The sequence below is a fragment of the Bidens hawaiensis genome, unplaced genomic scaffold (assembly GCF_021521415.1).
Source record: "Bidens hawaiensis isolate Kalapana, Puna unplaced genomic scaffold, B.hawaiensis_p1.1 tig00031141_1, whole genome shotgun sequence".
Classification (NCBI taxonomy): domain Eukaryota; kingdom Viridiplantae; phylum Streptophyta; class Magnoliopsida; order Asterales; family Asteraceae; genus Bidens; species Bidens hawaiensis.
In genome coordinates this window covers 56,181-128,269 of record NW_027495230.1, presented here as the reverse complement: position 1 = coordinate 128,269, position 72,089 = coordinate 56,181, and the positions used below count along the sequence as shown (strand labels likewise).

Sequence of the window (72,089 nt, the reverse complement as noted above, 5' to 3'; positions counted from 1 at the left end):
TATATTTTTTATTGATATTTAATGCAACCATGTGTAAGATAGTTTTTTTGTATTATTCATCACAATGTAACTACGTGTTGATGGATATTAATATGTTGAGTTTGAAGAAATTGGTTTTGAAAAGAAATTAACGTATGAATAAATTGTATTTGTGTAAGATAAAATTTTCGTGTGTAGGTTATATGTTTTTTGTGTGTAGGTTAAATGTTTTTCGTGTTTAGGTTATATGCTGTCATATATATATATATATATATATATATATATATATATATGTTTGTGTGTGTGTGTATATGTATATATATATATATATATATATTAGATTATTTTATTAAAATTGTTTAATGTTTTAATATTTAAAAAGGATTTTAAATTAAAATACAGATTTAATAATTATTGTTAATAAACGTAGTAAAATATAGTTTAAGTATTTTAAAAATTGATAAAGGTTTTCATAAACTAAAAAGCTTTTGTTTCAAAATGCATATTTACAATATAAAAATATATTATATTCTTTTAAAATAATTATTTGATAAAGTATTTATTCACAAATGTATTTATATTATATGTTACAACTTTAATAGTTAAGTACAAATATTTTATAAACAATTATGTTTTGATACAATATGTAAGGCCTAGTCCCAGTGCCCTACTTTGGTGTTGGAATTACTCATAAACACAGTTCTAAATATCATAGTTAATTAAAACTTTTCGTGGAATATACTAAGTCAACCATATGTTACATAACCTTTTAAATCTTGTCTTAACATTATTCAAATTCGTCTTTCAAAATAAAAACATTGTTAGATATGACAACATAACATTCTTCTCAATATGTCAGTATCTTCAGTCCAATGCCATGTGTCTTCACTCAAGATAGTTGCATTAGCCTATTTACCTGCGTGCATACTAAAAGTCAGCTACGCTGAGTGGGTTTTAATTAATCAGGCAACATACAATACGTTCATTTATTACATGCTTAACCTACGTTACTTTCTTTCTTACATTAAAAAGTATATACCTTAATTCTTACTTTCATACTTTATTTCTTTCTTTCATACTTTCATATTTATCTTACTTTACATACATACTTATACGTTTTAAAGAATCTTTCGCCTTATAACCTCACAGATATTATTAGGTTCTACCACCCTTAAAGAGCCTTTCGCCCTATAACCTCGCATATATTATTATGGTCGATCTGCCACCCTCCTTCACAGATATTATTAGGGTCTGCACCCTCCTTCACATATATTATTAGGGTCTGCCACCCTCCTTCACAAATATTATTAGGATGAAAGTATATAAATATATATATATATATATATATATATGTAGGTTCCTGGACGGATCGTACACGGTATATCGCTAACAACGCAGGTGCGGAATCCCTGCGCAGGTAGTTACGAGTGTAGAGATAGAATCACACGAGCAATAAATCAACCACGTTATATTGATAACCGAACACGTGACTCACGGTCACTATTACAGAAAATAACACGTAACACCAATATGAAACACACTGAAACAAACCCTAAACGACCAACCCTCAAATTGTTTCAGCGAAACAGTTTTATACACGACAACTTCGCCATTGGCGAAGTTGTCCATAACTTCGCTGATTCAACAAGTTCGCCATAGCGAACTTGTTGACAACTTCGCGTATTACAAAACAATCATAAACAAAACATAATTACATTACAGACTCGATTACAAATGCTAGACTATGAACTACTGACACACATGTACCAACAGACTCCCCCTTGGCAGTAGCTTCATATCTTGATCTTCAAATCTTGAGTCTTGTAATCTTCACCTCTACGCGTGCGCCCCTTCTCTCACACATACCGACACTACCCCTTGATATTTCCTAGCTTGATCCTTCCAAGCAGGAATGTAGAAGATCTTCTTCTCGTTGAGCACTTTCAAATCAGCCTGCGACAGATTAACAAGATGCATCGGGTCGTACACCCGAAGTACTTCTTGTTCATCCTCATCTTCCATTACCGCCTCAGCTGTCTCACAATCCACGTACCACCATTTTAAATCTTTTAGGACGTTCTTGGGCATAACTTTCATCGGTACTTCTTTCAAATGACGGACTGGTTTATACTTCATAACCATCCATGGTTTGCCATCAGCCCTCATTCCACGATCTTTGTCTTCTATCAACTTTCCTTTTTGAGGCTTTAGCAGTTCAAACTTTTTGTCTTTAATGGCTTCTTTCCATACGATCTTCTCAATGATTCTTGCCATATCATCATTGCTTCTATTGATCAGCCCCAATCTCGCTAAATCTTTCACCTCACATTCTGGTAAGGAATTCAGAGATCTCAACAATCTCTTAAAGTACTGAATGCCGTCGTACCGTTTGATCACAAATAGTTTCAGCTCTTTGTCGTACAACCAGCATATGATTCCCTTCTTTGACTCTGCATATCCCTTTATATTATAAGTCTTTCTGAACATCGTTGGCACTGCAGGCTTCTTGGTTTTAACAAACCACTGAGCACAGCCTTCTTTCCAGTTCGGCTGCTCCTCCCATACTGTATCTTCTATCACGCTCTCATCCCCCAATTCTGATCTCTCAACAGCTGGAATCTCATGTTCCACTGAATCATCCACAATCTCACCTTCTTCTAATACATCTTCCACATTAATCTGTTCTCCAATCCTCTCAATCTCATCCATAGGCAACACGTCGTCATCATCCATCAACTCATCGTCCTCCTCCTCATCCAACTCCTTCAAAGCATCGATAACGTCTTCAACATCAGCGTCGTCATCCACAACTACAACCTCATCACCAGCTGCATTTGTAGACTCCCCCTCAGTTGTGGAAGCCCCAAGAGCCTGAGAGGTTCTTGGCAGCTCATCACCTGCACCGGAAGGTGCATTGGGATCATCGTCATGATCTTCTCGTCTTTTCGTTCTCAACTCATCGCCCCTACAAGTATTTTCCCCCTGAGATGCCAAGTAATCCTTGAAGGCATCTATTATTCTTCCATGTTCAACCAGGAGGGCAGCTTGTAGTCGATTGGATTCCACTAGGCGGTCAATAGTCTTTGACTGTTCAGTAACAATCCGCTCTAGCGAAAGAATCCTCTCGGTATCTGAAGTAGGCGTTGGAGTTGGCGGGACATCAGCAGAAGTGACCGCAGGTGGTACACTTGGTAACACTGCAGTAGAAGTGATTGTCGACTCCACAAATCGTGCAACTACCACCGGTGGATTAAGCGGTTGGGGTGGTAGGGACACAATTGCTGGGGCCGACGTCTCGACCGCTGTAACCTGTGCTGTAGTAGTAATAAGAGACATACCAGACAAGGCAGGTGGAGCAAAACGTACTAGTCTTGAAGATTCTCCAGCTCCCGAACCTATACCTCTCTGTTCTCTTCTTGAATGTCTAAGCACAATCTGCACTGCCTCCTCTTCATCAACTTCTTCCTCATCCTCGTTTTCCGTTCTCGGTCTCTTTCCCGTAGTCCGTTCCCGAGACACCATAAGTCTTCTTGCCTCAGCAAACGTCTCGTCTAGATCAGAGTCAGCTACCGAAGTAGCTGCTCTGGTAACATCCATAAATTGAGGACCCGAGACATCCATATCAAACACACCATGTACGCCAAAGGCAGCATTAAGATCAACGTCTTCAGCAGTAGACACAGCATGAGATACAGTAGCTGGCACAGCAGCAGAGGCAACAGTAGAAACCACAGGCGTAGCTGATACAGCATGAGGTGCCGCCGCCTGATGTGGTTGGGGGTCTCTGAACTCGTCCCCTCCTGCAGGAACATACTCCGGGTTGATGAGATACCCGAAAAGTGGAGTATGCCTGGGACGACGCTCAGGATTGCTACTAGTGCTCGACGTCCTGCACTGAGCAAAGATACGTTTTGTTACGCACTCAACGTATCTGATAGGGCGTCTTTGCGGTATAGACGGAGCGACATGATTAATAATCATTTGTAGAAACCGAGGATACATAATAAAACGCTCGCGCGCCGTCGCCCGTCTCTGACGATCAATCTCGTAAAAGATTAGCTGACTAAAAGAATATCTGCGGTTGTAAGTCAGCGCAATCATGGCCGATTGCATCGTCGCACCCATCCCGTCTGTTCCTGCCTTTCTGCCGGACATGCATACTATTAACACATGCATCAGAAAGCGCCATTGATCCAGCAGAAAGCCTTTCCTCCTCTGCGAGTCCCCCAGCGGACCCGAATAACCCATCCTCAAGTAAGCTCCGTCACGGAAAGGAGCTACGAACTCCGTTGGGTCGTCTCTCGTTTCATCACCGAACTGCAGAGCCAACCGTATGTCTTCCGAGGAAAACTGTATGTCTTGACCATTGACAGTTGCTCGCATCACTGGAGGCTCAGGTCTGCAATCATAATACACCGTCTGCCAGAAATCGTCAATGTTAGGCAGAGATATGGGTAGTGTATTAGTGATCGCGTGAAAAACTCGTGATCGTTGGAGAAATGTGATAATCTCCCTATAGTCTTCAACGCCTCGTGCGTCTGGATCCAAAGTGATGTATTGGTTATGGGCTGGAAAGAATTGTCGTTGCTCATCACCATCATCACCACCAGCACCTCCAACAGCAGCCATATCTGCACCAAACAAAACAAGTTAGACAGTGTGTAAGCAGCTCACAAGTTCGCTAAGTACCACGAGCGAAGTTGTGATGTACACAGAACAGGCGAATTTAAAGGTGAGGCGAAGTTGGGAACAACTTCGCTTCATCTGTAAGTTCGTCTGAAATCTTATAAAAAATTTGAAATAGGCGAAGTTGTGTTCAAGGCGAAGTTATGGATAACTTCGCCATAGGCGAAATTAAGCTTCAAGCGAAGTTGTGGATAACTTCGCTGAAAGCGAACTTAAGCCACTGGCGAAGTTGAGAATAACTTCGCGTAAACCTTAACTTCGCCTGAATCTGAAACGGCGACTGTTCAGATTCAAACAAGTTTTATCCGACGTTTCGGACCGATTTAAGGATATAACAATGAAGTCCAACATATTTCAATGGTGTTAGGACGAAAAGGTCGTCCATGAACACGTAACGTGAGGTCGAAAAACTTGGTTTCGAAGGTTCGACGACCCGAGGTCTCGAACCGGGTAAAACTATACCGAACGAGTAAGTTTGTGAATGATATTGACAACATATACCGATAATGAGCACAAGAAACTGAAATCAAGGATCGAAAACGGAATGAAAACACGATATCGGATAATATGGATTTGATATTATGTTCGCCGGAAAAATTTGCAATATATGTTACTGCTTCCGTTTGAAAGTCCTTATATAGGGCTGAGTTGGTTCAGGCGAAGTTACGCTTAACTTCGCCTAGGCGAAGTTAAGCACAACTTCGCCAAATTCAACAACTTCGCCCGTATTTTCAAAATCAGCCCTTTAAGTTTGAATAATCTTGCACTTAACATTAGAAGTTTCCAAAAAGAGTTAAACAAAAATGATCATGTCCAAGTAACCAGTTTTACAATAACACAACTTATAAAAAATTTTAACGAAATAAGGGATCAAATTTCAGTCTAGTCAGGGACCACTACGTTTTAGAAAAGATCCCAACAGGAATCATACTAACTATGTGACTGTCACTTGGATCCGTGTTTAGCTGTATTATGACATAGAGACACAGGTTGCAAGCATGTAAATAACTTAAATGGTTTTCATCGTTTCTGTGATACGGATTAAGGTTCAGTTAAGCTCAAAATTTTAAGTTGGCAACAACTCAGAGATAATGATGTCTTCTATCTATTCTCAAAGCGTATTTGGCTATACCCAAGTCACCCCGAGTTGACTTCGACCCATAATGTCTGATTATCTTGTAGATACACGATGTCTGCCTCCCGTTTTCTTCTAACTCCAGACTTGAGAAGTCTTGATTGTTACTATGTCTCATAAGTATTTAAAAATATACACGTATATATATATATATATATATATATATATATATATATATATATATATATATATATATATATATATATATTTTTTTAAATCAACATTTTTATCGACTTCGGAGTACTAAACCACTGCAAGTCCCGAATCTGGATCACTGCAGTATCTTGAAATGCTTTCTTCACGGGAATCAGAACACTCACGGGCTCGTGTATGACTGGGTAGTCGCTTTTCTGCCTATCCTTCGAAAAGATATGTATGAAGACATACAAAACTCTTAAGGAGTTTCCACGTAAATTCGAGTAAATTTAAGTTACTATCACATACACTTTTACGCACCATAAAAATTTACCATGACATACAATGACTGTTCTAAAGCCTTTTAAGCCTAATAACTTCACTAGTTAAGCACACACAATCAGTATATATATCATTTTCCAAGGTTGGATCAATTTTCTGTTAAACACAGCAAAGAACTTCTTACGAAGTAGTAGACTTGAAAAGTAATTTCATTTCCCATATATAAAAAAATTTGATTTCAATCGCCCCGATCACGTCAAAGTCGTCAGGTAAACGGCTATCCTGAAGATCCAATGGATCAACTGGACCGACCACATACAAGTATGTGTCCTTCTTACTAAGAATGACCGACTAATTTTCAGCAACTGAAAGAACACACGTCATAGCTGCCCCGGTTACTTTCAGTCTTCCGGTTAATGGCTATCCTTATTTTCTAAGTCGAAAAACGAGGACCAAAACATATCCGAGGATATGTCCATCAAACTGAGGTAACCGACTAATTTTAAGCAAAAATGACCCTTGTTTTTTTTTTTTTTTTTTTTTTTTTTTTTTTTTTTTTTCAAAACAAAGACATGGTTACTCGGGATTGATCATCCCGTTTAGCTCAATTAGGTTTTGAAATCTGGATTTATCAAACGCTTTTGTAAACAAGTCAGCAAAATTTTCAAGTGTATCAACTTTTTCGATCTTTATCAGTTTCTTCTCAGCACAATCCCGTATGAAGTGATGACGAATGTCAATATGCTTAGTTTTACTGTGCTTCACGGGATTGTTAATTACTGAGATGGCGGCAGTGTTATCAATTAAAATAGGAGTAAGTAAGAAATTCAGACCATAGTCGCGCAATTGTTGCTGAATCCACAAAACCTGAGAGCAGCAGTTGGATGCTGCCATGTATTCAGCTTCGCATGTTGAAATTGCAACTGATGTCTGTTTCTTGCACTGCCAGGAAACTAATCTTCCTCCAAGAAACTGACAGCCTCCTGTTGTTGACTTCCGACTCTGATTACATCCACCATAATCAGAATCTGTATATGCCACCAGTTCAACGTCTCCTCCCTTTGGGTACCACAACCCTAGTTTCGGCTTGCCCTTAAGATACCGCAAAATCCTCTTCACACCTTTCATGTGAGATTCCTTTGGGTTTGCCTGAAAACGAGCACAAAGACAAACAGAAAACATTATATCGGGCCTAGAAGCAGTTAAATACATTAATGAACCTATTATCGCCCGATACAGAGTAGGGTCCACATCTGCGTCACCATCTGATTCAGCGCCCAATTTGTGATTGACGCAGATTGGGGTGTCATATGGAGAACTGTCCTCCATCTTGAATCTCTTCAGCACATCATGAACATACTTTGTTTGATGAATGAACATCCCATCCTTCTTCTGATCAACCTGCAATCCTAGAAAGAAGGTTAGTTCACCCATAGCACTCATCTCGAATCGTTTCTTCATGACAGCTTCAAAATCCTGACACATGGATACTCTTGATGCAGCAAAAATGATATCATCCACGTAGACTTGAACCAGTAGGAAGTCACATCCTTCTCTCTTCACAAACAACGTACTGTCAATCAATCCTCTTTCAAAACCATTTTCCAGCAAGTAGTCTGATAACGTTGAATACCAGGCACGAGGTGCCTGATGTAACCCATATAACGCCTTGCTCAACCTGTATACGTGATCCGGAAAGTCTGGGTCAGGAAAACCCGGAGGTTGCTCAACAAACACAACCTCATCAACTTTCCCGTTAAGAAACGCGCTCTTCACATCCAACTGAAACACCTGGCAACAGGAGCGAACACCTCATTGTAGTCAATACCCTCTTGCTGATTAAAACCTTTTACAACCAGCCTCGCCTTATTTCTCACGATAATCCCCTTTTCATCTCTCTTGCACTTGAACACCCATTTCGTGCCTATAGCATGCACATTCTTTGGTTTTTCAACCAAAGTCCAAACTTCCATTTTTTCGAACTGAGCCAACTCTTCTTGCATGGCTTCGACCCACGAGCTGTCCTTTAAAGCCATTTGATAATTCTTCGGTTCAACTTGGCTTATGAAGCAAGAGTACAAACATTTGTTCATGATACCTGTATCTTTAATGCTTGTATAAACACAGGTGTGCTCATTCAAGCTACTTCTGGTTTGTACACTAGAGGACACATCACCTATAACATTCTCCAATGGGTGATCTTTGTGAATTCTCGTGGTCGGAACAGCACCGACATGCAAATTGTCTTCCAAGTTTGAAGAGATCTCATCTATGGTAGTTTCAGGCTGAGAGTGAAAAGGATTAATAAACTCATCTTCAGTTGAGGCCGCAGGGGTATCGATAGGGTTTGATGTGGAAGGCTGAGATTTTTCTGTCATCTGATGTTGCACTACCTCCTCTTCCTCATCAAATATCATCTTCGTCACTGCTCTTTCGTCTTCTTCAGAAATTTCCAAAGTAGGTACGTTAAACGACTTAAAAAGTTTAACATAGTCAAACAGCTCAGCAGGTCCATTGCTTGGTTTTGGCGGTTGGTAACTAGTAATGTCGGTGTTACAAACCACCTCCACCTTGCAAGTTGTCGTATTGAAGACCCGTCTGTTGGGAGTCCCAACAACATAACCGACTAGGATTCCCTCATCAGCTACTTCACCAAATTTCGAATTAGTCTTCAAAATCGAACAAGGAGACCCAAAAGGTTCAAGACCGCAAAAGTTGGGCTTCCTTCCGTGCATAAGCTCGTAACAAGTTTTTCCATGTCTCTTAACGGTTAACACCCGATTCAGAACATAGCAGGCTGTAGCAACTGCTTCAGCCCAGAACATCACAGGAAGCTTTGAGTCTGCCAGCATAGTTCTGGCTCCTTCAATCAACGTTCGGTTCTTCCTTTCAGCTACTCCGTTCTGTTGTGGAGTATACGGAGCGCTATATTGATGCTCAATACCCTTCTGAAGACAAAAGATTTCCATCTCAAAGTTCTTGAACTCTGTCCCATTGTCGCTTCTGATAAATTTAACTGATTTACTCATGACGTTCTCGACTTTTGTAATTAGATTCTTCACCATCTGAGTCGTCTCGTCTTTCGTTTTCAGAAAATATACCCACGAGTATCGCGAGTAATCATCAGTTATCACCAAGCAGTAAGAAGTACCGCCTAGACTTTGTACATTCACCGGACCGAAGAGATCCATATGAAGTAGTTCTAGAGTACCAGCAATTGAGTTGATCGTCTTGATGAGATGGCTTTTCTTGTGTTGTTTTCCCTTCTTGCACGCTATGCATTTATCTTCAAAGTTGAAACTCTTTAAGGGAACGCCCATCACAAGCCCATTTTTGACAATGAAGTTCATCTTACGAAGATGAATATGTCCCATTCTCCTGTGCCATAATTCTGATTCTGATTCGCTTGCCTTTGTCATTAAACAGGATTCTCCGGTGGCCATTTCAGTAGACCTCATATCCATCACGTATGTATTCGTTTCACGTGGAGCTTTCATTACTATCCATTCTTCAGGTATATGAAAACCAGGCTTCAATACGATCGCTTCATTCTTCGTGAAATGGACAGTGTAATCTTTATCACAAATCTGCGACACACTCAACAGATTGTGCTTTAATTCCTCCACAAAGTTTACATTTTCAAGTGTCATTCTCCCATTCGACACAGTTCCTCTACCGGTAATCCTTCCACCGCTTTCACCAGCAAAACTAACTCTAGCTCCCTGAACAGGTTTTAAGTCTTGCAACAAGTGTTTGTTGCCTGTCATGTGCCTGGAACAGCCGCTATCTACAATCCAAAGATTGTTGGCAGCCCTGTTCAACTGTTCCTGCACAATAAAACAAAGAGTTAGAATCTTGGGACCCAAGACCAATTGGTCTTGGATCGATACGTCCCGTACCCTGGCTTTCTCAAGTTAGCGTCAGGATAATTTCTGTAAGTCCTGTTATGGAATCTCCCTGCAGATTGCGTGTAATGTCTTCCAAACCTTTGAGAAATGAAAGTGTTATATCTTGTGGTTTGGTTGTAAAACTGAGGTTTGTTTTTATGAAAACTTGAATTCGTTACATTTTGGCATTTTTTAAAGTTTTCATTTTTATCAGTAGCAAAATGACGCTTATACTCAGTTTTATTTGGCTTCACATCTCTAAATCTCGGTTTCAAAGGGCAATCTGCAACTAGATGTCCTAACTTGTTACATCTAAAGCAACATCGTCTCTCAATTTTCTTGTCAAATGTTGGCTTGGATGTAGAGGCAGTGTTACCATCCGTTTGTCTCACATAAGGTGGGACGTACGGATTGAGTGGAGAACTCTTTTTAGAAACTTTATTTTTATCTCCATCGGTGGGTAACCCTACCTTCTCTTTTGTCTGATCAGATTCGGACAACTTATCCGAATCCGATGAGACTGGACTTGAAACAGAAATATTTACACTAGAAACAGACGAACTCGTTTCGCCACAGCTAACACTTGATTCTACCCTTGAAATCTTAATTGGAGTTGTCTGATTAACCTCGAAATCAACAGATTTCTGAACACTCGGATTATATGTATAATTGTGGTTAAAGGGTGGTGGAACTTCGTGATATCCGATTCCTCCCCTCTTTGCAGAGGTACCTGGATCACTCACGAGGTGATCAAGGATGGCCGAGGAATTCCTGAACTGCTCAAGTTTGCGGTTCAGTTCCACCACCTTTACCTGGTGGTCAGCAATCTGTTTATCCCGATCAGCAATCACTTTAGTTTTTTCCTCCAAAACTTCATAACTAAGATCAATTATTTCAATTTTCTCAGCAAGTTTAATTTTTAAGCTTTGAACGTCTTTTTCACATGCTTTTATTTTAATTTTATAACTCGTTTCTCTTGCTTTCGTAAAATGGTGATCTTCTTTAATAGTTTTAAAGTCAGCATCTAAATGGACATACTGATCAGTTATCGTTTTAAGTTGCTCAGACAAATTCTCACAACTAGTACAAATAGTTTTAGGACTTACTTCGGAGCGATTATCTTTGTCATTTGCCATGAAAGCGGTTTCTTCTTCATTTGCTTTCTCAATTTCTTCAACCTTCTCACATTCTTCAGCTTCAGACTCAGCCATGTTTGCTTGCTCACCAGAACCACTTGAGCGTTGATTCCAGTTGTACTCTCCTGCCTCTCTGGTCAACATGGCATTTATCTCTCTGTTAACTCCTGAGTGTTGTGTAGGTCGACCTTGTCCTCGTTCAACCCTCTCATTTCTGCATTCCTTGGCAAAGTGCCCGTACTGTTGACAATTATAGCACCTTACCTTGGACTTGTCGAACCCGGGCCTACCACCAACAAACTTTCTTCCAGTTTTGTGCATAAACCGTTTAACACGTCTCACATTCATTGCCATTTGCCATTGCAAATCCATCTCCTCCAGATCATCAGCATCGATCTGGTCGTAGTCCTCATCCAGAACAGCAGGGTCCACAATCTTCCCCTGGATGTAGTTTTCATAGGAAGCAATAAATGATGCATAGACTGCAAACTGCTCTTCAGCAGATTTTACACTCATAGGCATCTTGGAATAATTATTGCTTGAGGCATGTGCAGAAAAACCACTTGAGGACGCTTGAGGCTTTGAAGTACTAGATCCTCCAGCAACGAAACATACATCACCATTCATGTTAACAGAAACATTTCCTTCATGAGGTGAGTCAGGACCTGACTCCCCTTTCGAGTAAAAAGCAGCAGATTCAGGCCTTGAACTTGAGCCTGAGTTAACCTTAGCACCATACATACCAGGGTCTTGTATCTGATCTGTTGGTGTTTCCTTTCGAACCATATTAAGCTCATAAGTTCTGAGCTTGTTTACTGCTGTTTCTAGATCATAGGTTGGAAAGTCTCTGTCTTCCCTCATAAGGACGGTGTACATTTCCCACTTCGGTGGGAGAGCATCGAGAAGCTTTTCAACGATCTCTTCTTCTCGGTAAGCAATTGAATAATTGCTGAGCTCTGTCATTAGATGATAGTATCTGGTGATAATATCATCCAGTGATTCGTTCTTCAAAAATTTGAAGACGGAGAACTGGGTCTTCAAAAGTTTTACCTTCGATGCACGGATACCCACATTCCCCTCGAATCTATTTTCAAGAGCATCCCAAAGCTCTCTTGTAGAAGTGTACTTTCGGAACGTATGGAGAACCTCTTGAGGAAGTGCCATTGTTATCGCAGCATGGGCCTTGCTTTCGGCCTCGTACATTTTCTTTTCTTCGTCCTCCATTTTGCTTTACTTCTTAACCACATCGCGACCTTCGTATTGCGCAGTTGGAGGGATATATCCATCCTGGATGCACACCCACATTTTGGCATCCTGGTATTTGATGTATTGGATGAATCTGTCCTTCCATGCCACGAAGTCAGTTCCTTTCATCAGCCTCGGGGCCTTAGTGGCAGACCCCGCTTCTACTTCCATCTTGACCAAATCGGAGATGTTGATTGACGACATCCTTGCAAAAACCTGAAAAACCTGGAAAAAACAAAAAAATATTAAAACAGCTCAGTAGGCGAAGTTAAGAATAACTTCGCTTGAAGGTTAACTTCGCTGAAAAGAGAACTTCGCTGAGATCTTAAATTCGCTTGAATTTGGCGAAGTTAAAAATAACTTCGCTTAGCTCTGGTGAACTTATGAGTTGAGCGAACTTGGGTATGAAGCGAAGTTGCGGATAACTTCGCTAAGGCGAACTTATGAAGTGAGCGAAGTTGTGGTTAACTTCGCTAATCCTTATATCTTCGCCAAAAACCCTAATTCCAGCGACGGCAACTTCGCCTGAAGAAAGGTAACTTCGCCCGATGAACGGTAACTTCGCCCGATGAACAGGGAAGTTTGTTCAGATCTGTTTTCGTCAATCCAGCAGCTCCCGATCAATGCAAAGGCTTGAAAATGACTGTCAAGCACTAGCAAAACTCAATCCCAACAAAAACACGTCCCGCGAATAGGTCAAACGAGACGTTTTCTACACCCGCGTGAAATCCCGAACCTCACAATCGAGCCGATTGGCTCTGATACCAATTGTAGGTTCCTGGACGGATCGTACACGGGATATCGCTAACAACGCAGGTGCGGAATCCCTGCGCAGGTAGTTACGAGTGTAGAGATAGAATCACACGAGCAATAAATCAACCACGTTATATTGATAACCGAACACGTGACTCACGGTCACTATTACAGAAAATAACACGTAACACCAATATGAAACACACTGAAACAAACCCTAAACGACCAACCCTCAAACTGTTTCAGCGAAACAGTTTTATACACGACAACTTCGCCATTGGCGAAGTTGTCCATAACTTCGCTGATTCAACAAGTTCGCCATAGCGAACTTGTTGACAACTTCGCGTATTACAAAACAATCATAAACAAAACATAATTACATTACAGACTCGATTACAAATGCTAGACTATGAACTACTGACACACATGTACCAACAATATACTTTCATACATACTCTTAATCTTTTCTATAGCATTCATATATCACTCATACATCATTTATAAAACAATCACATATCATACACTTACCACATAAGGTAAGTGTATTAACTAAACACATCGAATATGCACACAGCCCCGAAAAAATAACAAGGAAATGGGACTAGAAACTCACCTATATCCGGTTACGTTCGGAGCAAAAAATAATTCTTTTCCTTAATTGTGCACGGCTAACTGCTAAACATATATATGTTAAGTAACCATGTAATTAATTAAGTTGGTATTTTAGTTAACCAACGTACTTGCTAAGTTAGGCTCTTTCGTTTAGTTTATATTGATGTGCTAGCTTTGTTTAATTAGGATATAGGCTTAGTAAGCACATGGGCTTAGCTAGAACAGGCCCAACAGTAAATAATGGCATCTGGGCCCAACTGGAACCAAACCCAAAACCAAAGCAGAAAATTGGGTAGTCGAGAACTAGGATACCCGAGAACTAGGATAGCCGAGAACTATGATAGTCAAGAACTCAAGAACCGAAAACTTAGTAGCCGAGAACCCAAAAACAGAGAACACCAAATCAATCCGAAAACGATCTATGGCCGAGAACTGTGATGGCAGAAATCTAATTTGATGATTTTATCTTCTTTCTTTCTTTTTCTATGAGAGGCTGCTGCTGGAGCTCTGTAACATTATTACTAATGTTGCTATTATTTTTACATTCATTTTATCATTATTACCACCTATATTATTATCCGTTATTATATATTACTATTATATGGTCTTTTAACCATTTCCGTTTATACACTCGTCCAAGATTTAGTTCTTTTTGAAATAAAGTTTAAACCTTTATTGACTATGAAACCCAATTTAGCTAGATCTAGGATTACCAGGTGAGGCGAATCTAAACGAGCAAGCTTTTCGTTATGAGATGTACCTTAGATGAATCGGTTTCATGAAAACGATCTAGTCTTGATGTATATCTTGCTCGTAGAGACGCTCGAACCCCAACAAACTAGGGTCTTTCTCTTCGGATCTTGGCCCGAGATAAGGAGAGGGTGTTTGTGTGTGTTTTTTAGTGTGTATGGAGGCTAGAAGATAAGAATGGGGGTTTTAGGGGGGTTTACTGGGTATATATACCCTTAAGCCCATGGATCTAAGGCCCATCACCATCCCTTATTCTATATTTTATTATCAAAAGCCACACTTTATTATATTATTTAACTTAACTAAATAGTAGCACACCCTTAAGTGAACGAAATTTCTTTTATCTTATTATATATATTTTTTATTTAAAGGTAGGATGTTACACAATATTAATTTTTAAGTAATCTTTAATAATAATAAACTTTAAAGCATACGCGGGTCCTCTCAGATCTTGGACGTGGTCCGCCAGGACAATGAATCGATTGAAGAATTCATTACATGGTTTAACAATGAAAGTCTAAATATTGGAGGGATCAGTGAGGACATGTTACGAAGGGCATTCTGGCAAAACATCTGTAGTAAAGACCTGATTAGGTGTTTGATAGGTAAAGATGGTACGCCCAAAAAATGGAATGGGATCATGGCAGGCGTAAAATTGTTTGCGGCGACTTAAAAAATCTTAGGGCGCGATTGTCCAAATCTAACGTCTAAAACTAAGCCCAAGTATAGTCGGTTCAGTAATCAAGGACACGGGTCCATTTGGTCATGCATCCAGCCGTCCACAGAACCATCCCAGGTGTCAGATACATGGTCCTGATTGGTCAAAAATCAAAAAATGCCCCTAAAGGAAGGGATGATCGAAACTAGACCCCTCTCACCAAAATTCTGTCTGAGACTTTGACAATGGAGAATGTGAAATTCAATGCATTTAAACCCGAACAAACACAGCATGTTACATGACAACTTTGGTAACATCACCGATGGTTGCATTAGCCTAAGAAGTGAAATCGAAGAGGCTATCAAGTTTGGGAAACTTGAACACTTCTTGAAAAATTTAAGACAAGGGGCACGCAAACAGCCCGTGCGCATAGACGATGGTTTGTCCAAGAAAGAAGTGAAAAATCTTAACGCACATATGATTCAGGGCGGGAGATCAAGCGGACATAAGCGGTACGAAATTAAAGATGATGATGACTGGAAAACCAAGCTGGTAGAATTTCCGATGGTTAAGGGTGGACCATCCGTGAAGCAACCACTGATCAAAACTACATTGATCGGACATTATAGATCCCAGTATGTGTTTTTCAACACAAGAAGCACATCTGACATCATGTATTAGCAGTGCTTTGAACAGCAAGATGAGGATGAGAAAGCTCGGTTGAAGCCCATACATGCGTTGATAACAGGATTTGGGTATAAGTTTATGCATCCGCAAGGAATAATAAATTTCCATGTTACATTAAGCTATGGAGTACATTCGGGAACTGAGGATGTAGAGCTTTTGGTTTTACCAGCAAGATCAAAACACAATGTCATTTTGGGTCGGGAAGTTATCGTAGACTTTAACGCCAACCCATCTACAGCGCACAGCGCTGTAGGAGTTCCTACAAGGACGGGGGTGGGAATAATAAATGTCAATTAACATTGTTTTGTGACTGAGGGATCGAAACCTGCTAAGACACCAAAGGTTTCCGCAATAACCGAACCTGAAATATGAATTTTAAATCCAAAGTAAAGTATCCTGAACAAATGGTCATTATTGGACCCGCGGTATCGGAGATAGTACGGACATTTCTTAAGCAATTGTTTTCTAAAAATATGGACGTCTTCGCTTGGAAGCCATCAGTATGACAAGCATACCAAGAGAGTGGGTAGCACATAGACTGAGAGTTAATCCGGCAGTTACTCCGATTCCCAATAAAAAAAGGAAGATGAGTTCGGAGAAAACAAAAGCAATGGATGAGCAAGTGCAAGATCTGCTTAATGCTGGTATCATCCGAGAAATCCAATACCAAACATGGGTGGCATATCTATTCATGGTAGCCGATAGCAACGATACATGGCGGATGCGTATCGATTTTAAGGATCTTAATAAAGCATGCCCAAACGACTGTTACCCGCTACCCGAGATAGATTTAAAAGTAGATGCGGTGGCCCCCATTAATTCAAATGTTTCCTGGATGCTTACAAAAGGTACCACCAAATTCACATGGCAGCGAGGCATGAATATAAAATTGGTTTTAGAACCGATCAAGGCACGTTCTACTACAAAATGATGCCTTTTGGTCTAAAGAATGTGGGTGCAACCTACCAGCGATTAACGAACAATGCGTTTAATACGCAAATTGGTAGGAACCTAGAAGTTTATATGGATGATTTTGTTATCAAAAGCACTGAAGAGGACAAAATGTTGCGTGACATTGAGGAGACTTTTCAAAAGCTCAATGAAATCAATATGAAACTCAATCTTAGTAAGTGCTCCTTTGGGATGCAAGAAGGGAAATTCCTTGGAGTGTTTGCTACAAGCGAGGGTTTTAAGGCAAATCCTGACAAGGTCCATGCCATTGCGCACATGCCTTCACCCTCCTCTCTCAAAGTCTTAAATTTCAACCAACGTTGGTTCTTCGCGTTGAACATACTCTTGGCTAACCATATTTTTAGGTCATTCCCGTTTTTGTCCACACTCCGCAGTTATCTCAAAAATGCAAATTTTAAATGGACACCAGAAACAGAGCAAGCTTTCGTGGAAGTTAAAAAGTGCTTGATGGAGTTACCAACGTTGACTGCCCTGCAGGCGGGTGAACCATTAACCTTGTACCTTTCCGCATCTGACATTGCCATTGGGGCAGTACTTCTTGTAGATTGGTAGTCAACACTGACTCCTATCTAATATGTAAGTAGAAATTTAATGGACGCAGGAACAAGATACTCATTGTTAGAAAAATTGGTTCTCGCCTTGGTATACGCGTCACGCTGTCTCCGCAAGTACATCCAAGGGCACCTGATCAACGTATTGACAAGTTACAAGTTGAAAAATGTTTTGTGCCAGCAAGAACTTTTTGGCCATTTACCTAAGTGGGTGATCGAATTGGGGAAACACTCAATTGAGCACAGGCCCTGACCCGCAATTAAAGGTCAAGTCTTGGCATTTTTCGTCACGGAAGTCCCAAGAAACAAAGAACAAGAATGTTTGAATGAGGAACAACCTGCTACACCGCCTGAGTTGACCAAAGTTTGGTCAATAATCACTGATGGCGCATCAAGCGGGGAAGGCTCAGGAGCATGATTACGGTTGGTTAACCATGAGGGTCACGAGTTTACGTATGAAATCAAGTTAGACTTTAAAAATACTAACAATGAAGTCGAGTATGAGGCGTTCCTCGCGAGTCTACGGATTGCTAAAAAATTGGGAGTTTTGCATCTAGAAGTCCGGGTTGACTTGATGTTGATTGCGGGTCAAATTAATGGAATTTATGAGGCTAAGAATGAACAATGGCTTCATATTTGACACAAGTAAAAGAACTCATCCAACAAGTTTATACTTGGAAAGTGATCCACATTAAAAGAAGCGAAAACAAACATGCGGATACTTTAAAAAAATTGGCGTCCATGAGCTTCGAACACCTAGCGAGAGATATCCGCATTGAGGTGCTTGATAGGTTGCCAGTCCCGCAAAGAAAAGTCCTAGTCATTCAAATAGGGGTCGAGTCATGGATGACACCAATTCAAACTTACTTGTCATCTGAGATGGTGCCAGATGATAAGGCGTTGGCCCGCAAGATTCGACATAGGGCTTTGAAGTATAAACTGTTGGGCGATGTCCTTTATCGAAGGTGATTCATGGGACCTCTCTTACGATGTGTCAATACTGAGGATGCTACCTACCTCATCAAAGAAATTCATGAAGACATTTGTGGGTTACATGCGGGACCACGAATGGTCGTCTCAAAGATTATGAACGCGGGATACTATTGGCCGAGCATGCACACTGATGTGGTAAAAGAACTCAGGAAGTGCAGGTCTTATTAGCTTCGCGTGCCAAATATCCTTTGGCCTAGGAACGAGTTAATACCAGTAACCTCAGCTTGGTTATTCCGGAAATGGGCCATCGACATTATGGGACCACTCCCTACCGGGTAGAGTGAAATACTTGATCGTATCAATTGATTACTTCATCAAGTGGGTAGAAGCTAAGCCGGTAGCATCAATTACCGTAGCATGTATGAAAAAAACTCATTTGGGAATTCACCATCTGCCGGTTTAGCCTCCCACTTACTATAGTTAGTGATAATGAGACGTCGTTCACCGACCAGGGTATTTGAAAGTGGCTACATGACCTACGGGTCACGCAAGTATTTACTTTTGTCATGCATCCCCAAGCTAACTAAGAGGTTGAACGGTCCAATCGAAGTATTAAAGATGGAATCAAGTCCAGGCTAGGGGCGAAGCGCACCAGCTGGGTTGATGAGCTCCTGCATGTATTTTGGGCATATAGAACGCACAAAAAAAGGCAGCAATTCTGAAACTCCTTTCAGCCTCACTTATGGAACAGAAGCTATGATTCCTACTAAAGTAGGGATCTCATCCGCAAGAACACTCCTTGCAATAGGTAATTAGAAGGAGTTGTAGATGAACCTGGAGCTATTGGAGGAAAGGAGAGAGTTGGCAAATATCAGAGAAAGCAATTACAAACACCAACTCCAAAAATATTATAATACAAATGTAAAAATATGTGAGTTCAATGTGGGTGACTATGTGCTCCGCAAAAATGCATCTTTGAATGCGGAACCTCCTTGAAAATTAGCCCCAATTTGGGAAGGCCCATACAAAGTTAGTGAAATCCTAGGCAAGGGGGCATATGCACTAAAACTTCTTGATGGGACGCCAATTCCGCGGAGTTGGAATCTGGCCCAACTAAAGCGTTGTTATATACAATTGTTTTGTTTTCCAAAGGCTTGCGTGCCATATTTGACTTTTGAATTCTTAATGGATAACCTAATATTCGGCCCTGTTGAATACATTCCACAAAGCCTACTAATATTTTTGATTCTCAAATCAATGTTCTCCATGAATAATTTTTTTCTTAAGTATACATAGCCTCAGCGCTATCCCCTTAGGAACGCAACCTGCATTCTGATGGTTCTCCTAAAAAACACCCACTTGCATGCACAATGCCGAGACTTAAGAACACTTTCATCAAAGCCTGAGAGCTAAGAATTCTATGTATTCTCTATCTACGCATCAACTACTCAGTTAATTAATTGACCCACGTGTCACGGGATAAAGGCACGTGTGCTCAATTTCTTGACATAACAAGTTTTATATCACAAGGTAACCTATCAGTTTTATTTGGATGTATTATGTGGTTCAAATAAGGCATTTATATTGTTAATAAAATAATAAACAAAATGTTGAAACCCTTGATATATTACCAAAATGAACGGTTACATCGTAAATGAACATTGAGTTCACTAATTACAAAAAAACGAGGATTACATCATCCTAAGCCTATGGCGCGGGCGGGTCTTCAGTCACATCACGCACAGGATCTTGAGCCACGTCATCAGTAGGAAGTTCTGAGCCATGGAAGAGGAATGGTCTTGAGCCACGTCATCAAAGCTTGAAAGTTAAGATATCTAAGTAATCTCGATATGCGCATCAACTACTCAGTTAAACATGAGGATTACATCATCCTAAGCCTATAGCCAGACGTATCCTAAAGCGCATGGGTGTCCTTAGGAGCTGCAGAAATTCCTCCACAAAAATTTGGATCAATTTCAAAATATTGTTGGGAGACGCCGCACACCGTCTTTCTTAGTAGAATACTTTGACTAAATCCTGGATCAGGAAACTGAGATCGTCAAAGTCCTACAAACTATTAGTATACAACGCACCACAATCTTAGCCAAATAGCACATGCTCTTGCGGCATCCGATTCTCCCGTGAAAATTGCATACCTTCCTCAGACTCCATCTGACGACCGGATTGGGAGGAGGCATGCAACAGACGCGCCAAGCAGTCCCCAAGCTCAGGGTCATCTTTGATGTGCTCAATGGCCTAAGTAAAAGATAGTCGTAATAAGACGGAATCTTGTTATGAAAAGAAAGAAACTTTAAAAAGAACCAGGAACTTACCAGTTGCAGCCATGCGGTCATGAGTCATTGTCGATCGGTAGTTACTTGGCCAGCTAATGATTGGGACCCACCAAGCTCCCTTACAATTTTGATGTTATCCTCCGTCAGGCTAGACACAGATTTATCTCTTTCAGTGGCGTCCACCTTCAAGGGCTCAATTTCAACAATGTTGTGATCAATCAACTCCGCCTGAGTAATAGATTGTTTCTCCAGGGCAGAGTTAGATTGAAGTGCCTTGATAAGTTCAGCCTCTTTCAGATGTGTTGGTTCCTGCACAGTCTCAAGAAGCGCATTACGCTGCTTGCATGCAGCTTCCCAAGACTTGGCGGCAGAGGATTGCCTTTTCTTTTCAGCGACCAAGGCTTTCTCAGCATCTCTCAACTGCCATTGCTCCGACTTGGCCTCATATTTTTTTATTTTCGACATCTTCCTTGTGTTTCCTTTTCTCCTCTTCAGCAAAGCCCCACTCTTCCCCCATCTCCATCCACCCACGGTAAATTTCGTGTCCAGTGGCTCAGGAATTTGTCTTGTTCTAAGAATAGGAATTTGCGAGCTCAAAGAGAGGGCGGCCATGCTGGAACGCTCGTTCAGCGGGAGGAACACTACGGCTCAAAAATTCCTTACAGATGTCAGTGTCAGAGTACCTAGTGCCCATGTAATATTCCACCGCGGTTGGTGGATTAAGGAGTCCTCTTGGGGATTTAAAACCCCATAAAAAAATAGAGGAACCCCCTCACCCTCCTGCTGGATGGGGGAAGAATGGGCGGTTTGTTTGATAGACATATGAGAGGAACCTCCATCACCCTCCTACAAAATAGGAGCTGAATGAGGGGAGTTCTGATGAGGACACATGTTCAGCGTCCACAGAAGTGAGCACGGACTTCAACTTCTTCCCGGCACGACCAGCGTTCGGGGCATCCTTTGGTGGTGGTGGTGGCTCATGAATCACAACACCTTTCACCGGCACTTGAGCTGGATCTAAAAAATAAGAGATACAATCTATCGGAAAGAAATAGTTATGGTGGTATTAGAGAAGCGTTCGAACATTTTACCCTTGGAAGACTTCGAGGAAATGTTTTGAACGTGCTCTCTAAAACGAGTCTTTTTCGCATTCTTTGGAATGTGAGTGTGGGTTGGACTTTTCACCCCTTGCTCAGATTTCTTTCCCTTCTCCCCTCCAGCATCAGGTTCTTGTTGTGGTGATTCTTTAGTGGTGGAGTCAGGGTTTGCATGTGCATATCTCGCAGGCTTAGTAGTAACAGACCGATGCTTGCGCTTTAAACCTAAATTCGAAAATGCACGTAAGACATCTGTATAATCAGAAATCTGTTAGGGTCTACCTTCTTCGCCAAATGATGATTCATCACTGGATTTAAGTAACATGATTACTCCATCCGCAGTAAGAGCAGTCAAAGGGAGAGGATTTATAAACTCCTCACAAGTTGAGTACATGGCCTCATAAACAATTGGTTCAGCACGGATGGCAGTAGGAAAGTGAAACACGTCACGCGTTCGATCTAGTATGGACAAGCGTTTAGGATCGTGCGAACAATGCTCCATCACCCCGAATAGCGGAGGACCCTCACAAAAAAAACGGTTAAATTCCAAAGGGAGTCTTGATAAAAAGAGATTTAGTGATAGGTAAGTTTAAAACACTTACTTTCGTCTGGTTTGTAGAAATAGGGTTCTTCATCGGGATATGGCCACAGGTGGCTCATCATAGCTCGCACCAAGGCCCCTTTAGCAATTGGACACATTAGGGTAGGAGTGCGGGGTAATATTGTCATACCATTCGTGCCCGAAATAAGGGGCAACGTTCAGGTCCGGGATCTTCTCATTAATGGGAAAATGGACCAACTGGAAGTGTACCACATCCTCTTGAATCTTGAAAAATTTGGACCTCCACTCGTATGCGCTGCGGGGTGGCTCCGGGCCAATAACCCCTTTGGTGGTTGCAAGACAGCTATGCCAACCGCCACTGATGGGCAAAAATGTATCTACGAAAACTAAGACTCACAACTAAGCTTTAAATTAAAACAGAATATTCTAACTTAAGTTAGCACAACCGGTAAGTGTACCGATCGTATGTAGTAAAGACTAAGGAAGTCCGAGTATCTAACACAAAGACACGTGAGGTGTCTCAGATTACTAACCCTACTCGTGTCCCGCCTAAATAATATATTTTTTTAACTTATATATCTAAACTAACTTAACATAACTAACATGTAACGAAACTAACGGGCAACTTAACGGGATTTAGCGATAATAAGAAAACGAATCACCTAGGTAAGATGATTTAACATGTATAGGATGGGTTAGGTGCTAACAAGTGTTTGAAAGCGGCTTCTAAAGATGAACTAAGATAGATGGAATCAAGGCAACTGGGTCCCTAAGGTCAGTTTTACCAGAAAACCCTAACGACGTCTATTTAGCCTTTAATTTACGGTTGTTTATTTACGTACCCTAATGATTTATTACTTGGTTCGTATCAAAATCACAGTCCTCACTAAGGCTTGAGCTAATTACAAACCTATAAAGAAAGGGGTAATTCAATAATAAGGATATAATAACTCAACTTACAAACTAACCTAGTCGACATCTAGAAAATCGCACGAGGTCTCGCAATGGGTAACTAAATCAACTAAATCAGAGAGATAACCTAACCCCTAAGGTTTTGGTCCAACTCAAACAGGATGATCCTACTGACCTAAATGATTCAAGAAACACAAACCCTAATGGCACGCGTCTACCACAATCAATCAACACACTCGGTATTTAACCGAACTAGCAATTAACGACTACACGAAACAAATCCATGCAATAATCAACTACCCGGAGCTCATGCAACCTAAAATACGTCTAATGGCGGCAAGGTTCATGGAATAATATCACAAATTATGAACTTTACAATACCTAAACAATCAAACGCAATATTAGCACCCAAAAATTGATAAATCAACCGTTAAACATCAAACCTAGGAGATTCTAACCAATCAAGCCAATCATAATCAATGAACAGTAGAAAATATATATAAAATTGATGAACATGTTCATATAAATCTGATTACAAAAGGTTGAAATGATTAAAAACCAAAAACGAACTTAAAATCGTTAAAATACTCAAAACTGACAACCAAAGGATAAAAGATAAAACCGTAAGCTCGTCCTCCTTGGTTTCTCCCCTAGAGCAGGTGTGGTGGCTGATGGAATGGTCATCCAGTTTGTTCATAGGGTTTAAACCCTTTGTATTGATGTTTAAACGCCTCTTTCCTAATATAAAATAGGTTAAAACAAGCCCATAATGCCCACTAGAAGACAAAATAGTTGTTTTTATAATTTCTGGCTTTTCTTGGGCACTTAGGGCGCCGCGTAGCGTGACCATGGACCCCCACCTTGGTCGCGTGGCGCAGCCAAGGCCATTTCGTCTGTTTCTTCATTTTTCAGCTCGTTTATCTTCGTACGCGCATACCGGCTTCATTAAATTCCCGTTTGAGCTGATTTTCTTCATTTAGACTTGTTTTTAGCTCTCTTCAACCATGGAATCTACAATAATTACAAACATGTAATTTCATGCAATAATAATAAATAATCGTTAACAGTTTATGCACAAAACAACACAAAAACGGGATAAATTGCTATGTGTTTTGCAACACATCAAATATCCCCACACTTGAACCTTTTTCGTCCCTAAAAAGTTTACTGCATAGGATCATACCCAAGAAGAAAATAACAACTCTCGGTTTATTTATTATTTTATTTTATTAAAGCATCAGTAACAAATTGACGTATTAATCGCGATTGCCGATATATTGATCCACTTTAAACCCAGCCACCAACCCATCGAGCCACCAGTAGCATATAACATTATGTTCAAATGATCATCAATAACCCTATAGAACCCTCACTCAAGAGTGGCAGCTAATCTTAACCGTATCTCAAACATAAAGAACTAGCTAGGTCCGACAAATCACTGTAAGCAATTGACTCTTTAATGGTAAGAAGAAAGTGCACTAGAAGGAATTATGAATGATTGGTCATGTGATGGTCGTACGAGCTTATCCTATATATTATTGGACTTTGTCCTATATAAACCTAAAATTTTATTTATTGAGTAAGAACTTTCAAGCCCCATAGCGTAACCACAGAGTCACTATCCCCTTGACAACGCGTAAACTCTCAGCCCTGTCGAGTATGGACAACTTTGGCCTCTTCTACTATTTTTGGATGCTTTTTGCATCTTTTATTTGAACTTTATTTGACAACTTTTTTTTTTACTTTTTTTTCTCTCCTTTTTTTTTGAATAACACCCTAAATATATAACTAAATCTAAGCTCGTAAAAAGATGGACTTTTGGTGGAGCACCAACACTCAATTTATTTTCATAAAAACGAGTGGTATGCTAGATTTTAAGTGCATCCAATTCTTACCACCTCAAAGTTAAAAAGATTACGGTAATCCTCCCTATATCATATTGAATTTTAGCTTCGTCTCTTTCCCTCAAGATGAGAAACCAATAATTTTATGAATTTGTTAAGGTTCAATTAAGAATACTAAATGGAAACTTTTCAGGATTAGTTGGGCCTACCGACACATCCCAAATTAGATACACAACTGTTCTGATTTATTTTATATATATATATAAAGAAAACACCAAGAGATTGTCAAAGCACTCGGTAATAATATCATTTCATGTTTAATGCAGAAATTTGAAAACAAGGGACATTTTAAAACTCTTTTACTTTTATGTATTTTTCCTTTTAAACCTTTCTTTAATTTAATTTTTGTTATTTATTTAACATTTAACATCAATTCCCTATCCCCAGACTTAATTTCACATTGTCCTTAATTTGAGACAAGAAAAAGACAAAAATAAAATAAATAAAGAAAAATGGAACATACTCCCCTGGTAATAGAAGTGATCGTGTGTCCCGAGCCATGTTCCGTGCCCTCCAATACGAACGCAGGCCTCAAACTCAAGTGCTCTCCACCTAGTTGTCACTCATGAACAAACGCGACTCCTCTAAAACAAGTGGCATCCCCACACTTGTTTATAACCATCTCATCAACCGTCATCAACCAACCATTGAACAACATGCAAACAAGAAAAAAGCAACTGGAGTATCGGAGAAACAAAACCAAAACCAAAACAAAATAAAATGAAGCATATTAACGGGTTGCCACCCGGGAAGTGCTAAGTTTATATACGAGTCTTCAACTGGACTCACTCCCTAAAGCTCAATCAGGAGGCTTCTCCTTTATCCGCTTCCCATCAATACTCCTCAACACTCTCCTCTTACAATTGGTCGGGAAGAAACCAACTGTAGAACTCATGTATTTCTGAAAATCTGAATTAAGCCCTAGCTTCCTCATAAAAAGATTCAATAAAGTGAAATGGGGAAGACAAACTCTTCATCATACTATGATTCCTGAGCCTAGATACCCTCCTTATTCTTTTAGCCAACTTTTTATACCTCAACACGTCTGGAATGGAGATTGAGTATGGCAGATGTTTTGGTTTTTCATAATCAAATTTTAAATGTGGGAAGATTGAATCATCAACCACCTCATGGCTCTCCTCACAAGGCTCCTTCTTGATCCCCGTACTTGGCTCGTTATACAATAGATGCTCAAGTAACTTTAAATCGCCAAGTGGGTTAAACTCTCCTTCATCTGTAACGGTAAAATCCATCAACTCTTCACCAAACTCACACTTAAACTCGTCCTCCCATGAAGGAACATATTCCTCAATTTAACTTTCCATCCCATCAACCTCAAACTCGATAATCGGCTCACTAAATTGTGACTGACTCATTAAACCAAGCCGGATTTGTTGGTGCATTTTGTGACCGTCGCTATGCAATTCCGACTAGTTGGGGTGAAGTTGTGGAGAGAGCCAACTTCACGTGTTGGTGAAGTTAGAACAACTTCACGTGTTGGTGAAGTTAAGACAACTTCACATGTTGGTGAAGTTAATACAACTTCACGTGTTAGGGCAAGTTCGCCGTCTAGCCCAAGCCCAAGCCTACAAGTTTGTGTATCTATATATACGTGTGTCATGTTTAGGGTTTGGCATCTATAAAAAGTTAGTAGTTCAATTGTTCAATTGTTTAGTTTGTCTAGTCCCCGATTTCAGCTGGATCTTACTTAATCATGTCATAACTCACACAAATAGATGTGTCGACAATGGAGTTAATGACGGGTTGCTATATTTAGAAAGATGACCGTTTGTTAAAGGCGGAATCAATAACAAACATACAGTTGCTTAATTAGTATTCAAAGGTAACCAACACAAACAAGATTCACTCAAAAGATTTCCATTCATATAACATTCATCATACAAATTGGATAATCGATTTAGGGTTTCTTGAAGGAGGGTTTATCCGTACAAAGACAGCCGTCACACACAATATTCTTTTCTTAATTAATGTGTCTGTCTGCCTTTTTGCGTTCTTCTTTTTGGCGGCGTACCCTAAAACATTCTATTTATAGGTCTGCCACCCTTGGACAGATGTCATTCCTTCTAGAAACCCCAAACGTAAATACATATTCAAATTACATAATCATAAAATATTCTAAGTGTAAAACAAGTCTTCCGGGTAGCTTTGCATCAATCTTCATTTTCCGAGTACGCTATGTACTCTGCCATCCTTCAGGACTTGGTAACATAGAAGTGTGCCCGAGATCAGTTTCCGGGTAGACTATACTTGAAGAGTATTTTACCAAGTAAAATACTCACCGGGTAGACTTCAGTCTTCTTGACTTTGCCAGACTTTGCCCGACAAACCCTTACGAGCAACCTTGTTCTTCAATGGTCCATTTCAACTCCTTGCTATAAAATAACTTATTAGCAAAGTGTACTCGGAAGTACTATTCCTTGCTTGAGTTGAACCTTGCCCGATGTTACTTAGAGATATTCCATTTATACATCAAGCTTGTTCGGACCACAATTATTAATGAATACCTTGTCCGGTCTTCCAATCAGTTGGCTTCATGGACTTGGTTAGCCAAAAGCTTACTCGGGAGTGAACTTTACTTGGCTTTGAAGAACAGACTTGCTTGATAAAGTGAACCTTGCCCGGATTTACATAAACTAGTTAACCTTTCTCGGCAATGCACTAATTTGCAGACCCTGCTCAGATATCCACTAAAGAAGACTACTTGAAGATAACCTTGCCCGATAGACAAAATATCGTACCCGGCTAAGTAACAGCTTGCTCGGAGGTCTAACGTGTGCCCGGATCCATACTTAGCGAATTCTGAGGAGGTTGAGAAGATTCCAATCTTCCATATACTTCATTTTGGTCAAATCTTTGACTCAACAATCTCCCCCTGGATTGGAACACCTCAGCTGACCCAAAACATTTCTAAGGTTACTTACACTTAGTCAAAATACACATCAAATTAAAAGTCAAAATTACATATCCAAATAACATAAACAAATTACATATTCAAAAGCTGTCCAAAGACATTACATCACAAAGCCTATTCTATTAGTCTTGTCTCTTTCTTGCATTATGTGTGGCTTGTCTTCTATTGATTATCTCAGATGCAGCTTTCATTTTGAAGATATTAAGGATTCGGTAATGAGTATGACTTTCTTGTATGACCAAATCTCTTATATCCATTAGATCCTCATCATGCAGGCAGGTCAAGTCTTCATCTTTTTTAATAATCCCCAGTATTTTTCCATCTGAGTTTCTCAGTACATAATGATCAGCATTTTCTTTGTACTCAATCTCAGCTATAATGCCATTCTTTTATACTGTGTAGTTGGGTCGAATCATTCTTCTTCCAAGACTTATGCATGTATTCATATTTGACAATGGATTCCTGTCTCTGACATATATCATAAAGTCTCTTTCAGCAATGTCCTTTCTTTTCAATTTTTCTGTCCTCTTTGACCTGTGAAGTTGAATCAATCTCCAGCTTCTATTTTCCTTTAAGAACTTGAATCCTTTGTCGGCTTCATCTTTCAAAAATTTTGATAAGTCATTCATCTGCCTCCTGCTAACCTGTTTCTGTTTCTATAATCATACAGGTTAAGAGTGGCCATCCTTTCCAATTGTTCTTCAGTATATTCACGGAAGTCACTTCTAACAACAATTTCTCTCAATTGTCTACTTTCCATAATCACCTTCAAAGATTCAGTAACAAAATCATAGTAGAGTTCTCTTGGAAGAGCCACATCAGATTGTGGTCTTATTGTTCTTTTTTGTGCAGATCTACTAGATTCACCTCTTCCTCCTTGCGGTTGTCTTCTTGAGATTGGAGGCCTAAAGGGGATAGACTTCTTTGGTTTTCCAGACCTTAAGTTGAAAACTTTAATGTAGATGGTCTCTACCATTTCTGGTGGAAGGTTGGCAAGATCAACAATGTCTAGTCCTGCTAGTTCCTTCAGATCAAGCAGTATCTTTGCCATACCAGGTCTGTCTGATAGACCAGCAGGTACAAACTTTCCATCTACAAAGCTTCTAGGGTTTTCTCCTTCCCTTAGAGCTTTCTCCCACTCTGCCTTTTGAATATAGAAAAGGTTCTTTAAATCCTCCTTTTCCAAGACATTAAAGTCTGCTTCACTCATTCCTCTTTGATTGATCATTATGTTTCTCGGAATATTTATCATCTCTTCATTCTCCCAAGGAACAATGGGTTCATCTTCAGGTTCAGGCTTCACTTCTTGTGGGGTAGGAGTTTCAACTGATCTGACCTGTTCTTTTAATTTCTCACTCATGGTCTGAATTCTTCTTTTATTTGCTTGGGGTTCAGACTGTTTGGTAGAGCTCTCAGTTTGGACCCTCTTCAGTTTTTCTTTTCTTTTAGTTTGTTGTACTGATCCAACACTGATTCTCTTGACAAGTTTTCAACAATTTCAGGCTTCAAGCCTCTTTCCAGCAAATATCCACACATACCTCCATACTTTTTCTTCAAAGTCTCCATCTTCTCAAGTTTCTCATTTTCTCTTACACACTTCTCAATCACTTTTTCTCTTTCACTGTTATACAGATCTTGAAGTTGATCAAAGTTGAAGTGAGTCAGATCTTTTTCTGAATAATTGTGCCTTCTGAGATATTCTCTGAATTTCTGGCTTTCCCTGTTCTTTTCTTCCATCCTTTTCTTGAGGCCATCTCTCTCCTTATCAAGTCTCTTTTGCAACTGATCATCGTCAAGATCAGCCAAAGTTTCAAAGCTTATGCCATATCTTCTCAACTTCATAACCAATGGATGACTTCTTTTTGCTTCTCTCATGCTTAACTCAATGTTGGCTCTCTGCTCATCTGTCATTTCAACTTGTGGAGATTCAACATTTACAGCTTCACCTCCTTTCCCTTGATCATCATTGTTTTCATCATAATCATCAGTTTCATCATCCTCCTCAGTTGATACATTGACTGCATCTATATTTGGTTCATCTGAGGGTGGATGGTCTAGATTTTGTTCAGATCTAACAGGGACATCAGGAACACCAGGAATCTGTTGACCTGGTTGCAGTGTCTGCAATGGAATTTCCTTTATTGGGCTAGCATCATTATCACCATCATCATCAGGAGTTTCAATATAGCAATTATTCTTTTCATCCCATCTCCCTCTCTTTGTTTTCCTCTCATCGTTTCTTTTATAGTTCATCAAACTTCCTCTTTCTTGTATACACTTGCTCAAATCTTTTGGCTCTTTCCATCCTGATTCTGGTGATGTTAGCCATCATTTCTTCTACAGTTTCACCAGTTGGCCTCTCAGGTTCCTTTCAGGTTCCTTTTGGGGCATTTCTTTAGATTCATTTTCAGGTTGGCTCTGTGGTTGAAACATACTAACCACCATAGCTAAAGAATTGTCAGCTTCATCAGCTCTGTTCATCATAATCAGTGTTTCAATTGCTTCTTGATCAGCCACATCATCAATGATTTCTTTTACAATATTGGCTTGTTTGATCAAGATTTCCTGCTCTGCCAGTTCTTCTGGAGTCAAGGATTGGGTCAGTTTCTCCCTTTCCATTGTCTCTCTAATAATATTTTCTTGTTCTCTCAAGAAGAAAATTGTCTCTCTAATAATATTGTCTCCCTTTCCATTGGCTCTTTCCATCCTGATTCTGGTGATGTTAGCCATCATTTCTTCTACAGTTTCACCAGTTGGCCTCTCAGGTTCCTTTCAGGTTCCTTTTGGGGCATTTCTTTAGATTCATTTTCAGGTTGGCTCTGTGGTTGAAACATACTAACCACCATAGCTAAAGAATTGTCAGCTTCATCAGCTCTGTTCATCATAATCAGTGTTTCAATTGCTTCTTGATCAGCCACATCATCAATGATTTCTTTTACAATATTGGCTTGTTTGATCAAGATTTCCTGCTCTGCCAGTTCTTCTGGAGTCAAGGATTGGGTCAGTTTCTCCCTTTCCATTGTCTCTCTAATAATATTTTCTTGTTCTCTCAAGAAGGCAGCAGCAGTAATAGCATCATCTCTAGACAATACATCCTTTTCTGGATATGCCTTAACTGGCTCTTCTTCTGTAACCTTTTCTTTGCCTTTATCCATCCTTTTAGGCCTTTCTTCCTCATCTTCATTAGATTGTCTATAGTCATCAATCTCCTTCTCAAGTGCTTCTAACTCAGGATCATACTCTGCCCTCTTGGAGCTTTCTGGTTGTTCAGTTTGAGTAATGGGCTCCTCAGCAGCAGTATTCCCTTCATTCAACACTTCAGTCTCAACTCCAGTTTGAATGTCAGTTAAGACATCCGTAGCTATATCAGTAGCAGCTACATTCTCCTCAACATTTATCTTTTCAACCCTATCTTATGTCTCTATATTCTCTCCATCCCTCTCCATATTTACTATTTCATCATTGTAATCATAGTCCTGTTCTCCAACATCTGATCTATCACCATCATACTCATCGTCCTCAACTCTCCTCTCCTCACTACTCTCCTTTCCATCATCATAAACATTCATAATCAATTTTAAACTGTCTGCAGTCTCCACAATTGTTACAGTTTCAGCAGCGTTTACACCAGAGACAGTTGGCATATTCTCATTCTCCCCCTGTTTTAGGGGCAGCTGAGGTCTTCTCAACCTCCTACTCCAGGGCTTGAATTTTCAAATTTTCTTGTACCAACTTCTCTAACAACATCACATTCTCCTCTGTCACCTCCTCATTCCTTCTCTTCAGTTCAGCATTTTCTTTTAACAAGGTCAACAGGTCAGTGTCAGTGGGTGGTGTTGTAGGTGGTGATGCAGTGAATTGTTCATATTCAGGCTGTTCTTGGATTGTGGTGTGGGTTTGAAATATGGATAGTGGTGGTGAATGTGTATGAGGTGGGCTTGGAATGAATGGATCTGTGTGAGTTGGGCTATATGTTGGTGGTGTTTGTGGTGTTGTGGATGTATGTGTTGATGTTTCAGGTTGGCTTATGGTTAAGGTTTGAGGTGAGGATTGAGTGGTTTGATGTGGTGGAGTTTGTGGTGGTGAAGGTATAATGGGTTGGTCAATGTGTGGTGGTGATTGTGGTGGTGTTGGAATAGGTTGTTCTGGTTGCTCAAGTTGCTCCCCCTGATCAGGTGCACCAGCAATCACGGCTCCTCCAGCCCCTCCTTCATCTCCATCCATATCATCATCAGAACCATCATCATCATCTTCCACATCATCTCCTCCTTCCTCCTCTGAGCTTAACTCAGGCACTGGCATCACATTCAAGTCATGGTCCAACAACCATGGCAATATCTCGAATGGGACATTTGAGTTATACATATTAGAAACACCTGGATTTCTGATTCTTCTGTATGTGTCAGGGTTTTGCAGTAGATGTGTAATTCCAACAGTGGGTAGATCTTGGAGTTCACTATTGAAGATTATCTGTAGGAACCTTGGATATTGTAAGAATCTGTTCTTCTCTGCCTTCTTTAAGTTTCCTACTAATCCTTCAAATATCATCTTTGAAAAATTGAAGGGTAGATCATACATAATTCCAACCGTGGCATTTGCCAAATCATGACTCATCAAGGTCCATGATCCCTTCCTTGGGGCAAATCCATGTATCACATGATGGATAAGAAACCTATACAACATAGGGAACATCCCCTTTTGAAACTGTCCATCATGTATAGTTCCTTGATACCCCATCGTTTGCTCAAATGTCCTCATCAAGTGAGGTGTGCTGAAGTTTATAGAATTATGATCATCATCATTTAACCGTAAACATCTTCTTATGAACCTCTCTGTTATGTGTATTTCTTGTCATGCAACGGTTGCTTCGATTCTCTTTCCATTGATGTCCTCAACGAGTTCTGCAGATCTCCAGAAATCCAATGAATGATTTCTGTAGATGACAGGGCATTCAGTGAACGCAAAGCTGACATTTGACCAAGCCATCCATGTTATCATCCTCGCCATCGGCTCACTGTCAGGTGTGACTTGTAACAGTGCACACATGTTATGTTTTGGTTCGAAGACATATTTGGGTTAATCTTCTGCCATATCTAAATCACATAAATAAACATATTCAAAGTGAAATTAGTCATAAAGTTCTCAACTTTAAGTAATTTCAAGTTATAAAAATGAAGAAGAAAGAGAGAAAAATTATCAAGAACCTGTTCTTTGACAAGTTTATAACCTAAACACATAAACAGAGTATAAGTAATCAAATCCCATTATAGTCTAATCGTGATCGGAAAACACATTATTATTTCTTACCGATTCGGAATTTGAGGGCTAATTCAAGTTAGGGTTTGGATTAAAGTTGAATGCGATAAGTCGGTTTAGGTTTCTTTGCGAGTAAGCAGTTGCAGTGGAAGGAGAGAGAGGGAAAAGTAATGTTGAAAATTTTGCCTAACTCCCTCTTATATACCTTTTGAAAATGGGTTTTAAATGCTTTTTGTCGTTTAGTGAGTTAGTAGCTATCACACAGTAACATTATCCACTTGATATATTAAAACATTTCTTTACCCTTTTAGCAAACCTTACTCGGAAAATTTTAATATATCCAAAGTCTACTCGATATACTTCCACTTACACAAAGCTTACCCGATTAAAATAAAAACATCAAACCTTGCTTGGTCAAGCTAAGTAATTTAAAGTCAAGACACTATGAAGAAAGCTTACCCGAAACACTAGATTTCTTGAGAAATTAATCACAAGGCATATAATCAAGTATTAAATATCAAATAATCATTCTTACTAGAAATCAATTTAGATCCCCATATAAATTTCTTGAATTCAAATTAAAAGACTTGGTCTTAGCATAAACCCTAATGAAATAAGAATCATAATCAATCAATCATACTGATAACAAATTCAATCAAGCATACTTGAAAGCATAGTGTGCCCGAGCAACCTTTCTGATGTATAGTGTGCCCGAACAACATTCTTATGCAAAGTATACCCGAATAACCTTCGTATAGTACAAAGTGTGCCCGGAAAAGGACTTCTAACAAACAGTGTACTCGGAAAGTCAAGTTTTGAAATTACCAAGTATATTGAGGTAACAGAAGTGTACCCGAAATATAAAGTGTGCCCGGAAAACAAAGTTTGCCCGAAAATACTTGTAATTTCAAAGAAAACATAAACACAAATATCTCAGAGCATAGTTTAAAATTTCAAAGAGCTTGCCCGAATATCCTATGTTAGCACTAAGCTTGCTAGGATACACATATTCAATCATCAGGTATGCCCTTACCCGAGGAATTTTAACATGTCAAACCATACCCGAAAATGACAAACTTAAATAATAATATCTAAGTGTGCCCGGAAAGGTTAACAAACATTTCCTAACAACATATTCACACAAATTGCAAAGCTTACTCGGTGTACTAATCCTAAGTTCACAAAGTTTGCTTGAACTAACAATCAGCATATAAGATGCAAAGCTTGCCCGAAACTAGAATTTCTTGTTAAAAGCTAGCTATATCAAATAATCATCTCAAGACTTCAAGCTTGCTCGGGAAATGAGTACACCGGTGTACTCTACCCGGAAAGTGTAAACACTTCAAAGCATGCCCGAAAATCATAAACTTAGTCAATAGTGACTAAGCTTTCCCGGAAAGGTTAAAAAGTATCAAACCTTACCCGAAAATACATATTCAAACATATTCAACTGTTTTGTGTTCGGAAAGGTTATAAAACATCAAACCTTACCCGAAATAACATATTCAACTGTTTTGTGTTCGGAAAGGTTATAAAACATCAAACCTTACCCTAAATAACATATTCAAACATATTCAACTGTTTTGTGTTCGGAAAGGTTATAAACATCAAACCTTACCCGAACTTACATATTCAACCTATTAAAGGCAAAATGCAACACTTTTTGACTTAAACCACTTTGTCAAAATCTATTTTTCATTAAAGATCATAGTTTAAGAACAAATGGTGCATTTAGAGATCAAATTTCAGTTGTATTTCTCTTCAAAACAGTTTGTTCCATTTTCTGAAAAGATCTCAAGAATGGGATCATATTGACTAAGTAGCTTTCTCAATACTTCATTCTCAGCATTATTATGACAACATAGATAGGTTAACAACAAGTATAAACTTTAGCATGAATTTCATCTCTTTGGTGATATGATTAAGGTTCAATTAAAAACATAATGCATTAATGGTCAACACTGTGCTATGATGCCTCAAATCTCTTCTCAAAGCTTATTTGGCTTTCCCCAGATCACCCCAATTTGACTCCAACCTCCTGTATTTGGTTAAAAATTGTTTTTATATGACATAACTTATTGGATCTTTTTGTATTTTTGATTTTCAAACATGTATAGAGGTTGAACGTTGGACTTACAGTTAAATAACAGGCCTTTCATTCAAGATGAGACAGATTTTGTCAGCATCTTTGTAGTTCTTAGTTGTAACCCTCTTGTTTGATAAAAAATATAAAACACTTATCAACTTTTGGTTGATTTATTCATTCTTCCCCTTGTTTTTGATATTTTCTCAAATTTTCTAACACATGTTCTTTGTCATATTTAAAGATGTTTCATTTTTGGTTGACCAAATAACAACAGGCTTGTGTATGACTGGGTAATCACTTTTCTGCCTATCATGTGGAGAGATTTATCTTGAGACATGCAAAGACAACTATGTATCTCCACATAAAGATTAGCATATTCATTATGTTTATATCACCTTAGATTTTACATCATCATGAGAAAGCAGCCATACATGTTAATGACTATACTAAGGTCTTTTTAGCCTATTAAATCCATATGATTGGCTAAGTAGACAATGTACTATCATTTCCCAAATAAACAGTTAAATATTCAATCATCCCAATATCTCTTCATTGTCAGGTAAATGGCTATCCTGTTTGACCAAAAAGTGGTTAACAGGACCAAACATACATGTGAATATATGTCCTTTCAAAGTCAGAGCTATTGACATAGTTTTAAGTGAAGGAATAAGAAACAAGTCATTATTGTCCCAAATGCATTCAGTTTTTCAGGTCAATGGCTATCCTTTGAATCTGTAAAGATTTAAGGACCAAACATACACAGGTGCATGTCCTTCCAACTAGGCAAATGACATAGTTTACAGCAAAAATAACTACTTGAGTCTTTTCTATAAAAATCCTTCCTTTAAGCTTCTATAAAGCTTGAACTGAATAATCTTATCATATCTCTTGCACCATTAATCAACTTGCTCATGTCTTGACCAAAATCAAGAGTTTATGCAAAATTCATTAGTAGATTCATTTTATCATTTAATTTTGACATAAAACTTATTTTGACACAAACAGTTGTAACATAATCAAATCTTAAACAAACATGATATCATCAAGACAAGTAGACAGTACTAACATTCAAAGTCTAGCCTATCTTAATAACATCAGAAGATCAGATAAAACACATATTCAAGCAATTAAGCAATAATGTCAGTAGAGCTTGTTCCAACAAGTAGATCATAACAAGAAAACTTATACTAAACATCACAAATGCACATCAACTGATAATCAAGCAAGCATATCAATTAGATCAATCATGTCAAGACTATGCAATCATCATCAGTTAAAGCACATATCAGTTTACATATTCAGTAGCATAATTAGTAACATACTCAAGCATATTCACATAACATTCAGTTTGTGAAACCTCTAAATAAAGAAATCAGTTAGCACATAGAGGTACACAACCAAGCACACATCCTTAATCAAATTTCATCAGAGTTGATCATTCCCAAGGCTTTCAAAAGAAAGTTGAACCTGGTTCTATCAAGTGGTTTGGTGAATAGGTCAGCCAAATTGTCACTTGTATCAACTCTTTGCATTTCAATCAAACCTTTTTCACTGCAATCTCTGATGAAGTGATGTCTGATTTCAATGTGCTTAGTTTTAGAATGTTGATTTGGATTCTTAACAGTAAAATATGCAGCAGTATTGTCAATAAGAATAGGGGTGTTCAGAAAATTCAAACCATAGTCCAGCATCTGATTTTGAATCCATAGAACTTGTGCACAGCAGGCAGATGCAGCAACATATTCAGCTTCTGCAGTAGAGATTGAGACAGTAGTCTGCTTCTTGCATTGCCATGACACTAGCCTTTCACCCAAAAATTGACATCAACCTGAGGTTGATTTTCTGCTCATGTTACAGCCATCATAATCACTATCTGTATATGCAATCAGATCAAAGGATTGATTCTTTGGGTACCAAATTCCTAAGTCTGATCTTCCCTTCAAATATCTGAATATTCTTTTAACAGCATTCATGTGGGAGACTTTAGGACTAGACTGGAATCTTGCACACACACATACAGCAAACATAATATATGGTCTTGTTGCAGTCAGATACATCAGAGATCCAATTTTGGCTCTATATTAATGTTCATCCACAGGCTCCCCCTTTTCATCTGCAATCATCTTTTCTTTGGTGTCCATTGGAGTTGAAGCAGTCTTGTACTCATGACAGTTGAACTTGTTTAAGATGTCCTGCACATATTTGTTTTTGTGAATGAAGATTACTTCAGCTTTCTGTTGAACTTGTAATCCAAGAAAAAGTTCATTTCTCCCATAGAACTCATGTTGTATTTAGACTTCATTACCCCTTCAAACTCCATGCACATTTGTTCATTTGTAGATCCAAAGATGATGTCATCCACATACACTTGTAACAGAAGTAAGTCTGACCCCTTTCTTTTGTAGAAGAGTGTCTTGTCAATGGCTCCTCTTGTAAAACCATTTTCAAGAAGATGATTTGACAGCTCATCATACCATGCTCTAGGAGCCTGATGCAATCCATAAAGGGCTTTATTTAGCTTATACACCCTGTTTGGATACATTGGATCCTCAAACCTAGAGGTTGAGCTACATACACCTCTTCATCAATCTTTCCAATTAGAAATGCAGAATTAACATCAAGCTGGAACACTTTAATGTTCTTTGAGGCAGCATATGCAAGAAAACTCCTGATAGCTTCAAGTCTTGCAACAGGAGCAAAGACTTCCTCAAAGTCTATTCCTTCTTCTTGAAGACATCCCAGTGCTACAAGTCTAGATTTATTCTTAATCACCAAACCCCTTTCATCCCTTTTGTTTCTAAAAACCCATTTGGTTCCTATTTCATATCTGTCAATTGGCCTCTCAACAAGATCCCACACATGTAGGTCTCTGAACTGTGCCAGTTCCTCTTGCATTGCTTCCACCCAACTATTGTCTTTTAGTGCTTGAGCAAGGTTCTTTGGCTCTATTTGGGATAGAAAGCAAGAATAAAGACATATGTTTGCAATTTCAGAATGACTTCTTGTAACTCTTTCATGCAAATCTCCAATGATGTTTTCAGAAGGATGATTCTTTTCCACATAAGGAGTTTGTACAATCATATCTATAGACAAATTTTTGTCAAGATTTGTTTCATTGAGATCTGGTTCTTCAATGATCAAATCAGTTTCTGCATCATGAAATTCTGGTGCTTCATCATTATGTTGTCCTGAAGTAGATGCACCATTGTTTTCTAAATTCAATCTTTGAAATAGATCTTGAAATCTTGCTGTAGATGCAGCTTCTTCTCCACTTGCTTGGTTGCTTGTGTCACCCTCATTCTGAACTTGATGATTCTGTACATCTTGATTGTCTTGATTGTTCTCAGTATGATCATGTTCAGGATTGTGGTTATTTTTTTGATTTTGTTCACCAATGTCATATGAGGAATTCTTCACAAAAGTATACTCCTTTTCTTTTCGAGCAACCTTCTTCCATAATTCTTCCAAGTCCAATGATTTCTTCTTTTGCTCTTCAATTTAACTGGTCTTGTAGAAAGATTTATCAAAGTCTTCACGATAAATCTTGAAGGACCTTATCAATTTCTCATGATCAAACAGCCATGTTGCACCATCAATTGTATTGAATTGATTCTCATTAAAGATGATGTCAGATGATTCTATAACACTCAAATGGTCTTTCACATATACTCTGTAAGCTTTTGAGTGTGTAGAATATCTAACAAAGAAACAGTCTAGGGATTTTGTTTGAAACTTGTTCAAATAGTCCCTTTTGTTCAGAAGAAAACATTTGCATACAAAGGGCTTGAAAAACTTGATATAAGGCTTTCTGTTATGAAATATTTCATATGGAGTTTTATTATGACTTTTGTTGACAAGTACCCTGTTCTGAACATAGCATGCTGTATTTATGGCTTCAGCCCAGAAAGTGACAGGTAAATTGGCATCAGCTAACATGGTTCTTGCAGCTTCAATCAAAGTTCTATTCCTTCTTTCTGCAACACCATTTTGTTCAGGAGTTCTAGGAGCTGAGAATTGTTGTAGTATTCCCTTTTCTGCACAAAATTCTTGCATAACTCCATTCTTGAACTCAGTACCATTGTCACTTCTCATCATTTTAACCTTCTTATTCAACTTGTTCTCAATCATTGTTACACAACCTTTAATTAACTCTGCAGTCTCATCCTTGGTACTTAGGAAATAAACCCAAGTATATCTTGAGTAGTCATCAATGATCACTAGACAATATCTTTTCTTCCCTATACTTGGCACACTCACATGACCAAAGAGATCCATATGAAGTAATTCAAGTACTTGATCAATTGAGTTGATGAGCTTTGGCTTATGAGTAGATTTGTGTTGCTTTCCCTTTTGGCATGAACTACAATGATCTTCCAATTTGAACTCTCTTGTAGGTAATCCTATGACATGCTCACCTTTGACAAGTCTATTCATGTTCTTTAGGTTCACATGACACAGTTTCCTATGCCACAATTTTGACTCATTTTCAGTGGCTTTGGAAACAAAACATGCACCTCCTCTTGAAACAGCTTCTTTCATATTAAATTCATACAAGTTGCCATTTCTTGGTGCCATCATCATAATCATTTCAGGTGGAATCACAAACTCAGGTTTTAAAATAAAACAATGTGAATCATCAAAACTGACTTTGTATCCCTTATCACACATTTGTGATATACTTAGTAGATTGTATTGAAGACCTTCAACATGAAACACATTATCAAATGAAACTTTTCCCTTTGTTAAGATTCCTTTTCCAACAATCTTTCCACCATTTTCATCACTCCCAAAAGCTACAGGACCTTCATACTTTTCTTCATAATTGACAAGAGACCTCTTGTCACAAGTCATGTGCCTAGAAAAACCACTATCCATGTACCATATGTCATTCAGAGGAGTGGACTGTTCCTGCACATAAGAAAAAGTTTGATTAGTTGAGTGATGAAGTGCAAGCCTTATCAACTTGCAGCTCATCAGATTCAGTTTCAGACATAGCTTGGGAAGTGAGTGTTGTTGGTTCAGGATCTTCATGAGTGAGTTCTAGATTGTCTGTTTCATAACCACACTCTTTTGGGGTTTTGACTAGTGAGGTTGAGTTCTGGTACTCAGCTGAGTCAGTGGCATACTCTTTTATCACATAGTCCCCTTTTTTACAGTAGTCTCTCACATCAGGAACTTTCTCAACCTTTGTTTCTATTTTAGGTTTCCAAAGAAAACCTTGTGGTTCATATCCATGCTTTAACAGAAACTTTTAATCACTAGTGAGTTCTGTTGGTTTCTTTCTAGGATATGCATCTTTTCTTCTTGTCTTCTCACTGCTTGATGATCCATGAGAACTATCAGATTTGACAGATTGAGTATCCCTTTTTGGGATTATTCTCAAGGGTTGAGAGCTCTTTTTAACATTTTTCACATGCTTCACTGGAGATTTACCCCTTTTAACAGGTTTGTCCACATGTTTCTTGGCTTTCATTGAATGCCTTTGGCTCTCATTTTCCAGAACTTTCTCTTCACAAACCTTTCCCATACCCAAGTATTTTTCATACTTCATTTTGTAGGCCACAAAGTCTTGTCCACACTTTGTTTCATCTGGGACATGAAAAGGCTTGAATTTGAGCCTTTCATTACAGGAGTCTGTATGATGACCATACTCATCACACTTCTTGCACCAAACCTTTCCTTTGAATATTTCATGTTCTTTTGGTTTCTTGAACCTTTCACTTGGTCTTGGTGAATCAACTCCAATTGTCTTTTTAGATTTTAAACTGTCAAAATCAATTGAGAAGGGAACAAATTCAGCTATCCTTGTGTCACTTCTTTCTATTTTCCCTTTAACAAAGACAATTTCCCTTAAACTCAAAGGTTCTTCCTATATGTTTTCCCTGTGTCTTGATTTCCTCTTTTCATATTCCTCCATTGTTTCTACTTCTCCAATGTCAAAGTCTTCAATGCTTGAGAAAATAGGGTAAATTGGAATAAAGTTTTCAACATTCACATCTTCTTTTACCCTTTTCTTGTTGTTTTGCTTTAACTTTTCCAATAATCCTTTGCTTGGAGGTCTCATTGCATTGTAATTTACCTTTTTCTTCTCACATATATCAAAGGACACATGTTCTCTCTTTGTTCTTTCATTCTGTTTCTTCATTCTTGATGTGACAGGTGGATACTTTGGAAGTTTGCCAATGGATTCTGGCTTCTTGAATCTTCTTCCTCTTTTAGCAGCTTTAATTTCCTCTTCAGTAATTTGATCACTCAAATCACTCAAGTCATCTTGATTCAAATGAATTGACTCAAGGTCATCTTCAGAGACTTGAACTCCAATTGACTTTTCTTCTTTCAACTCTTTCTTCACAACAAACTCTCATTCTTCACTCACCTCAACATTCTTGTACAAATCCACAAGTTCTTCTTTGTCTTGAAAGACATCTTTGAATTGTTGTAGATATGCATTTCTTTTCTCTTTATCCACTTTTGGCATAAAGTTGTTGTTGAAAGGTGGTGGTACTGCTTTGTACTTTTCTTCTTCCTTAACTTGGTTTAGAATTCCACAGATGTTTCTAGTGGAGACCAAGTTCTTCAAGAATTCATTGTCAGCTTGCAGTTTTGTGTTCAGCACCTCTCTTCTATAATCATTTTCTTCAATCCATCAATTTCAATGGTGAATCTTTTCTGGGCTCTGTAACTGTTTACACAGTCTTCTTCCAAACTTTTCATTCTTTCTTCACTCACTAGTTCACTTGTCTCATATGTATTGATGATACTTTGTTTCTTAAAACACTCACTTTTCAGCTTGCCTACTTTCATTTTCAGTTCATTGATAGCTTCAGTTAAATCAATAGTAGGAGCAGAATGTACCTGAGATGATGATCCAGCTTCATTCTCAATTATAGCCATGAATGCCACATTTTCCCTCTTGATATCATCGGCAATATCTTCTTCATGATTGCTCTAATCAAAGTTACCTTCATGTTGTGTTGTTACAGCAACATTTCCTTGATTTCTGATCTGGTTCTGGTTGGCTGGAACAGTGTTGTTTGAAACATTTAGAAGGTTTTGATTGTTGTTTCTATGAAAACCTTGATTCTGAGGCACTCCTTGATCATGATTGTTCATTTGAGGTTGAAAGTTGTTGAAATTAGGATTATAGTTGTTGTTGGGATTGTTGTTGAAGTTGTTGTTGAGGTTGTTGGTGTTGGGTCTCTGCTGATATTGAGTCTGCTGTTGATACTGAGGCTGCTGATTTCTTGGTTGATTTTGAAATTGGTTCACTTGGAAATTTCTTGGCATGTTACATTCTCTTGCAAAATGACCAGGTTGTTGGCAATTATAGCAAATGGCCTTTGACTTGTCAAAACCAATTCTTTCATTTGGCCCTAATAGGAGTGATCTACCAGTCCTATTGTAAAGCCTCTTGCTTCTAAGAGCCAACATGGCTGCTTGCCACTTCAAATCCATGTCCTCCAAATCATCAGCATCAAGATCATCTTGTACTGCACTTGTGTGAATTAAATTATTTGCAACAAATGCATTATATGACTCAGTGAACATTGAAAGAAATGCATGTGTATCACTGCTTTGACCATTTCCACCACTAGTGTGTGGAACATTCCCACTTGCCATAGAAGCAGAATCAGAGTCATCAATCAATTGCACATTGAATTTTTGCTGGTTTCCGTGATTACTTGTGCTACCACCAACAAATGATTTTGGAGTATCAGAATTAAGTTCAACAGGTTCTTCAATGATAGGAATCTGTTGTTGATTCTTGGTAGTCAGATTACCCATAGGTGCAATCAATGCATTTGAAACATTGAAGCAGGGTCTTTCCTCCTTTATCATCTCATTCTCTATCATCTCTATCTCAGCAGCTTGAAGAAAGCACACTACATCATCCACTTTTAGCTCATTGAAGTTGTGCTTTGTAAGGATGAACTTGCAGGCGGTATACCACTCCTTTGGCATAGAGTTGAGCAGCTTAGTATTAAGGACAAAGTCAGTCATGACATAGTCTATGGTTCTGAGATCATTCATAATTCCCAGAAACATCTCCAGAATTGATTTCAACCTTTCTCCTTCTTTATACTTGAATCTTTCTAGCTGCTGCTTCAATCTCTGCTTCTTGATGTTTTTGAGTTCAACATTTTCCTCAAACATTTCAAGTATTGCATCATACATTGCCTTGGCATTAGGATGATGTGAAACCTTGGTAAGTATTTCCCAAGACAGACCTAGCTTCAACATAGCTAAAGCCTTATCATCTACCTTTCTCATCCTTTCTCTCACAGCAGCAGTTGCTGCCGGATTTGCACCTTCTTCAACTTCTCCTTGTGGACCATTCTTGATGGAGTTCCACATATCAACATCATTATAGCAAACGGCTGCTTCAAACAAGACCTTCCATTTAGTGAAATTTTCCTGTCCATACAGTCTAGGAATCTTGTTAGTAGAGACTTCTTGTTCCTCGTAACCAGACATTTTGAGAAATCAAAAGTAGTTTCTTTGTAAAAACAGAGTTCGAAAATAATCAGATCTGAAAACCGGTTGTTCAGATCTGAGGTGTCTAATGCGAAAAGAACAAGATTTATATATAAAGATTAAAACTTTAAATAGAAAAAGGAAGAGAAAACACCAAATGATTGTAGATCTGGAAGAAAAATGAAGAACATAGCTGCTGACGTCACTTCTCAATGTAACAGTGGTTTGCTTACGTCATTCTTCTTCAAATATTCAATCAGCAACAATCTTTCCAAAATAGCAGCAACAAGCTCTGATACCACTTGTCTAGTCCCCGATTTCAGCTGGATCTTACTTAATCATGTCATAACTCACACAAATAGATGTGTCGACAAGGGAGTTAATGACGGGTTGCTATATTTAGAAAGATGACCGTTTGTTAAAGGCGAACTCAATAACAAACATACGGTTTCTTAATTAGTATTCAAAGGTAACCAACACAAACAAGATTCACTCAAAAGATTTCCATTCATATAACATTCATCATACAAATTGGATAATCGATTTAGGGTTTATTGAAGGAGGGTTTATCATTACAAAGACAGCCGTCACACACAATATTCTTTTCTTAATTAATGTGTTTGTCTGCCTTTTTGCGTTCTTCTTTTTGGCGACATACCCTAAAACATTCTATTTATAGGCCTGCCACCCTAGGACAGCTGTCATTCCTTCTAGAAACCCCAAACGTAAATACATATTAAATTACATAATCAAAAAATATTCTAAGTGTAAAACAAGTCTTCCGGGTAGGCTTTGCATCAATCTTCATTTTCCGAGTACGCTGTGTACTCTGCCATCCTTCAGGACTTGGTAACATAGAAGTGTGCCCGGGATCAGTTTTCGGTTAGACTTTACTTGAAGAGTATTTTACCAAGTAAAATACTCACCGGGTAGACTTCAGTCTTCTTGACTTTGCCAGACTTTGCCCGACAAACCCTTACGAGCAACCTTGTTCTTCAATGGTCTATTTCAACTCCTTGCTATAAAATAACTTATTAGCAAAGTGTACTCGGGAGTACTATTCCTTGCTTGAGTTGAACCTTGCCCGATGTTACTTAGAGATATTCCATTTATACATCAAGCTTGTTCGGACCACAATTATTAATGAATACCTTGCCCGGTCTTCCAATCACTTGGCTTCATGGACTTGGTTAGCCAAAAGCTTACTCGGGAGTGAAATTTACTTGGCTTTGAAAAACATACTTGCTTGATAAAGTGAACCTTGCCCGGATTTACATAAACTAGTTAACCTTGCTCGGCAATGCACTAATTTGCAGACCCTGCTCGGATATCCACTAAAGAAGACTACTTGAAGATAACCTTACCCGATAGACAAAATATCGTACCCGGCTAAGTAAAAGCTTTCTCGGAGGTCTAAGGTATGCCCGGATCCATACTTAGCGAATTCTGAGAAGGTTGAGAAGATTTCAATCTTCCATATACTTCATTTTGGTCAAATATTTGACTCAACATAGTTGCATAGAGTTGAACAGAAAAGAGAGAGTGAGAGCAGTAAAAGTTGTCTAGAGAAAACAGATAGGGAGAGTCTCGTGGGCAGACCCGAGGTAGAGCTCACCTCGGGTCGGCCGTAACAATGTTTTCTCTTTCGGTATGTAATGTGTTTTGATTAATATATAAAGCGGTCTGCAGATCTGGTTATTATATTCGTGTGTTTGTTTGTGTGTTATCGTGTTCTTTGTCTCCTACACCATAACGAGTCTAGGAGTATTCCGCACTCCTAGACATCCTGCGGATCTCGTATCGATCACCATCGCACCGGGGACTTACAAGTGGTAGGCTCTTATGCTATGGTTCGAGATCTGCGTTTTGGTGTTTTTGGCACATTTCAGATCTGATTTTAGTTGTGGAAGACGGAAACAGCGAAGTTATAGGGTTTTGGCGAAGTTGTCGATAGAATTTTTGGGTTCTGGCGAAGTTAGTAGGTGGTGAAGTTATGGCCATGCGAAGTTATAGCCAGGCGAAGTTAACGTCAGGCGAAGTTAATGCCAGGCGAAGTTAATGAAGGGCGAAGTTATCTGGTGGTGAAGTTAACATGTGGTGAAGTTAACAGATGGTGAAGTTATCAGCTGATGAAGTTAAAGAGGGGTGAAGTTATCAGGTAAAGTTCACAGGCGAAGTTATGCGATGTTCACCCGTGGGTCAGTCTAACGATATGTTTTCCTTTCCTCCGACGTTCAAGATATAATTATCCAAAAAAAATGTCGGGAAATTTTCTTGAACGAAAATTTTCATATGTCATTCATATGAAGAGAGGATCATTGAGGAAAAATTTGGTAATAATATTTTTTTGGAGTTGACCAACTGAAGAAAGTCAAATTTTGTTCGGGTTTTCGTCATTATTGGATCGTGTTCAAAGCATATTATTTATGTTATTTTCAAGGCATTAGAGACCAAGATCTAGCCGCTAATACGATACATCAACACGAAATCGATACTTTAAATATAATACTTTATTGATAATTTAGTGTAAATACATTAGAGAGAATAATAAGTTATGGAGAGGATAACTTAGATCTATGTACAAGTTCTCTACTAAATTATGAGCTTAAGCTCCCTATTTATAGGCATAAGCTCCCTATTTATAGAGCTCGTTGAAATTCAGTTAACCCTACTCATTTAGTCAACCCTTTTACCCACTACTTCATCTGGTGGTACAGATCTAATTCACATCTTGGATTAGATCTATTGTTTCTTCAACATATATCTCCAATAATTCAGTAATTTAATGATTCAGTAATTCAATCCGTAACATTCAGTAGTGGGTCGACATGTCTTTGCCCATGATCGATTTATAGGTCTCAACTCACTCACGTCCTCAGAAAAAAATAACGAGAACCATAAATCCGTAAAATATATAGCAAATCAATCAAAAAACGTCAAAACACATAACGACATCCAATACCAAAACCATTCATCTCATTAGGGCCAAAGAAAATAAATAAATAAAAATCATCTCGAAGATCAGTGGTTCATATCAAATGATTCGTAATCAATGGTTCACATCAATCAACAAATAACCGATCATTAACACTCAATAAATAACCAATACGATAAACATAACATTAATAAGCTATTCTTACATTAAACGTGTAGAATCAAACTTGAGTAATTCTAAGGCTTTTCTTTGCTAACCTTGAATATATATGTTTATGCTATTATAGAACTCAAAGCAATGTGGTGGCAACTAAAAGAATAACTCGATCTCGGGAATGGTGATATAGAGGTTTTATATAAAGAATGAGAATGTAATATTTTATGTAGGGCCAATCCATGCTTCTCTTCCCGAGTTAAGGGTGGAAAAGAAATGAAATAGAAAGAAAAATAAATTATTGTATAGCTGAAGATTTTTTTAATGAAAGAAAAGAAAGTAATTTAAAGTAAATTGTGTTCATGAGTTCATTAACTAGAGAAGAAGAAAACATATGAAAGGAAAACAATGAGAAATAAATAACAAATTTGAATAATATGTTTTCTTTCTAATTTGGAAAGAAATAGGAAGAAAAGAAATAAAAAGTAAAATAGGAAAGAAATTAAAACAAAAAATTTCTTTCTTTTCTTCTCCCATTAAAAACAAATAAATAAGGGTGTTGCTAAACGTACCCCCCCCCCCTCTTTTTCATTTTTACTAAGCATATCCCCTCCCCCAATGTTTACATAAGTACAATTTAAACATTTATGTTTATTCTTTGTCATTTGTCATCTTTTATTATCACTATTAATTAAAAAAAGTTTTTTTTGTTATTTAAAGAGTTTTTCTTTTCCTTCTTTTTAATATTATAAAACATTTTTTTTTATTAAATAACAAAAAATTGTTTATGTAAAAAATGTTTTTTAAAATTAAAAAGAATACAAACATATTTTTTTCTACAAGTGTTTTAATACTTTAAGGGTGTGTTTTTCTTTTTAAATAACTTTTAGAGATGCCTTACTTTAAGAAAGAAAGACATTTTTTTCATCAATAAAACAGATTAAACAACATACAACTTGATTAGCAAGTTGGTTCTTTTCTCATGTGACATTAATTTCATGTTTTCAAACTTATCAAACTATATATAAATGATCTTTTTGTCGGATGTGAGGTATATGATAAGATAAATATATACAAAACGTTTTATAGTTTTTATAAAGGTGTTATATCATAATTCTTTAAATACAATTTATAATGATAATAAATATTAGGGTGTTGCTAAACGTCCCCCCCTCCCTCTTCCCTTTTCTTCATTTTTTACTAAACAATATACTTGTCTTTTAAAAGGTAAAAAGTTTAAATCCTTCAATAAATAAAAAGGTACAATTTAAAAGAGTATAATTTGCGAATGTATGAGTTGTTTTAAACAAAAAAAATACCGGGTACAGAATTTAGACACAGTCAAAGCTACCTAACTATGAATCTTCTATCAAATTTTGAATTCGTGCATATTTTCATTCATAGTTTTCATTTACCAAGTCAAGAATAAATCTCCCTTCACATGTTTTCCAAGAAGAATAAATTATTTCTTCGTCTTGTGTTAGGACATGTGTACTAGGGCTACAATTTGGGCGAAGGGGCGCGAACACCGTCCCCCGAGCGATTTTTGGGCGACGAGGGGCTTGGGCGAGTTCTTCTCGTCGCCTAGAAGAAGGGCGAATTTTGTGGTGGTGGGGCCGGCATGTATGGATATGTGTGTGTTATATATACATATATGTATATATATTATTATTATATTACTATTTGTAGCCCATTCACCATTACACCCCAAAAATAAATTCTCATCCCTCGCTGACTGGACGCCACATGACGCAAAACGCCCCAATTTGTAGCCCTCCACTGCACATAGCCTTAATGCTTTCCATTCACATGTTGTCTAGTCAAAGATATAAAATTATTCCTTCTCTCTTTTTTGAACCTCTTTTAAAAATTAATGCATATTAACTTGGTAACATTTATTAAAAATTTATACATACAAACTAACTTTTGTTGAACTTTCATGAAAAATTCACAGAGAGAATACAACAGGATCAGATAACAAAGCACAAGTTCATATTACTAATAGACCCATAATAGTGTTGGCGCGCGTGACTTAAATAGCACTCACAACCAAAGAGCTTGTAGATATTAAGGTGTGTAGCAAAAGTCTTTCTTTTCAATATGGTTGAGGGTTTAAGTCTCATGATAGACATTCATAAAGATTTAGAAGCACTTTTGAAGAGTGTTCGAGTTGACCATTCTAAGTTTAAAGAAATGGCACCCACTATGAGGAATTTGTTGACGGTGTCGTATCATTTCCCTTGTAATCACTTAGAAGTTAGAATGTTCCGAATGTGTATGATGAGAAGACTATGAAACAAAAAGGGAATTTGAGTGGTATCAATCTAATCATATGGAATGAACTTAAATTTGCATGAATTAAACATAAAAATTCAAAACACATGTTTGTTGTTCGGTTAAGTTGTCCAAAAGAATCAATGTTTTTTTGGAAGGCATGCATTGTAAATTATGATCTGACATGAAAATGTATTATCAAATAGTTTATAGAATAAAGTGAATGTTAATCAAGACTAGTGGCGAACCTTAGAAGAAAACGCGGAGGGGGGGGGTCAAAATTTTCGGACGAAAACAGATACATTTACACAACTAAGAAAATAAAAAAAGGGAGCACCCCCAGGTCTCCAATAACCTTTCCCCCTGATCAAGATGATGTTTTTTTTGGCTGGGAATCACCACTTGATGAACTGCAATGTACTTGTGAACTCCCAGTTGAGGACGACTCAAAGAAAACAAGATTCTCAGTGTTATCAACATAAAACTTGACAGATTGTGGGATCGGAGGCATCTTCACATCTAAAGCCCCTCCAAGAATTTGTTCCACCTGACTCATTGTAGGCCTACTGTCCACCTCATCTTGGATACACCAATACGCCACTTTGCAAATTCTAGCGACTTGTTCAACACTAGCTTCCCTGCTTAACCTACAGTCTAGTAGGCTAAGGATATCACCTCCTTTCATAACAACATTTGCAGCCAAACTAGGGAAGAACGTAAAGCTCAAATCTTCAGATTGATCTATATTTCTCTTACCAGTTACTAATTCAAAAAGCACCATTCCATAGCTAAAAACGTCGGCTTTGGTTGTGACAGCCTCCCCTGATAACCATTCAGGAGCTAGATACCCTCTTGTCCCTCTAATAGTCGTCAAAACACGACTAAATTCTCGACCGACAAGCTTTGCCAGACCAAAATCTGCAACTTTTGGGCAGAAATTGGCATCTAAAAGAATGTTTTCTGGCTTTATGTCACAATGAATTATACAATCTCTACATCTTTCATGAAGATAAACTAACCCTCTTGCAGTTCCTAATGCAATTTGATACCTAGTTTCCCAGGTTAGAACATCATCTTGTTTTTCTCGGAAAAGATGGGAATGTAGAGAACCATTTGGCATGTAATCATACACCAGCAACTTATTGTTACTTTGCGCACAGAACCCACGAAGACGTACAAGATTAACATGTTGAATGGTCCCAATTGTGCTTACTTCACTCCTGAATTGTTTATCTCCTTGGCTTACACTTTCAAGTTTTTTCACGGCCACAATGGACGAATCGCAAAGTACCCCCTTGAAAACAGACCCAAAACCACCTCCTCCCAGTTTATCTGAGAAATTTTTGGTGGCTCTTTGCAAATCTCTATAGGAAAATGCCACTAGCGATCCCTCCATTGTCGTTTTCCTAGCGAATCTTCTCTTTTTTGTATAAACTATAATCATCACCAGACCGAACACAAGAACTAAGCCTCCAACCGATGCAACTACAGCCACAGTTGTGACCCCATTATTCTTTTTATGACTTGGAAGATCATTTGAAGAAACCTTGACATACATTGTTCTCCCGTTGGCATTATCCTCGGAGAGATTCAAGAGCTCTCCATCCCAAACTGAACAGCTGTTACTGACAAAAGAGTAAGCATTACAAGAGCAATTGTTTAAACAAGAGGTACGACATTCTCCAGAAGAACTCCTGACTGTCACATAACTATTTGGCGGCAATCTTGTGACTTTAATCATGAGAAAATCGGGTTTTTCCATGTTTCTCCCACAAGTTAAATTGGTTTTTCTCACACACCCACCAGAGAAATCACTCCGATTCCATTCACTCTCTGATCTAGGTTCAAAGCCAGCCAAGCAATTACATAACGAAAACCCAGTCTGCCTGCAAGTACCAAAAGCCCCACATAAACCATACACCTGACACCTTGTTTCAGGCTGAGCCCAGAACACATTCCACTGTTTGGTGGATTCCAACCATGTTTGTTGCTGAAGTTGACCAGAAACATCCATTAGAAATCTTGAAATAAATGACGGATTATACGAAGCGTAGGTGAAGTAACTCTCGTTCTCATTCGTTTGGTAGCTGAAATTATAAACATCATTAATCATCAATGGATCCCACGACCCGGTATCCCAATACCGTTGGGATCCATTCCATTTGTTAACAAACATCTTTTGAGACGGGACGAGCTCAAAAGAGTAGAGTCCCACAGCAGGATTATCTGTGCTTTTCCATGAAGTAAGAAGCTGACTTTTATTTGTTCTCTTGTTATAAGCAAATTTAGCACCAGACAACCAAGTATGAGTCGGGTGATCAAAACTTTGCCAAACCGGCTCAACTGAATTTAAGCTATTTCTTAAAACCAAGTTACCATCATCAAGAATAACCGCGGTTGCATAATCTGAACCCGTAGTGGAGGTGACATTTGTGGACCAAATTGGTAACTTGGACTCATTTAAGAGAACTAAGTTACCATCCACTACTTTTAATACCGCACTGAATCTATCGTATACGGGTGTTTCTCTATTAGCTACCCAAACTATGGTAGGAATATTAGAAGAGTACTTCTTATACCAGATGCCTATGTAATAGTTGGAAGAGTTACCTGCTTTGAAGAAGCCCAGCTCAAAAAGTTCACCTTTGGATATGATTGTTTCATCCCCAGACAGTGAATTATTTGCTGATATTGTGTCATCTCCAAATGAGAAAGAAATGGTGAGAGATAAACATAAGAAGTAAATAAACCCCATTAAAACTTTCAGTTTATTTGTGAAGCACATAAATGATACAGAAACAAATAAGCATTACTCGCGTAGTTTATAGCTTTATATAACTAAAATACGTCGACGACCATGATTAACTAATTATTTAAATAAGCTGAAAGCAATGCAGTTTGACAGTCAATGGTTCAACGTCTTGTGTTATGGAAAGCTCCTAATAAGGGTTAATTAAAGAAATTTTCAAAACATCAACTTAACTAGTGGTACCTAATCTTTTGTCTCTCAATAAAAAGTTAAAATATTGACAACCATGATACTGACTCATTCTTATATATAATTCAAATGGCTTCATTGGATAAGGATTATTTGAAGATTATCAAGTTAATTATTAGTTTTATTCCATCTTATAATTGCATGTATATGTTGTTGGAAAATTTTATTAGTGAAAATGGGTTTTTCACTAACTTTGGACATGAATAATATATTTATATACGTGTTGTATAAATATTGATTTGAGTATCCAAAACGGAGCTTAAATGAATGAATATCAATGCTCGAAGTTGTATGGTTAGAATAACCAAAGAAGAGAAAATTTGATATATCTTTGACATCGTGTCCCATGCAGGAGCGCATGAGTGTCGCGCCTGCATAACGGACTGTTGCGAACAGTTGTTTGGACCTGGTCAAATAGTTTGTTTCAACTCATGTCATGAATAAATATGATGGTTTTGATTCACCACTTAAATCTAATTAAAAGTATTTAACCATGTTAATTACAATAATTAATTTCAAGTTTATTACAAGATTAATTATCTTGTTTATGACTAAATTAATTTTATTGTGTATGGCATATTAATTTTGGTTAAGTATTTCTCATTTTGTGTAAGTATATAATGAACTTGTTGGTTCATGTTGTAAGTAGACTTAAAAAAATTGTGGAGTCACTTACACACACTCATGACAAAATTTAGAGAGGAGCACTCTCTATACTTATGTCAAACAACTTCAACAAATTTTCCTACATTTTGATAAACACCAATATAGCTGGTGACTTTCTAGGGTTTGTGGTCATCTTCGGCAGTACACATACTGTTCCGGTTGTTGTACCCTGGGAAACAGACGCGCTTGAGAGTAGGCATGAAATCTGTTTTAAGGGCCCCGTGTCTAACACGATCCTCAACCAAAACCGTTACCCAATTTCAATAAACGAATTGTTGTTTTGAATAAACATTTGTTGAAGACTCAAGTGATGAAGACCCGTGACATGGATGCTAGAAGAAAGCTTATGGAAGCACTCCTAGTAAGATATGGATTGAATCATTTCGGTATATAAATTTGTATTTTATATTCTTTTTATGTACTTTTGTAAACGGTATTGTACTAAGTGAATTTCCCACAATTAACGAGAGTATCGTTATTATATATTTATTATTATCTTAACTAAAAGTGAACCATTTTTCTACAATCTTAAAACAGACTTTCGTGAAGATTGACGGTTCAATCTTAAAACCTATTGATAAGGATTTTTGGTTCACGAAAGTTTAAAATGTTAATTGGATTTTTTCTATAAAATCTTATAAATATTTGGGGAAATAATGTGATTAGTACAAAAGATATCGGATTTATTTATATTGGAGTACAATATTAAATCCGAATACCGTTACAAATTGTATGGTTCGATTCAACCTTTAGAGTCCTTAAAACGATTTGTTATCGTTTTATATCTAAAAATTGTGTTAGAAAAGACTTCTAGCAATCCGTTTGAGTTAAAATGTTTTATGAGTCAAGTGAACCTAATATGAATTTTTTGCATTTTTTTTATTATATGCTAACAAACATATGCCATAAAATAATATAAGAGTTTTGACAATTTCTTCTCATGAATTAATATGGGAGTTTGTTATTAAACCAGACACTAAACATTTCATTAATAAAATGGCGGTTTTATTTTGACTCATAAAATCCATGTTGATTTTGTTTAGTACAAAACTTAATATGGAAAATAAGTTTCAAGTGGGTGATAGATGAGATGAACAAAAGTGCTCATTTTGTTGCATATATATTTGTGTGAAGAGAATCAAAATATATTGAAACGATTTAAAAAATCGTAGGGTTTTTAATTTAAAATGATTTTTATAATCATTCTTCATCTAACAAGCGCGTTAGAATATATATTATTTAGCGTAATAATTCTGGTCTTATTGGGTTTGAAATGTTTATATTTTCTAATGAGCGTATTAGAAATGGTTGGTTTAGTAAAACCATATGTATTTATAAACATATAAGGTGGGATGTGAGGTACGGTTTTGTTGTTTGCGAAGTAGGTATTTCGCAGGGTGCGAACAAGTTAAAAAAGATTATTTTGGCGAATTGATGGTTTATACCTTCTAATGAGCGTGTTAGAGATGGTGTTATTCGTATAAATTACTAAGCTTTATAACGGTTTTTACCATTTATTTCTAAGGAGCGTCTTAGAACCGATTTTGTATTTATAAACCATAACCTCTAAAACGGTTTTTTATAATTGCTTATTTCTAAGGAGCGTCTTAGAACCGCTTTAAATCGCAAGTATTAAAAACGATGTAAAATTGGTTATTTCTAACAAGAAGTTAGGAATGGCTTATGTTAATAAGAACCAACATTTTATCGTTTAGTAAACATTTGTTTCTAATGAGCGTATTAGAATCGTTTTATCTTATAAACCATCTACTTCAACGATGTGCAATCATTTATCTTTCTAACGAGCGTGTTAGAATCGGTTTAGTGTGATAAAACTATATTTGGTGAACAAACGATTTGTAATCGTTGTAATTTTCTAACGAGCGGGTTAGATAACGTTTTATTTAATAAACATATTTTGGAGTTTATGGTCTTGATTGGTTATCAAAACATAAAACACAAAGTTTATTATTAAAACAATTGCAAACTTAAGATATGACTAGAACGAATAAAACACGTCTTTTGCAATTAATATTGGTTCGTTGCTAGAAAGATAATTAGCACATCTTGAACCATATATTAGCTAGTCTCGAGTAAATTATTTTGTTAAAACAATTTGTTATTGTTGGAAACATAATTAATTGTTCAACTACTTGTGAGTAGTTTGTCATGTAAACAACTTTATTGTTTTGGATTAGATTTGTCATTGTTCAAGTTTGGAGTTTCAGGATGAAACAAGATATCAAACGTTTAACTAAATCGTGAGAGTATCATGATAAAAACTATACATATATTGAAAGGATATACACAAGAATGAAATATATCATTAAACGTTGAGAGTATCAACATGAGAATTTCACAAAGTGTGAATTCTAATTTGATTACAACATATGAAAGAAATATATGTTGTTATTATTATTAACATTTATAATAAATCGTTCGAGATTTGTTATAAGAGTTTTATTAATGATGGACTCATAGATGCTTCTACCACCATCAATTTTGTTTGAACTATGGGGAGGATGTGTCCTTCATTTTGGGAGAGTATCCTAATACATGGTTTCAAGAAAACAAGGTCTTCACCAAAATTGACTTGGATTAAGACTTATGTGTAAGTCCACATAAGTCAAATGTTGAGGCCTTGAAGATCAAGGGAAAAAGAGTTGTGTTCTTGAACTGAATGATAAATTCATGTTTTGTAACATGAAATAGTCTAGAGATTTTTTCTAAACATTTAAGTTTGTGGTGTGTCTAAGTGAATGTGAACAAGGTATATGGTATTATACCTTGAGGCTGTGAAGGATCAAAATGATGCATCTTCTGTTCACATGTTGATTGTAGTCTAAAGCATGCTAGACTAGTACTTAGTTAATTATGGTACTCCCCGGAGACTAATTAACTTTATATATTCAAAACGTATATATGGACACACAACGAATTCGTGTGTAGAGAAAGTTGAAAGATACTTTCATTCATTATATGGAAGGGCATTAAACTCATTGGTTTGATGACAAACTTATGACAATGACATATGTTGGTTGGTTAACTCAAAAGCTATTGAGTACCAAAATAAACATTAATGAACTCACTGATACAATGAGGCAACTCTTGTTCAAATCACGGGTATCTAAACGTCGTTATAAACATTTGTTGTCATAAGTAAGGTTATACAAATAGTAGCTCAAATGGCAAGAAATGTGGGGTGATGAGACATTTAAGAACTGTTTGGGTATGTAAAATTGGTTGTATGAGAATATTCTCAAACACGTAGAAAGGGAGAACCTTTCATTACCCCATTTTTATGTTATCCAATAACACTTAAATGTGGGAGTAACTTGCATTTGAATATTGGGCATATATTTGGTTGCTAATGTTTGGCAATAAGAATTTGGTTATCCAAATAGATATTCCAAACACGTGTTCGCCTAAAACATAATATTTATGTTCTTCTAAGACACTTATTATAACAAGGTTCAAGGTGATACCTGTTGTTATAGTCATAGAAGCTTGAATATAGGCAAATTAACTTACAAGTTAAGAACACATCATAACAACTCATCTCAAACTGAAATTATCTACAAATGACTTGACAAAGTCATAGATAATATTTTGGATCCAACAACCTGAGGGTTGACGAGAGATGAAGTTGTGGAATGGGACTAAAGCCCGTGGGAAAAAGGAAGTATGAGGGAAACCTAACTTAGCATTCTGGAGATCCCAAGAGCTAAGTTCAATAGGACAACTTAATCATATAACCGAAGGGTAGTCACTGTGGGGGCATCGCTAATGTATATGTTTACATACAAGCTAATGTATATGTTTATATATATATATATAAATATCCTCCAAAAAAATAATAAAGGGAGTTTAATTACTTCCTAATCCATTCCTATTAACAACGGTGACATGTTGTGAGGTTAAGCATAATGTATGGTTGATGATTTTGTGTAAATCGTGTTAACCCTAATGTTTTTAATGATTTGAGATAAAATCACCTATGTGAAAGAGAAGTGGTGTTGCTTCAAATGAAACTGTGGGGTGCGCAGTTCCTAGAGCTTTCACAGAACCGGGCTAGTGTTCCATAACGGACACGACAGTGAGGGGATGAGCCCAGCTAAGGAGAGTATTGTGTGAAGGCATATTGTCGTTTCCACAAATGGGGGTTTGTTCAAAGACATCGCGTCTACAAACCGCTAGGAGGCTAAGTATGCTTCACAAAGGAAGGTTCAAAGGGTAACACCTACCTATCCCGCAATACTCAACTGTCGATGTTTTCATTGGAAATTTTGTGTGTTTTGATTTATCTCCATTCATGTGGGGGATTGTTGAAAAATTTTATTAGTGAAAATGGGTTTTTCACTAACTTTGGACATGAATAATATATTTATATATGTGTTGTATAAATATTGATTTGAGTATCCAAAACGGAGCTTAGATGAATGAATATCAATGCTCGAAGTGTATGGTTGGAATAACCAAAGAAGAGAAAATTGGATTTATCTTTGACATCGTGTCCCACGCAGGAGCGCATGAGTGTCGCGCCTGCATAACGGACTGTTGCGAACAGTTGTTTGGACCTGGTCAAATAGTTTGTTTCAACTCATGTCATGAATAAATATGATGGTTTTGATTCACCACTTAAATCTAATTAAAAGTATTTAACCATGTTAATTACAATATTTAATTTCAAGTTTATTACAAGATTAATTATCTTGTTTATGACTAAATTAATTTTATTGTTTATGGCATATTAATTTTGGTTGAGTATTTCTCATTTTGTGTAGGTATATAATGAACTTGTTGGTTCATGTTGTAAGTAGACTTAAAAAAATTGTGGAGTCACTTACACACACTCATGACAAAATTTAGAGAGGAGCACTCTCTATACTTATGTCAAACAACTTCAACAAATTTTCCTACATTTTGATAAACACCAATATAGCTGGTGACTTTCTCGGGTTTGTGGCCATCTTCGGCAGTACACATACTGTTCCGGTTGTTGTACCCTGGGAAACAGACGTGCTTGAGAGTAGGCATGAAATCTGTTTTAAGGGCCCCGTGTCTAACACGATCCTCAACCAAAACCGTTACCCAATTTCAATAAACGAATTGTTGTTTTGAATAAACATTTGTTGAAGACTCAAGTGATGAAGACTCGTGACATGGATGCTAAAAGAAAGCTTATGGAAGCACTCCTAGTAAGATATGGATTGAATCATTTCGGTATATAAATTTGTATTTTATATTCTTTTTATGTATTTTTGTAAACGGTATTGTACTAAGTGAATTTCCCACAATTAACGAGAGTATCGTTATTATAATTTTATTATTATCTTAACCAAAGTGAACCGTTTTCCAACATATGTCTCATCAACAAGAACTATTGATGCATGTGTAGTAGCAGTAGAAGTCATGTTTGTTGACCATATTTGAGTGTTTGGCTCATTTAAAAGCACCAAGTTACCATCTATGGTTTTCAAGTTAGACCATGTGTAGTCGTAAAGCTTCACATCCAGGGGTTATGCGCCACGTGGCTTCCAGTCAGAGTTATGGTTTTGTACAAAAAACAAGTGTAGTCATAAAGCCTCCATAACTTGGAGGGAGGCGGTGTTTCCAGAGTTATACACTTGTTTTTTGTTGACATTATCCGCGTTGTATCTAAAACGCACAAAAAAAAATTCAACATAATGCGGGGGGCGGTGTACCCCCCGCGTTTTCACAAAACGTTGGCCAACAACGTGACCACTACACCTGGTCTAAGTGAATCTTGTTAACTTACACAAGTGGACCCGACAACCAAACAACTAAGAACCGCTGGTCTACTCTTTTTATTTAATAATCGGCAAACGAAACTTACAAATAATTAATCAAACAACGTAAAAAGACTTCTAATATACTAATTTGAAAACTTAAATAATGGGATAATGGATAAACCAACAATATATATAATTAACCGATTATGATAATAAAAAATTTGATCATTATCCTTGATCTCCTTCAAGGGCCCGTAGGGTCACGGCCAAATGCATTGTAAGTAGTTATCTTAAGATTATACCGTGTGTTAGTTAAAATCCAAATGACTTTCTAATAATTAATGGAATAGGAGAAGTTGAAATTCTCGTTAGTAGTTATCTTAATATTATACCGTGTGTTAGTTAAAATCCAAATTTGGATAAGAGCGGTTAAGTACGAATCAACTCTTGTTTCAAGGAATTAAAACGGTAGTGAGGGGGTGATAGGTGCATTTTGAAGAAGATGTTTTAATCAAACATTAATTAAGAGGACTAGGGCTGTGCAACGGTTCAGAACCGTGAGGACTGAACCGGAACCGGAACCGAACCGGAACCGAAAATGAGTGAAAACTAGAACCGGAACCTATTATAGTAAACCAGTTCGGTTCCAGAACCGCTAAATCCGGTTCTGGCTAGAACCGGTTCGATCATTTATTTATCAAATGAGTTATGCAAGCTTTACAAATTGCAAAACAAGTTTATACAATTGTATGTCTTTTTTCACGGTAAATTAATTTAGATTACAACATGGACATCCGTTATATTTTTTAGTAAAACCTAAGTGTTGAAGTTAAATAAATCATTAGCAACGATAGATTAATGGAAGATCATATCATTTTATATTAAATTACCTTGATAGCTTAAATCAAAATTGACCATGGTTGTTAGTTCTTGAACATAAAGAAAAAAGATTTGAATTAAAAAATGATTGAATGGATATCGGTTAATAAGTTACTCTATAAAAAATAGGGATTGGTAAATTTATTTAAAACTTTTTGAATATTCCGGTTCTTCGGTTCCAAGTCTGGAAAGTTGCATAAACTTACGAGTTAATCAAAATTCATGAAAGTTCAATTTTAAACGATGACACGTTTAAGGATGAACTGAATAGGGTGATTCAGTGGTTTCTGCAAGAGTATTTGGAAATCGAGAAGCCAAATTGTGAACTGCCGAAGATGTCAAATGGAGATATGAACGATATGATGAACCTTCATGTGTTAGCGAACACGGAAGGAGGGTACGAAAGGTTTGTCTGGCATCATAAGTTCATAACACTACTACTAGTTAAAACATAAAGCAATAAGAAACATACATCACTTTATACTAAAACTGTTTCAAATGTACTTGTAATGCATTGTTGTGCACCACTTGATTGTATGCATTCAATGCTTGGCTGTATAAAACAAATAAACAAGCTTAAAAATCCAACAAAACAAAACAAAAAAATGTGTTCCCAAACTAGATCATGCATATCATATTAAACAAGCAAGATCCAAAATCTTGAATCAAAGTCTTTATGTTCTTCATTCCTCCATCTCAAATCGCTCTTAGCATTCCTTCACTATGAGCTCTTCGCATTGCAGAATCCTGCCTGGAACTCGCAAGCTGACTACTCACATCAGGAAACTGATGTCTATCACCAACCGCCTCAACCCCGCTTGGCGGCAGCCTCACATGCTGCCCCCGACCGCTCACCCCTTGACTTCTCCTCCCATGTGTTGTTGACTTCTTGGATTCTGATCTTATCCCATGTCGGGAAGCTCGGTCAGTCGAGTCTTTAACAGCACCAGATTTGATTGATTTTCTGTTGAAGTAAGTGATGTTAGGAAGAAGTCCAAGAACAAATTTCTTTAGTGGTTCATCTCCTATGTTTTTCTGGGCAGGGTTTCCCTCTAGACTGATGGCTTGTAACGAGCTGTAATTCGCCGCGAGCTGTCCTAGGCTTTTCGTGGTAGAGAGCTTGTTGAAACGCAGATCCAGCACACTTAATTTCAGGAGACGATGTAGACCCTCCACCTCATTTATTTTGTTTCCCGCCAAGTATAGTTCTTTCAGCGAAGATCATAATGCCAGACCTTCAAGCACCCATATTTCCACAGTTAGGGACGGAAATTTATGGCACGACCAGAAAACGACACGAAACTAAACGGGTTCTTGGTTGCATAGCTAACCCTTAAAAGTGGGTCGTGTTTCGATTGACCTTCCATTTAGTTAAGCAGGTCAACCCGCTAACCCGTTTAGCCCATTTTTTATAACCCCCCACCAACTCGATTAACAATTTTACAACTTGGTTATCAGCCGCCAACCCATTTGAAACATTTAGATCAATAGTTGTGTTTTGACTTGAACTGTTTAACCCATTTGTGACCTGTTTAGCACATTTTTGTATAACCCGCTAACCTAATTTAACACCTTTACAACTAGGTTATCACCCGCCAAATCGTTTGACACATTCAGATAAATGGGTTAAATAGGTTGTGCTCGGGTTGACCTGCTAACCCATTTAGTTAAACAGGTAACGGGTTAAACAGGTCGACCCACTAACCTGTTCATGACGTTGTTTATAACCTAGCAAAACATGTGTACATCTTGGTTGTCACCCGCCAGCCCGTTTGACATATTTAGATAAATGGGCCATGTTCAGGTTACACGATTCTAAGTATGTAGAGATTAATGTTGATATTTTTTACACATATAAAATATGGGTCGTGTTCGGGTCAAACAATTTAACCCACCAACGAGTCAACCTGACACGCTTGACAGCTGTAGAATTAAATTTGATAAACTTTAATAAACTTACAAGATGCATATAGACCGAAAGAAAAACTGCATACCGTGCCCGATTCTGAGGATTCGGTTGTAACTAAGATCAAGTACACGCAGTCTCGTTAGATCCCGAAGCCCTTCAATGGTGGAAATACTATTCTTCGACAGATTCAAAATATGTAGCCCACGAGGAAGTGCACCCACTGTGATTTTCACTGTGAACACAAAACATCTTTAATAAACAAACACTTAAATATTAACAATCAAAATGAGAAGAAACATGTTCAAACCTATCGAATTCCCGGACAGATTAAGATCCCGGAGGCTCAAGAAACCACTCAAAAACGGGACTACAACTAACCCATGGTTCGCAAGCTGAGCCGTTGTGGCTGCAGGGTTCAAACAAGAAATGTATCTTTTAGCAGCATCCATACCCAGAACTGACTTAGCATCAGTTTTTGAAGCGGGTAGGGGATCCAAGGTATTGTTTTTATTTTTCCCATTTTGCCCCTGGTGATCAAGGTCCGTAAGCGTGTCGGTTTCATCCAACGAAGAAGAATGTTGGAGATCCATAACCCATTTCTCAACCCGTCTTATTTTAAAATCCTCAGTAGGCATTTCGTTCCATTGACTACCCGAATATTCTTCGTGGATGGTTTTACCCTTCCCAGGTTCGTCTCCTGGGACGATCCAGTCTTTTGCAGAGCCAGCATAGTCATACGCTTCATCGCCGTCACCATCACTTTTGTCAGCTTGATCTACACTATCATTATCAACCGGTTTATCAACTGCATCGGCGTTGGTCAAATGCATATGTGGCAACGAGTTTGACTTAACAAACGCGTTAGGGGTGCATGTTGTATGGCTTCTGGACCCGCCAGTGCATGCGCCAGAAAGGCGATCAGGTGACATATCTGATATATTATTAAGCAAATTTGAGCTTAGTTGAGGAGAAACGGAAGCTCGGGCATTGTGATACTCGTCTCCACTATGATCACCGTGAGAAGAATACGAGTCTTCGCCAGATGTCACATCCTGATAGGCTGCAAGGCCGGTTCCTACCGACACACACTTTCTAATGGCCCTAGTTTTGTGACCGTGTTCACTATCAGTGTCGTTAGTGCTTTTAAGCGCTTCGGGTTTCCTGTCTTGACCTGCTGACGATGGAAACGGATTCGCATTGTCGGCATTGGGAACTCCTTTGGTAAAGACAGGATCTTTATTAGGTTTAGGTTTATTTGTGTTGTGATCTTCTAGTGTTTTTTGCATTGTTTCAGTTGGAAATTGGACTGTTTTCTGCATGAAGAGATATCCGACCCATTAAAGTCAAGGGGTTCATTTATGTTCGTGAACACTCGTTTATGTTCATTCATTTAAATTTCTTTATGTTCGTTCATTTACGGTCGTTAGTTTACAATTGTTTAAGTTCCTTCATTTACGTTAATTTATTCATTTAAAATTTTTTGGCCCATGATAACTTTTAGGCCCAACTTATTGTTCTTCAAATTTCTTTTAACTGTTTTGAGTTCAATTATGTTCGTTCATCTACATTTAGTTTGTTCATTTATTTATGTTTGTGAGCCGTTCGTTTATATTGTTAATAAACTAACATGTTCATTTTCATAATGAACGAACACGAACAAGAAAGCCACATTCGTTTAGTTGTTCGTGTTCGATCGTTTGTTTGGTTGAATTTTATTAACACAAACACAAACATATGCTTCAATTCGTTCGTGTTCGTTCAAAAAGAAACAAGTCAAACGAGTTGAACATATCAGAGTTACCCAAAGTAGAACCTGCTAAGTTGTTTATTCAAGTAAAGAGATTGTTAGCAAAAAAGTTAAAAAAACTATAAACATAGCATATATAAAACACCAACTAGTTTTAAAGTTTGTGATATAAAATGTTTTTAGTCAACCCAATCCAGGGCAATCTGCTTGGCATGTTAGTTTATAGGTGGCAAACATTACTTACTCTTCAGAGAATGGGTATATTTGGACAAAAATAAATTGATACTTTTTTTAAGTGTCCCGTTTTGACCCGTCATCCATTCCACCCGGTTGGCCAGGCTTACCCTCTTCTACCCGAACCCATTTTGACCGTTAACTAACCAGCCCGAGTTAGCCTATTTCCCACTACTAGCCGAACCCAATGAACCATAGAATCACTAAATCATACAAGCACGCTAATTACCTTCGGTTTCAAAAAATGGACAGGAGAATGGAAGCATCAGAACCTAAACATCCTTGTCAAACGAACCGCGTTGACTTGATTTTTAACGAAGACACTGATCAATAAAAACATGCACAGGGCCTTGCAGTCGTGTTAGCCGTAGTCAAGCGACAACCTGACCAAAACACGTCGCACTCTCCATACGTGTGATGATCTTGACACTCCTTCATTGTTATCACCCACCACCGGTTTAGTGGCGTGTTCACCGTTTATATTTGTTGCACCTGCCAGACTGAAACAAGTCCTATTGGATCCCAGTTTTTGACATGTGTAAGAGACAAATGAAATGCCTGTTAAATGTTTAACAACATTGTAAATTCTTCATACTATTCATCACCACATGATAAAATAGTGCTGTAAGCAAACCTAACAAAACAAAACCATGTTCGTGTTCGTCCGTTAAGCTTTTTGTCGGATGGTTCACAAACACTCTACCTAACAAAAACTCGTGTCCGTGTTCGTTCATTAAGGAATTGATACATGAACATAACAGGACAGACATTAACAGATGTGACCGGACATACGTAAACGAACACATTACCAAACGTTCACGAACGCTATTGAACAAACGCAACCTCCTACAAAAAAATTTTGTTCATGTTCATTCATTTATTAAACGGACGTACATAAACATACTTCAAGCCGGACGTTCGGTTCATTTACAATATTTGAATAAACCATAGGAGGTACAATAAGAACATGATCATAACACATAATTAATGATCAAAATTTAAATACTATTGAAGGTGTTACCTCTTTATATCCAGGTTTGATTTAAGGATTAAGGTTCTGATTGTTTAAGGTTTTTTTTGGATAATAATGTGTGTGAATTTGTGGGAGGCAGAAGAATAAACGACAACGGCTATGGGAATATGTTTTGACAATGTTTGGTTGAGATTGTAGAAAATGTGAACGGCAATGGGTGCGTTTGTTACCAAACTCGAAAATCTAGGATGGTTCATGCGACATTCTTGCAACTTGTTGATTATTATATGTATCATCATCATCATCGTACTCAGTATATCCCACCAATAGCAATGCTATGGTAGGGTCTGAGGAGGGTAAGATGTAGACAGCCTTACCTCTATCCCATAGGGATAGAGAGGCTGCTTCCGGTGAGACCCCCGGCTCGATAGTAGTTTTGAATCAAGCCTTAGACATAAGACACATAACACTCAATCATCGGGACACCGGCTGATTGGTGCATGTGCCCTTGTCTTTCGGCTATCAACGCCACCACATGATGCCTGATTAACCTTCCGCCAATTTTAACGTTATTTTCACGTGATTAGTAAAATAACGTCAAAATTAGTGCAATTTTACTTTTGCCCACCCAAGGGTTCACACATATATACATTATATGTCCGCACCGCAAGCAGGGCGTTGATTATTATATGTATATATTTAAGAAACCATGAATAGTTTGGTGATTCGGTATTCGTGTGCTTGTCAGAATAATTAAGAAAATAATTATACTTTAGGTAACTTTTGCGTGTTATAGAAGGAATGTTAAATAAATAACCATGAGAAATTGAGAATCCTCATTAAGGATTTATATTTTCATCTTGCTTTTATCATGCACTCAACCTTCAGTTTTACAACAGAACTTGATAAAGTTAATATTAAGGAGTTTTGTAGTTTGAACTAATGTTATTAGATTTTCAAATTTGGCACATGTCATCATTTTTATGGTTAAAGTAACGGGATTAACAGTAGTGAAAAACATACAACCCTTATAAAAATATTTTAATTAAATTTGTAATTTTTAAAATCTGGAAACCAAATTTTCAATATAATCAAACTACAAGTACCATTTGTGCAATTTTCTCTTAAAACAATTTGGAAAGTTGATCTTGTATTAAGTATTCATTTCTATGTAATATTTGTAGATTAAATATATAGTTTTTTTTATGAATAACAAATCCATTCTACTCTTAGAATTAGGGGTGTTCTTCGGGTTTGTTTTACAGGTTTTGGGTTTTCAGATTTTAAAGTTTAAATTCTGAACCCGAAATCCAACCCAAATCTCTCACGATCGGGTTCGGTTTTTTCAAGTTGGGTTTATTAATATAAGCCCCAAGGTTTTCATAATTTATCTATTCGCATCATTCTAACAAACTTGGTTAAAATTTTCAATTAAGTAAACACAAATTGATAAAATATGTAAACTTAGGCCTTATATTGATGAAAAACTGTTTGGTACTTAAATAGTCATTATTGCTAAACCTGAAGACGCAAACCATATTTAACTTTATGTTTTAAATACTTTGTTTATTATATAAAATAAACTAGTTTGTATCCCCTATATTATGGGGTTGATTTACATTATTCATTTCTAATACTTATATATTTTTTTAGATTTTAATTTTATTTATTGTAAGAAAGTTAATAATATACTTAGGGATTGATGATGAAAGTGTTTCACAAATAAATAAGATGTTATAACCCGGTTTTAAAATATTTGGGTTGGGTGAGACTCATGACCCGTTTTTTTTTTAACTATAAAATTTTTTTCTAACACATTATTTTTTTAAAAAAAATCGAATATTAATTTTTAGTGTATCTCTATTTTATAGAATTTTCATATCAAATGTCTGATGAGATTAATTTTAAATTTAAAAAGATGTTATAACACGTTTAATGGCTATCTGGGTTTGGTGAGACGCATACCCGTGAATTCAGGTCAAATACATGAGAAACTTCAATTTATAAATAAAGCAACATGGTCGCTTGAGAGGAGGTGAGGAGCACCAGAGAGCTTTTAAAGGTTTCGTTTATATATGTTTAAGACTTTGACTGTCACACCCCGACCAAAGGCGGCGGAACATGCCGAGGTGTAACGATTGCCCATGAGCGCATGGCACTATTTAAAGCGACAATATTTAACAAACTCATTTCATTTACAACATCGAAAATGTCATATAACAACATTCATAAAATAGTTACAACAAAATATAGCAAATCAAATATTGTTCATTTTTACTAATATCCTAAAGGTATTTGTGACTTTTTCTTCAAGCTTCATAATCAACCTAGATGCAAACATGTAACATTTCATAAAATAAAGTTTATCAACACAAAGGTTAGTGAGTAATTCATATGCTTGAGCATAATAGTATATAGTACGAAAAAGCCACAATATTGTATACGAAACAATAAATAAAAGCAATAACTTGGATAAATAGATAAAATCGCTAATAGAATCACGCTAGCGCCACCTAGCTATAAGGGGATGCCAAATAGTCTAGGATTTTATAGTTATCGTTAATTGCATTACGTTAACGACATCTTTCTATAAGGGGATACCAAATAGACTAGGATTTCATAGTTCCACCAACCGAAAGCGATAAACACATAGGCATATAATCATAGAACACCAACTCGAGCATTTATTTAAGTAACGTATACAATAACGTTTGTGGTTTAAGATCCAAGTAAAAAAATTTAGTCTAGATAAGATATATAAAAAGGGGTATGAAGTTACTCACATTCAAGTAATAAACTTGAAAGATGATAAAATAAAGATTTGCCGGAACGACGAGTTAACGTATGAAGCCTAAATAAAAGAAAGTCTTCAATTTAGAAAGGTTGTCTTGAATATCTTTAAATAAAATAATTGTTGCAAAAAGTAAACAATTAAAGTTCAAAGTTTAAAATGTAACTATTTAAGAATTTATAACAATAACCCTTTAAAATTGTAAGTTTGCTCGAAACCGGGTTAAAGTATCTAACCTTAATCTTTACTTAACCAATGTTAAGTTTAAGTAATAAGGTGGGAAAAATGCAAAAATCCAAGTTCCTTTGGAATAAAGATATTAAAACGGGTCTTTAACGAGTGTTCGGGTTGTTGGTTCAGGTCTTGATAATTGGTCAAGCCCAAAGTCAACTTTCCAAAATAATGAATGTTATGAGATAACTCAATAAAACTTAATAAGACTTAACCAAGTATGTAGTTCTATTTTTTTAGAACTAACAACGCACGTTAAGCAAGTGTTCGGTTTTGTCGGTCCAAACTATGTTATCATATCAAGTTGGATCCAACATTTCCAAGTACTTAAGAAAATAATTAAAATCAGTTTGTAAACTATTTTTAATGAAATATACAATTCTTGATAGCTAAAAACATACTTGTGTGTCTTAAGCGGGTAAAAATCGGATTGGTTCGGTTTCCATCTCACAATACGTTCCTTGATGGTTTCCATATGCACAAATAACCAAGAACTTGTATAATAATGTACAAATGAAAATACTTAAGTTTTACAACCAAAAAGTTAACAATAAAGTCTTTTAAACGAAAGTTCGGTTTGGTTTGGGTTCCATCTCACAATATTTTCTTTGATGGGTTCCACATACCCAAATATTAAACAACTTGTAAAAATGATTTTAGAAACTTAAATCTAACATAAAGCTTGTTTAAAACAATTATTTAACAAAAACTAGTAAACAAGTTCGGTTCACGGTTTGGACAATTTACGGTTAAACCGATGTTAGTCTCTACAAACCCACACCATGGAACTTCGTAAATATGACAAACAAACTAAAAAGAGCAGAAGTTAAACAAGATTAATATGTGCAACAAGAGATATAAGTGTATATATATCAAGGACCACGAAAGTCCTACATAAGGCCTTGCCTTACGAAGTCTGAAACTTAACCAACCGGAGTCGGAGAAGTAACTAGCAAAGGTAACAAGGGGTGTGTATTATATATATGTTGTACATCAAGCTTCAAGTAATAAGAATTAGTTAGAACAATGTTAGCTTTAGTTTGACCTTAAGTAGTCAAAATAGTAAAAAAAATGTTGAAGATGAATACTTGGATTTGAGAGAGAGTTTGGAGAAGATGAACAACCAAAGTGGTGTATGGAGCCTTTATTTTATAATGGTAAGAGTATGGTTCATTCAAATATGGTAAAATGCATGTGATGGTTGAAATGGTCAAACAAGTTTTTGGTAAATGACAATAATAGTCCCCCAAAGTTTGTTTTAAGTCATTTTTAAGGCATTTTAAGGACCAAAAAGAATGTTTTCATGATCCAACAAGTGTAAAACAATATCGTAACATAAATCCATCATTTTGATTATATTAATAAGCTTCGGTTTACAAAACGGGCCGATTTACACAATAAAGATTACAAAACGAATACAATTCGAGACCCGAAATTGACGAATGTCACATTGACCGATGCGAGCATATCAAAATAATCCAAACACAATCGCATGTTTCTTTAAGCGGTGACACAAATGTACCACCGACTATAATCATCGTGGCTGCCATGGACTTGGCGAAAACGGAACAGTTGGAACACAGAAAGCTCTTCAACTTAGAGAGAGAAACTTGAGTATGAGAAAGATAATTGAGAGAAAAAAAAGTAGTAGTTGAAGTTGCAGGGAGTGGAGGAAACACAACAATTAAAAATAATAGCAATCAAGGCTTGTACTACATGCATAGAAAATAATAGCGATAGAACAGTAGCTTTATGTGAGCGGCCTCACCTTTCTAATTATATATATATATATATATATATATATATATATATATATATATATATATAATTTCATTATTTATAACTTTGTGTTTAAAAGGTATATTTTAATTGATTTTATCAACTAATATTTTATTTTTAGCAATTATTTGATAGTCTAACCTTATACAACTAATAATAAGTTCCCGAACAAACAATATGTTAAATTGTTAAATTGTTAAATCGTAACAAAATAATGCTCATTTTTTAATGGCATCGGTTATATTAAAAAAAGTTGAATTCAGCAAGTAGCCGAAAACAAAACAAACAACTTAAATCAAGAGGTTTGGGTTATTTTAACCATTCGTCGCAAGAAAATAAAGTTTTAAGGTTCCCATGAGCATACCACAAATGCGAATAATATAAAATGGAGTCAAAAATCTCTTTATTCCTTATAATTTCATTATTTATTACTTTATGTGTTTAAAAGGTATATTTTAATTGCTCATATCAAGTAATATTTTATTTTTGGCAATTATTTGATATTCTACCTTATACAGCTAATAATAAGTTTACGAACAAACAATATGTTAAACTGTTAAATCGTAACACAATAATGCTCATTTTTTAACGACATCAGTTATATAAAAAATGAATTCAGCAAGAAGCCGAAAACAAAACAAACAACTTATATATATATATATATATATAACGCACCAGATATAAGTGTGTTTTCACCATTAGATCGAATAAAACACACCGCACATTAAACACACTTTCTATATCCACCATCATATCAACATATCTACCGCACCAGATTACTTCTTACACTTCTTAGACACACTCCAATTTTTATTATAACCTCACCCTATATATATATATATAAAAGGGTTAAAATAAAAATACATAGTTTTATAAGAAGAATAGGAATAACATAAAATTTAGAGTTAAAAAACTATATAACATAAATCCTTAATCCTAGGAAACTATTTGTTAGTTTAAAAACTACCAATCTCAACCATTAGATCATATATCCAATGGCCTAGATTGATTCTTACTCTTCCTAGAAAACTATTTATTTTTATTATTACCCACCCCTATATATATATGGTTTGAGTCAAATACAAATTAAATTAACGTGCTAACTATGAGAATCATATATTATAATTATATAAACAACATGGACTAATTATAATATTATGTAATTAGTGTAATTACACTACGATGTAATTACATAATTACTATACTTTATTCTCACAGTTAGCACGTTAAATTTAATTTGTATGTTAACTTATATATATATATATATATATATATATAATACACCAAACAAAGGTAAATTAAGACAGTAGATTTTAAGGGATTTACAATTACTTAAGCACATGGTACAACTATAAAGAGAGGTATAGTAGTCATTCTAACACTAAATTTAACGTTTCTTTTATAATTCTTCAAATTATTTACAACATTGCCCCCTCAACTTTAATCACCATTTGGAAGTTTAAAGAATAGTTACAGCTTTGATCCCCCATCTTTTAACTATATATTATTTATAATTTCACTTTTAACCCAAATTCCCCCACGATTTTTAAACGGTCATAACTTTTTCATACGCTGATATTTTTTTAAAAAAAATGCACCATAAAAAAGAGAATTTAATTCTCTTTAATTTGAGTATGATATTGTCATATTTTGTTTTCAGATAAAAAAATAACATCTTACGTATATGCGTTTGTGGTCTGGTTTTGATGGTTTTAAACTAAGCCGTGAGCTAAGCCGTTTTTTGTCATCGAAAACTGAAACCAAATCGTTGAAAATTAAAACCCAACAAAAACAAACCATTAACAATGGTTAGATTTCGGTTTCATTTGTACTTCGCTACTAAATTGAGTTTAAAATAAGAATTATTAATCCACAGTTTCAAATGTAACGATAAGCACCCAAAAATCTCTTACGTGATTATTAAGGCCTGTATTTTTCGCTGCATCGTGCAGGCACACGTCTAGTATATATATATAGGATGAGTATCATTACAGAAATGTTAAATTATTTAAGAACTTGAAGGAACCATTGAAAACTAACGTTTTTTATAATTTTTTTTGTATGTTAATGTTCTTTGAGAGTAGTTTTATCATTATGTATATCTATATCTACGATTACAGTTTTGAAAATTAGTTTTTATACATATCTATGTTTTGTTTTACACCTATGTAAATTTGTTAGTACATAAATTTTACATATATGTAAACTTGTGATTAATATATGTAATCAAAATTTTTTATATAAAATATGATAAAACTACTATTAAATAATGTTAATATATAAAAAAAATTAAAAAACTGTTTGGTTGTTAAGGGTTCCTAAGAGTTCATAATCTTTTTAGAGTTATTAAATGATACCAAGCCTATATATATATATATATATATATATATATATAAGGAATGGTTATTTTGAGAACCATGATAAGTTTTAAGAAATTTAAAAACTCAATTTTGAACCACACATTTAATTAAATGATATGAAATACGTGGCTGAGATTAAATTTAATTAAAAAATAGGAAAGAGAATAAGTATTTTTTAAAATTACACAAGTTTAAGCGCTAGTTACACATGTGTAAAAAGTCGATTCGGTGTGTAAAAAAATACCGTAATTTTTTGTGCATCACTTACACTTACGTATTACACATGTGTAAAAAAAATTCCAAAAAAAAAATTGTTACGTTGAGTTCTTTCGAGTTCTTAAAACTCAAAGTGGTTCTCAAAAGAAATCAATCATATGTATATATATATATATAATCTTTATTTAATCTCCATAATCGAAGATAGTTCGATGTATTTTTATGATTACTTGCGGGGCGATTTGGAAGGAGCGTAATAAGGCGGTTTTTGA

At 36.9% G+C, this 72,089-nt stretch overlaps 2 pseudogenes across 1 annotated transcript; both read right to left on the bottom strand.

Annotated features, from left to right (window-relative positions):
* Window positions 1-49,648: 49,648 nt before the first annotated feature.
* Window positions 49,649-52,066, bottom strand: LOC143581699 (G-type lectin S-receptor-like serine/threonine-protein kinase At2g19130 pseudogene; annotated as a pseudogene).
* An 8,033-nt stretch (window positions 52,067-60,099) lies between these two features.
* Window positions 60,100-64,078, bottom strand: LOC143581700 (uncharacterized; annotated as a pseudogene). Its single transcript, XR_013143872.1, has 4 exons — window positions 63,697-64,078; window positions 61,794-62,799; window positions 61,572-61,718; window positions 60,100-60,812 (listed from the first exon to the last, which is right to left on the bottom strand). The product of XR_013143872.1 is annotated as an uncharacterized LOC143581700 (transcript).
* Window positions 64,079-72,089: the final 8,011 nt, after the last annotated feature.